The sequence below is a fragment of the Bufo gargarizans genome, chromosome 1 (genome assembly GCF_014858855.1).
Source record: "Bufo gargarizans isolate SCDJY-AF-19 chromosome 1, ASM1485885v1, whole genome shotgun sequence".
In the NCBI taxonomy this organism is placed as follows: domain Eukaryota; kingdom Metazoa; phylum Chordata; class Amphibia; order Anura; family Bufonidae; genus Bufo; species Bufo gargarizans.
The window spans coordinates 755,206,286-755,278,374 of NC_058080.1; the positions used below are offsets into that span (position 1 = coordinate 755,206,286).

At 49.3% G+C, this 72,089-nt stretch overlaps 1 protein-coding gene across 1 annotated transcript; it reads left to right on the forward strand.

The window, feature by feature from the left end:
* The first annotated feature begins 24,230 nt into the window (after positions 1-24,230).
* On the forward strand, positions 24,231-60,673 carry MAP3K1 (mitogen-activated protein kinase kinase kinase 1). Its single transcript, XM_044276692.1, has 20 exons — positions 24,231-24,510; positions 38,320-38,470; positions 38,973-39,170; positions 39,272-39,472; positions 40,667-40,783; positions 42,580-42,728; positions 43,484-43,605; positions 46,891-46,972; positions 47,060-47,249; positions 47,875-48,159; positions 48,249-48,370; positions 48,460-48,551; positions 49,096-49,285; positions 49,578-50,844; positions 55,462-55,614; positions 56,783-56,945; positions 57,023-57,154; positions 57,264-57,406; positions 57,487-57,618; positions 57,773-60,673. Exons 1-20 carry the CDS (start codon positions 24,239-24,241, stop codon positions 57,920-57,922), a joined length of 4,311 nt encoding a protein of 1,436 aa, XP_044132627.1. The 5' UTR covers positions 24,231-24,238; the 3' UTR covers positions 57,923-60,673.
* Positions 60,674-72,089: the final 11,416 nt, after the last annotated feature.

Genomic DNA, 72,089 nt, shown 5'->3' on the forward strand with positions numbered 1-72,089 from the left:
GGTATAATTGCTGGGGAAGGGGAAAAACAAGGGTCCCCCATCCTCAGTTACTATTCTGATCCTGAGTCGGGCTAGCAACCTTTCCATTGAAATCTATGGTGAGCGGTGGGAACCATTGCAATCTATGGGAGATGCAGAAACAGTTGGGTCCTCCATCATGTCCCTCAGACTTCTCCCAAGACAAATCACTAGTCTTCTATTCCCCGTGGGATTACAGGAGCAATGTGTAAATATTAGGTTCTCCCTTCACTAATGTAGACCACTGGGAATATTATCATAAGCCCCTTCACGACCTTACACCACCAGGCATAAAACCATTCAGCCCATCATTGCTCTAGACCACCAGGAATACAGCCGTTAAATCTGTTGCTACCGTATACCACCAGGGATGTTATCATTAACCCTTTCACTGCCCTAGACCACCAGGAATGTTATCCTTAACCCTATAACTACCCTTGTCCACCAGGGATGCACTATTAGTATAGACCACAAGGAATACAGTCATTAAATCCTTTACTACCCTATGCCACCATGGATGTTATCATAAACTGTTTCACTAAACTAGACCACCAGGGATGTCATAATTAACTCTTCACTACACAATACCACCAGAGATACTACCATAAAGCCTTCATTATTCCAGACCACCAGGAATACAGCCATTAAATCTGTTACTATCCTAGACCACCAGGGACGTTATCATTAACCTTTTCATCTGAGCCCATTCACAACCCTATACCACCAGAGATACAACCATTAAGATCTTCATTATTCTAACCCACCAGTTATACAGCCATTAAATCTGTTGCTACCGTATACCACCAGGGATGTTATCATTAACCCCTTTACTACCCTATACCACCAAGGATACAACCATTAAGCAGCTTATTAGTCTAAAACAATCATTAAATCCTTTACTACACTAGACCACCAGGGATGTTATTATTAACCCTTTTACTACACTAGACCACCAGGGATGTTATTATTAACCCTTTTACTACACTAGACCACCAGGGATGTTATTATTAACCCTTTTACTACACTAGACCACCAGGCCATTAACCTATTCACTATCCTAAACCACCAGGGATACATCCATTATCCGATTCACTATTCTAGATCACCAGGTATACAACCAAATAGTCCCTTTACTAACCTAGACCACCAGCGGTGTTACTATTAACCCCTCTAACTACTCTAAAAAAAACTGAGATATTGGCTTCAGCCCCTCATTTTGCTGTTATGGTTTTGGTAGATGCTGTGAAGGAAAACTCAGCAAACTTCTGATTTACCTAAATATAAAAGAGGAAGAAGCGATGAAATGAATGGACACGCTGCATGTGGCAACAAGGAAACGCCAGAAGCCGCTTATCTGAAGATCGCAGCGCCAGCAGTTTTCATTTTATTTTTAACCTTAGTTTTTTTCCTCTTGCCACATTCCAGGAACCATTAGCTTTCACATTTTTTTTCTTAGTTATAATGTATTGGAGCACTGACGTATTTCAATACATTAAAGCCTATGGATGATGTAACACGGACAGGCAACTGAACACAGGCCCCCAGGACTGTCCGAAGACCAGGGATTTCATTTAAATCATAGTTTTCTACATAAAGACTAATTCTTGCTGGTATAACTTATAATATGCAAGTAGATGAAGATTTTTAGAATAACAACTTTTCATATTACCGTATTTTTCGCCGTATAAGACGCACTTTTTCCCCCCCCAAAAGTGGGGGGAAAATAGCAGTGCGTCTTATACGGCGAATGTAGCTTATTTTGCCCAGTTTTCAATGATACACCCGCCGCGATGCCGTGCGGCGGGTGTATCAGCTGTGAGGGAGGAGGGGCTGGGGGCGGCATCTGCATTAATAATGACAGCGGGGCCCGTGCAGTGACTATTCTACTACACGGGCCCCGCTCACTGTATAATCATATCTCTCTAATAGTTAATTGTTCTATGCATGTAATCGCATAATGAGCGCTAATGAGCGCTGTGTATTACCGTACTTAAAACTAGCAGCGCTCGCCGTTCGGAGCAGAGAGGAGGCAGGAGGCAGGCCGGGAGGACGGGCACTTGCAGCGTGAGTCATACGTCACGCGCCTGCACCGCCCACTTATGAATGAAGCAGGCGGCGCAGGCGCGTGACGTATGACTCACGTTGCAAGCGCCCGTCCTCCCGGCCTGCCTCCTGCCTCCTCTCTGCTCCGAACGGCGAGCGCTGCTAGTTTTAAGTACGGTAATACACAGCGCTCATTAGCGCTCATTATGCGATTACATGCATAGAACAATTAACTATTAGAGAGATATGATTATACAGTAAGCGGGGCCCGTGTAGTAGAATAGTCACTGCACGGGCCCCGCTGTCATTAAAGCAGATGCGACCCCCACCCCCTGTATTGAGGGTCATTCACTACAGGGACACTTATGGAGGGGATCTGTGGATGACAGCATAAGATGCTATATATGTGTCATCCACAGATCCCCCCCATAACTGTCATTCACAGATCCTCATAACAGTGCCATCCAGAGAGGATCCCCCATAAGTGTCACCCACAGATCCCCCATAAGTGTCACCCACAGATCCCCCATAAGTGTCACCCACAGATCCCCCATAAGTGTCACCCACAGATCCCCCATAAGTGTCACCCACAGATCCCCCATAAGTGTCACCCACAGATCCCCCATAACAGTGCCACCCACAGATCCCCCATAACAGTGCGTCACCCACAGACCACAATTAGTTCAAAACCCACCAAAAGTGCACCTTTTTGGTTCAAAATATTTTTTTTCTTATTTTCCTCCTCAAAAACCTAGGTGCGTCTTATAGGCCGGTGCGTCTTATACGGCGAAAAATACGGTAGTTTGATTAGGTTGATTCTGTATTCATAGGTTTGTAGAAGTTAGGATTAAGGTCTTTTTCTCAACTCTGTTCATGTTATAACATTTTTGCTGTGAAGAAGAGGCCTGTGATCTCTGCTGAGTCAAATTCAGTTTTTGAGAACTGCAAAAGTAAACCGAGCATCTGTGATAATATCTTGTAAGCAGAGAAACTGCCCAATATTCTTACAAAAACCTCTGGAAGAGCATGACATTGTGAATGGGTTAATGGAATTTATTTACCAAAAAAAATACACATATACAGCCTTATTCTACATAATTAAAAAACTAATCTCTATTTCATGATGGAATAACCTTTGGATGTTAATATATTTCCTCAAAAAGCATTTTCTATAAAATAAAATCTGATTTTAAATAAAAAAAATCTGATTTTAAATGAAAAAAATCTGATTTTAAATAAAAAAAATCTGATTTAATCTGATTTAAAATTAAAAAAATCTGATTTTTTTTTTTTTTTTAAATCATAGATTTTTATCCACCCTGCCCAAGACTTCCTCTGACACCCTGATACTAGGGATACCTCAGGGGCAGATTATCCTTTCTCCTTAAGACACTATGAAGCACATGTACACAATGGTGCCTGTCTACAAGCTCCATGCCATACATCATGGGGACTGGACCGAAGCTGGGCCGGCGTGATCAGCACCAGGAGCCCATCGGTGATTGACAGCGACACAGCCAGGTTCAGAGAAACCCCTGAGCCTGGCCGTTTAACCCTTTAAATTCCACATTTAATAGTGACTGCGGCCTCTAAGGAACTTAGAGATGGAAGGGGCTCCCCCTCAGTCAGCCCATTGGTACCATGACATTTCAATGGTGTGGGGCCAACGGGGTTCCATGGCAGCAGGACGGAAGGAATTACAGAATTACGGCTCCTGGTGGATGACAGAACAAGAACAACTGATTGGTCTTGAAGGTTCACAGCCGCTTGTTAAAGGGTTAAGGTCACATTATTGGCAGCCGTCTCGCTGGTATCGTTATAAAACCGTGCATCCACACACACATCATAAAGCAAATAGAGATGTTATCTGCAGGAGCCTCGGGAAATATCAAAGGACGCCGGCGCTTCTTCTCAAGATTTCTAATCTGCCCGACTTCCTATCGGCCCTCCCCGGTCCTGGACTCCTGAAAAGTCACAATGGAGAAGTGAAATGTTAGGATTTATCGCACTCACGTCCGTGTGCCCCCCCTACAATCCAACCCTATACTGTATATGGATGTGGCTCCCCAGGGCCACTCATATTTACCCCCATTTGCAGGTTTGTAGGTTTATGCTGTAAAGGCAAATTCATACACAAGACCTCAGGGTGTCCCCATCTAGAGGCCTCCACCGCTCCCTTCAAGACGGTTCACAGCAGGGACCAAGGCCTCTTTCACACGACCGTATGGCTTTTTCAGTGTTTTGCGGTCCGTTTTTCACGGACCGCAAAAAACGGCACGGTCGTGTGCATGTAGCCTTAAATGGTAAGTGTGCGTGCACACCTCAAATTCAGTGCACACGACCGTTGTTTCATTCTGTGTACGTTGTTCCGTTTTTCTGCGGACCCATTGACTTTCAATGGGTCCGTTGAAAACTTGGCTAATGCACCGTTTGTCATCCGCGTCCGTGATCTGTGGTTCCAGTCTGTCAAAAAAATATAACCTGTCCTATTTTTTTCACAGGAAAACGGTTCGCGGAGCCATTCAAGTCAATGGGTCCGTGAAAAAACGTGGAGGCACACAAGATTGTCACCCGCGTCCGTGTCTGTTTTTTTCCTATCATTTGCATGGCAAACTTGACTTTTTTTTACTTTCCTTCATGTCTGGTGATCCTCCAAAAATCAAAGGAAGACAAACGGAAAACAAAAAAAAACCGGAAAGGGATCACGGAACAACGGAACCCCGTTTTGCGGAACGGAACACAACAACGGTCGTGTGCATGAGGCCTAACTCGTATCATTGATTAATCAGCAGGTGTTAATCCATCTGCAGGAAAATGCCCACACTATTCCAGGTCAGATTAATAAACTGTAAAATAGTCAAAAAATAAGGCAGTATAGCAGAAAAAAGTCGCGGTGTATTCGTGGCGTCCCACTCTACCGCGCTGCCTAAATCGCCTTTTACTTTTCCGGACGACTTTATGGCTGTGAGCGTCCTTTGCTAACGGGCCCCTTCATATGATCCTCAGTTGCCCAAGTTTGCAGTACGTAGAGCGTTCAAATGTTCACAGGACGCTCGAGGTGCGTGGTACAGCCAATGATCGGCGATAACAGGAAATAGGTGGGATTCCAGAGAGACGTCTTTCAATCTGTATTTCTTCAAAGAAAGCGGTGGATAAAGGCAAGTATACAGTCCTCATCTGTAAATACAGCAGGTCCTGACCAAACGCGTTTCGGGGTTTCTACTGTACCCCTTCCCAGGCGGTGACCTGCTAAGGCAACTACCATCCCCTTTTATACCTCTTGAAGGACTTTTGGAAAACCAGGATTCAGGTTCCAAGTAAAAACCGGAGTGGATTATCATAAAGTATTCAATATTCTATAAAATATCAACAAAATAACCAAAAACTTCAACTTACGTGTCTGAAAACAGTATAAATGAGCAAATGCTATCCAAAAAACATAAAAACGCACATGAGTTTTTTTTCTCATATGATGCGTTTTTATCACCAGAGCTGCTTAAATGCAACATAAGCCATTTGGAATGGATCCAAAAATAATTAGGGTACAAAAAATGCAATATATTACATGAGAATATGTTCAAAACCGGTAGACGTATTCAATATTCTATAGAGAATCGGCAAAATAACCAAAAACTTCAACTTACACATGTTTGTGCACTATATACCATGTGTTACCCTTTACTCCTTCTATATCCTGTTTTGTCACCTATGCTCCGTTTTTCCACCACGCTGGGGGTTGTAATCCCGCTTTCCCATTGTTTAGTTCCCTGTGGGGGCTTTTCCATTGCTCTAGAAAGAATAATAATGAATTTTTCTACCCCAGATAATAATGTGGGACCGCGGCCGAGCTCCAGCCGCCTGTATATACAGTCGTGGCCAAAAGTTTTGAGAATGACACAAATATTCGTTTTCACTAAGTTTGCTGCTAAACTGCTTTTAGATCTTTGTTTCAGTTGTTTCTGTGATGTAGTGAAATATAATTACACGCACTTCACACGTTTCAAAGGCTTTTATCGACAATTACTGACATTTATGCAAAGAGTCAGTATTTGCAGTGTTGGCCCTTCTTTTTCAGGACCTCTGCAATTCGACTGGGCATGCTCTCAATCAACTTCTGGGCCAATTCCTGACTGATAGCAACCCATTCTTTCATAATCACTTCTTGGAGTTTGTCAGAATTAGTGGGTTTTTGTTTGTCCACCCGCCTCTTGAGGATTGACCACAAGTTCTCAATGGGATTAAGATCTGGGGAGTTTCCAGGCCATGGACCCAAAATGTCAACGCTTTGGTCCCCGAGCCACTTAGTTATCACTTTTGCCTTATGGCACGGTGCTCCATCGTGCTGGAAAATGCATTGTTCTTCACCAAACTGTTGTTGGATTGTTGGAAGAAGCTGCTGTTGGAGGGTGTTTTGGTGCCATTCTTAATTTATGGCTGTGTTTTTGGGCAAAATTGTGAGTGAGCCCACTCCCTTGGATGAGAAGCAACCCCACACATGAATGGTCTCAGGATGCTTTACTGTTGGCATGACACAGGACTGATGGTAGCGCTCATCCTTTTCTTCTCCGGACAAGCCTTTTTCCTGATGCCCCAAACAATCGGAAAGAGGCTTCATCGGAGAATTTGACTTTGCCCCAGTCCTCAGCAGTCCATTCACCATATTTTCTGCAGAAGATCAATCTGTCCCTGATGTTTTTTTGGGAGAGAAGTGGCTTCTTTGCTGCCCTTTTTGACACCAGGCCATCTTCCAAAAGTCTTCGCCTCACTGTGCGTGCAGATGCGCTCACACCTGCCTGCTGCCATTCCTGAGCAAGCTCTGCAGTGGTGGCACTCCGATCCCGCAGATGAATCCTCTTTAGGAGACGATCCTGGCGCTTGCTGGACTTTCTTGGACGCCCTGAAGCCTTCTTAACAAGAATTGAACCTCTTTCCTTGAAGTTCTTGATGATCCTATAAATTGTTGATTGAGGTGCAATCTTAGTAGCCACAATATCCTTGCCTGTGAAGCCATTTTTATGCAACGCAATGATGGCTGCACGCGTTTCTTTGCAGGTCACCATGGTTAACAATGGAAGAACAATGATTTCAAGCATCACCCTCCTTTTAACAGGTCAAGTCTGCCATTTTAACCCAATCAGCCTGACATAATGATCTCCAGCCTTGTGCTCGTCAACATTCTCACCTGAGTTAACAAGACGATTACTGAAATGATCTCAGCAGGTCCTTTAATGACAGCAATGAAATGCAAAGAAGGACTATGCAATTCATCTGATCACTCTTCATAACATTCTGGAGTATATGCAAATTGCTATTATAAAAACTTAAGCAGCAACTTTTCCAATTTCCAATATTTATGTAATTCTTCAAAATTTTGGGCCACGACTGTATATATACACACACCGTGTGCTTATGACCTCATAGTGGAAGCGGCTGTGGGTCTAGTAATGCTCCATAAGGCTGCATGCACACGACCGTATGTATTTTGCGGTCCGCAAAAAACGGATCCACAAAAAATACGGATGATGTCCGCGTGCATTCCGTATTTTGCGGAACAGCTGGCCCCTAATAGAACAGTCCTATCCTTGTCTGTAATGCGGACAATAATAGGACTTGTTCTATTTTTTTGCGGAACGGAAATACGGACATACTGAAACGGAGTGCACACGGAGTAACTTCTGTTTTTTTTGCGGACCCATTGAAGTGAATGGGACCGTATATGGAATGAAAAAACGGAACGGCCTATTGCACACGACCGTAGGTGTCCCGTGCCCTGCAGACCGCATATCCGCAATGCACGAACACCGACCGTGGGGCAGCCGCAGCGAATCGCGGACCTATTCACTTCAATGGGTCCACAAATCTGAAGATGCGGAATGGTGCGGAATGGAGTGCCTTCCGTGGGGTTTCGTCCCGTACTTCCGTTCCGCAAAAACATGTCCTATCTTTTTGCGGAACGGGCAGATTGCGGACCCATTAAAGTGAATGGGTCCGCGATCCGCTGCCCTGCGGTCGGTGTTCGTGCATTGCAGCCCGCAATTTGCGAGCCGCGACACGGCCACCGGGCGCACACAATCGCCTTAGTCTGCTTCCTTCGGTGGTTTTTGTGCACTTTTTAGTGGTGTTTTTTGCCCGTGTGGTTTCTGCAGCCTTTTTTTGCCAGCTCCGGATGTTAGCTGAAGGGGAAATGCGGGACACACGAGAACTTTGGTGCCGCGGTGTTCTCACAGTAGTTTAGAAAAACACGCTGCTAAAAAAAAAAACACACTATAAAACGGGCGGCTTCGGTTTTTTGGGGTTCTGAGGTTTGCGGACCACAAAAAACGGCATGGTCGTGTGCATGAGGCCTAAGAAGAACATTAAAATAAAAAAAAATTATTGACTAATTGACCCCAGGATTGGGGGCAACATCCAGACCCCCTGATAGCGGGTTCCCCCCACACACTGGGGTTTTTTCTTAGGCAGTGTTTTGATTTCCATTGAAAGCGGATACGAATTTACTTTCTTCCGTGATCCTCCCCAAGTGCTGAAAAATGCCGGATAAAAAACGCAAAAGTAAAAAAATGAATTAAAAAAAATGAAAGTGCTTAAAAAAAAGAAAAACACTAAAAATGCAAAAATGCCAAAAAACACCATAAAAATTATAAGGTAAAAAAAGCCACACCCCATGACCCTTATATGGCTCTGGATGAATTTGGAGGCACCATAGAAGTCTATGGAAGCTGTGAAAGTAAAAATAAAATAGATTATTATACATGTCGCCATGCTGTCTAATGCCAAAGTGTGACCTTTATTGGCGGCTCGGATGCGGACCCAAACAACGGCCGTGTGCACGAGGCCTTACAATGATAAAAATGAGGCTGCTTTCAGGAGCTGCTTGACATCACCACGCTCCACCTGCACCCACAGGTCCTAGTGCCTCCAGCCCATTTTCTCCTTGGTGGTTTAAACAGGGGTGTGAGGCCAAACTGCGCCTCCTTATGCCTCCGATTTCATAACTGTAGTCGTACCCTGTCTGTCCGCTCCGCAGCAGATGTACATGACTGAATGGTCCTTTTATATCTCCTTTTCTATATCAGATACGTCCACGTCACCGCCATATGTATTTTTATCCCTGGAGCGGCTGCAATGGGGTCATGCAAGGCGCGGAGACGTCCTGTCAGATGATTTGTATTCACTATGGCAGCTGGATGTACACAGTCCGGGCCCCCCGGGCACAGGGACTCCTGGTGTAGGAGGTGGTGAATGATGGGGGGTGATTAACACGAGGTGACCTGTGTGCGGTTATCACCTCCACATTGCGTCTAATGCAGATTTCCTCACAATATTGGTTATATCCCGATATCACTTAATGCATCGCCGCTGGACGTTGACCTGAAATTGACCACTGGCTGCAGCAAAACTACAACTCCCAGCATGCACTTGAAATAGAGAGGATGAGTGTTTCTTACGGTCACAAATGGAACATAATGGATTAAGAGTTTGCGCTCTTGCGGTTTAGACTGATTCAAATCATGCTGTGACTTCCCGATTTCCTTCTGCGCTAAAGGGGGATAGAGCTGCTGTACTCGCTCTTTCGACTCTGTTTTATAACTTGCTTATAAAAATTGCAAGGCCTCGTGCCCACGGCTGTGTTTTTTCCACTACGGCAATCCTACCGACCTGTAGGGCCTCAATGTGCTACTATGCAGGGCACGTACATGTGATAATGGATTGCGCATGAGCTGTGAGGATTTGGATGCAGCAAATTCCATTTAAACGCCGCATCTTTAAATTTTTAGGGTGGGGTCCAACTTTCCAGGACCGCCACCAATGCCTATCTTTAATGAGACTGAGCTGCAGTACCAGGCACAGCCACACTCATATGCACAGCGCTGTACATTCTGGTTTGTGGAGTCAGATTGTCGCAGATCAATATTTATGTCTAGGAAAATGCATCAAGCAATGAATAGCAACTCACCTCCATAGAAACATCTGAGAACAATACTTAGCGCCGGTGGTGGTGGCTGTGTTTATGGAGAGGCCCCAGTTCTGGACTTTCCATGGCAGGTGCTGCTCCGCTCCACTATCGGGGGGGTTACTACTGGAACAATGTTTTCTGCTCGGTGTTTCCGCTTTTGATAAAAGGATCCGATTTTTTTTAGCAATTTCCCAAATGTTTCAGTTTCACTGTTTCCCCACATCTGTTTCCTAAGATCGTCCACGTGATACTGGTGATACTGGTATGTGCTCCGACCATGCAGGAAAGACTCAGGGAATGTGGTCAGGTCAACACCAGGGAAAGGCGGAAACCACCCAGAGAAAGATGGATAGATAATAGATAGATAGATAGATAGATAGATAGATAGATAGATAGATAGATATTAGATAGATAGATAGATAATAGATATTAGATAGATAGATAGATAGATAGATAGATAGATAGATATTAGATAGATAGATAATAGATATTAGATAGATAGATAGATAGATAGATAGATAGATAGATAGATAGATATTAGATAGATAGATAGATAGATAGACAGAGATAGATAGATAGATGGATGGATAGATAGATATTAGATAGATAGATAGATAATAGATATTAGATAGATAGATATGAGATAGATATGAGATAGATAGATAGATAGATAGATAGATAGATAGATAGATAGATAGATAGATAGATATTAGATAGATATTAGATAGATAGATATGAGATAGATAGATAGATAGATAGATAGATAGATAGATAGATAGATAATAGATATTAGATAGATATCTACAATGGACATAAACATAAACACAACACTTTCGGTTTTGCTCCCATTTTGCATGAGCTGAACTCAAAGATCTGAAACATTTTCTACAGACACAAAAGACCCGTTACTCTCAGATATTGCTCACACATCTGTCTGAATCTGTGTTAGGCTACTTTCACACTTGCGGCAGAGGATCCCGGCAGGCAGTACCGTCACTGGAACTGCCCGCCGGATCCATCAAAACACATGAAAACTGATGGCATTTGTCAGAGGGATCAGGATCCTGATCTGTATGACAAAATGCATTGAAATGCCGGATCCGTCTCTCCGGTGTCATCCGGAAAAACGGATCCAGCATTTATTTTTTTCACTTTTTTTTTTGTCTGAGCATGCGCAGACCGCAATGCCGGATCCATTTTGTTAAAACACTCGGGGCCGGATCCGGCATTAACACATGTCAATGGGAATGTTCGGGAATTTTGGACAGCATGCTGCGGTATTATCTCCGTCCTGAAAAGTCAGAAAGACTGAACTGAAGACATCCTGATGCATCCTGAACGGATTACTCTCCATTCCGCATGCATTAGGATAAAACTGATCAGTTATTTTCCGGTATTGAGCCCCTAGGACGGAACTCAATACCGGAAAGGAAAAACGCTAGTGTGAAAGTACCCTTTGTGAGCACTTCTCCTTTGCCGAGATAATCCATCCCACCTCACAGGTGTGACATATCTAGGTGCTGATTAGACAGCATGAATATTGCACAGGTGTGCCTTAGACTGCCCACAATAAAAGGCCACTCTGAAATGTGCAGTTTGATCACACAGCACAATGCCACAGATGTCGCGTTTGAGGGAGCGTGCAATTGGCATGCTGACTGCAGGAATGTCTACCAGAGCTGTTGCTCGTGCAATCAATGTTCATTTCTCTACCATAAGCCGCCTCCAAAGGCGTTTCAGAGAATTTGGCAGTACATCTAACCGGCCTCACCACCACAGACCACATGTTACCACTCCAGCCCAGGACCTCCACATCCAGCATGTTCACCTCCATGAACGTCTGAGACCAGCCACCCGGACAGCTGCAGCAACAATCGGTTTGCACAACCAAAGAATTTCTGCACAAACTGTCAGAAACCGTCTCAGGGAAGCTCATCTGCTCGTCGTCCTCATCGGGGTCTGGACCTGACTGCAGTTCATCGTCGTAACCGACTTTAGTGGGCAAATGCTCACATGGCGTCTGGCACATTGGATGGCCGTAATCACTGGTGAGTCCCGGTTTTCACTGTTCAGGGCAGATGGCAGCAGAGTGTGTGGCGTCGTGTGGGTGAGCGGTTTGCTGATGTCAGCGTTGTGGATCGAGTGGCCCAGGGTGGCGGTGGGGTTACTGGTATGGGCAGGCATATGTTATGGACAACGAACACAGGTGCATTTTATTGATGGCATTTTGAATGCACAGAGATACCGTGACGAGATCCTGAGGCCCATTGTTGTGCCATTCATCCACGACCATCACCTCATGTTGCAGCATGATAATGCACGGCCCCATATTGCAAGGATCTGTACACAATTCCTGGAAGCTGAAAACATCCCAGTTCTTGCATGGCCAGCATACTCACCGGACATGTCACCCATTGAGCATATTTGGGATGCTCTGGATCGGCGTATATATGACAGCGTGTTCCAGTTCCTGCCAATATTCTGCAACTTTGCACAGCTATCGAAGAGGAGTGGACCACCATTCCACAGGCCACAATCAACAACCTGATCAACTCTATGTGACGGAGATGTGTTGTACTGTGTGAGGCAAATGGTGGCCACACCACACCAGATACTGACTGGTTTTCTGACCCCCCTCCCAGTAAGGCAAAACTGTGCACATTTCAGAGTTGCCTTTTATTGTGGGCAGTCTAAGGCACACCTGTGCAATATTCATGCTGTCTAATCAGCACCTTGATATGCCGCACCTGTGAGGTGGGATGGATTATCTCGGCAGAGGAGAAGTGCTCAGTAACACAGATTTAGACAGATTTGTGAACAATATTTGAGAGTAATGGGTCTTTTGTGTATGTAGAAAATGTTTCAGATCTTTGGGTTCAGCTCATGCAAAATGGGAGCAAAACCGAAAGTGTTGTGTTTATATATTTGTTCAGTGTAGATAGACAGATAGAAAGATATGAAATAGATAGATAGATATGAGCTATATAGATGATAGATGATAGATAGATAGATAGATAGATAGATAGATAGATAGATATGTGGGTCTGCTTCTCCCTGTATCTCCTTTTCCTAATTTCCTTTAAATAACCAGTGAGCCTCCTTCCTTGTCAGAAAATTATGGGTTAATGGGGAGGGGGGGGGGGGTATCCTGGGTTCAGGATAATCTTTATTAGGCCCCATGCACACTGCCGTGTTTCACGGCCGTGTGCGGGCCGTGGAACCGCGGCCTGGATCCCTCCTGAGAGCAGGAGCGCACGGCGTCACTGGTTGCTATGACGCCGTGCGCTCCCTGCTGCCGCCGCAATACAGTAATACACTGGTATGATCTATACCAGTGTATTACTGTACTGTGCCGGCAGCAGGGAGCGCACGGCGTCATAGCAACCAGTGACGCCGTGCGCTCCTGCTCTCAGGAGGGATCCAGGCCGCGGTTCCACGGCCCGCACACGGCTGTGAAACACGGCCGTGTGCATGGGGCCTTATCCTAAGCAGAAAACGGCTAAAGAGCGTCTCTTACTCTGGAGGACCCGGCCTGTCCATGCAGCACACAGACATCCTACAGATTTCAGTGAGAACTGTGTAGTACTCCATTTCCCCTGCGGGGGTGCTGCAGGGAAAATGAGCACTTTCACCAGGTTCTAGCACAGATTACAGGTGATCGCTGGGGGTCCTTATCTTCAGAGGAGGCCCCCTGTAATAACATCCTGGCAATCTTCTCGGAGCTCCTCAGTGGCAGCTGCTGTGACCCTTGTCTGAGGTGAACTCTTCCTTGGAAGCTGCTGCGCTTTGCTATTTCCGTCTCCTCCAATCAGGGACATGTTACTTACAGGAGAGCTGAGTACACGATACGAGCGGCCGCGGGGCAGCACTTAGCGTGAGACTGAGCCCGGCTCCAGCGCTCATTTCCCGGCTCCTCCAGATCTGCTGCCCTGCAGACATGTGGCCTACTTTCATGTGCTTCCTGCAGAGCTGACATCCAGGCATGCCAGCATGCAGAACACGGGGTTTCTAGTCTGGTCATGTACCCAGCCACGGGCACATCTGTGACACGGGGAAAGGCATGGCACATACTGGAGCTGGAGAGGGAGGGGGACTGGTCTGCCAGGGGGTCTCATAGCCGAAACCTGGGGTCTCCATGTAATGGAAAGGGTCATGTAACCATTTGTTACTAATTACAGTAATCAAACGGTATCCACAGCCGCTGCCCCGATGTTGTGTCATGCGGGGTCTTGTTTGTCATAGGACCACCAGGGCTGTGGGGGAAAGGGACAGCACCAGAGTAATAAAATAATACCGCTGTACATTGCCCAAATAATACCACTGTATAGTGCCCAAATAATACTGCTGTACAGTGCCCAAATAATACCGCTGTACAGTGCCCAAATAAGATCGCTATACAGTGCCCAAATAATACCGCTGTACAGTGTCCAAATAATACTGCTGTACAGTGCCCAAATAATACCATCATACAGTGTCCAAATAATACCGCTGTACAGTGCCCAAATAATACTGCTGTACAGTGCCCAAATAATACCGCTGTACAGTGTCCAAATAATATCGCTATACAGTGCCCAAATAATACCGCTGTACAGTGTCCAAATAATACCGCTGTACAGTGTCCAAATAATACTGCTGTACAGTGCCCAAATAATACCGCTGTACAGTGTCCAAATAATATCGCTATACAGTGCCCAAATAATACCGCTGTACAGTGTCCAAATAATACTGCTGTACAGTGTCCAAATAATACTGCTGTACAGTGCCCAAATAATACCGCTGTACAGTGCCCAAATAAGATCGCTATACAGTGCCCAAATAATACCGCTGTACAGTGTCCAAATAATACTGCTGTACAGTGCCCAAATAATACCGCTGTACAGTACCCAAATAATATCGCTATACAGTGCCCAAATAATACCGCTGTACAGTGCCCAAATAAGATCGCTGTACAGTGCCCAAATAAGATCGCTATACAGTGCCCAAATAATACCGCTGTACAGTGTCCAAATAATACTGCTGTACAGTGCCCAAATAATACCATCATACAGTGTCCGAATAATATCATCATACAGTACTCAAATATTAATGCTGTACAGTGCCCAAATGATACCATCATACAGTGTCCAAATAATATCATCATACAGTACCCAAATATTACCGCTGTACAGTGCGCAAATAAGACCACCATTCAGTGCCCAAATAATACCATCATACAGATTGTGAGCCCCATTGGGGACAGTTGGATGCTAATGTCGGTAAAGCGCTGCGGAATTAGTAGCGCTATATAAGTGCATACAATAAATAAATAATACCTCTGTACAGTACCCAAATTATATCATCATACAGTGCCCAAACAATACTATCATATAGTGCCTAGATAATACTACCATACATTGCCCAAATAATACTGCAGTACAGTGCCCAAATAAAACCATTATACAGTGCTCAAATAATAACACCATACAGTACTTAAATATTATACAGTACCTAAATAAAAGTATCATTCAGTATGCAAATAATACAAATAGTATAATGCCAGGTGCCCCAGGTGCCCAGGACATGGTGCCAGTGGAGCCGCCCATCTGTCAGCAGTACCTATGACACTGGCTGACCTGTTACATGTGCACTTGGCAGCTGAAGGCGTCTGTCAGTCCTCATGCCTGGTCCTGTCAATCAAAGTGCAGACGGTGCGGTAGTTGCAGAGAGAGCGAAGCCCCTAGGAGTAACAGTAACGCCCCCGTTGCTCTTAGAGGCTCGTTTTCATATATTAAAACTGCAATGCGGGCACATATAAACATTGGACCAACACAGATGCCTTCAGCTGCCAAAAGCACATGTAACAGGTCAGCCAGAGTCCCCCTTTATACTACAACTCCCGCCCTCTAGTTACCGGCCATACAATGACTTCACTCCGGGTTCTCTGTGGACTCGGTGGTCTGATGTCTGCTCCTGCTGGGACTGAATTCTTGGACACACCTGGAGAATACTCCTCAGGCCCCTGCCCCCCCTCAGGTGACGTCCCCCTCTGCTGGTACATGAGGGCCCGCTCCCCGCAGAGTCTTCCTCATTTCTGCCATGAAGACTCTGTTCATGTTTCTTATCGGCCTCTGTATAAGCTGGGTGACAACCAACATGTCCACCACCACCACGGCTCCCACAGGGGCCCATCTTCCTAAAGAGGCGGTGCCTAGTGTAAAGGAGAAGTCTGGGGGTCCGACCCCTGGGACATGTGCACTGCCCCCCATTCATTGCAGAGCTCTGGACCGGGGAGTCTCCAGCAGTCACATCGATAAGAATGGAACGGAAGAACCGCCAGTAGAGATGAGCGAACTTCTGTTTTAAGTTCGGCGTCTAAAGTTCGGGGGCGGGTTAGCGGAGAATCCCGATCTGGAACCGGATATGGATTCCGACTTCCGTTGTGGTCCGTGGTAGCGGAATCAATAATGGCCGATTATTGATTCCGCTACCACGGACCACAACGGAAGTCGGAATCCATATCCGGTTCCAGATCGGGATTCTCCGCTAACCCGCCCCCGAACTTTAGACGCCGAACTTAAAACAGAAGTTCGCTCATCTCTAACCGCCAGTCCATTCATACAGGGGCGGGGGACACGGGGCCCCTTATTGTGATTACTGGGGGTCCAGTGGTCAGGCAGCTATGTATACAGAAAGTCAGGGGGGACATTAATCAAAACTGGGAAACTGGCTTAAGGCTACTTTCACACTAGCGTTCGGGCGGATCCGTTCTGAACGGATCCGCTCATAATAATGCAGACGGAGGCTCCGTTCAGAACGGATCCGTCTGCATTATTTTAGCATATAACAGCTAAGTGTGAAAATAGCCTCGTACGGATCCGTCCAGACTTTCAATGTAAAGTCAATGGGGGACGGATCCGCTTGAAGATTGAGCCACATTGTGGCATCTTCAAACGGATCCGTCCCCATTGACTTACATTGAAAGTCTGGACGGATCCGCACGGATCCGCACGCCTCCGAACGGCCAGGCGGACACCCGAACGCTGCAAGCAGCGTTCAGCTGTCCGCCTGTCCGTGCGGAGGCGAGCGGAGCGGAGGCTGAACGCCGCCAGACTGATGCAGTCTGAGCGGATCCGCCTCCATTCAGACTGCATCAGGGCTGGACGGCTGCGTTCGGGTCCGCTCGTGAGCTCCTTCAAACGGAGCTCACGAACGGAAACCCGAACGCTAGTGTGAAAGTAGCCTTAGTTGCCCATAGCAACCAATCAAATTCCACCTTTCATTTTTCAGAGCTCCTATGAAAAATAAAAGGATCAACCTGATTGGTTGCCCTCCATCTTTATATTTGGCTCTGGTATATATAGAAAAAACCTCCCATACAATGTCCTGGTGTATATAGAAATAAAATCTTGTACAATGTCCTGGTGTATATAGAAAAACCTCCTATACTATGTCCTGGAATATATAGAAAAAACCTCCCATACAATGTCCTGGTATATACAGAAAAAAACTCCCGTACAATGTCCTGGTGTATATAGAAAAACCTCCTATACTATGTCCTGGTATATACAGAAAAACCTCCCGTACAATGTCCTGGTATATATAGAAAAAAACTCCCATACAATGTGCTGGTATATATAGAAAAAAACTCCCATACAATGTCCTGGTATATATAGAAAAACCTCCCGTACAATGTCCTGGTATATACAGAAAAACCTCCCGTACAATGTCCTGGTATATATAGAAAAACCTCCCGTACAATGTCCTGGTATATACAGAAAAAAACTCCCGTACAATGTCCTGATATATATAGAAAAAACTCCCGTACAATGTCCTGGTATATATAGAAAAAACTCCCGTACAATGTCCTGGTATATACAGAAAAACCTCCCGTACAATGTCCTGGTACATATAGAAAAACCTCCCGTACAATGTCCTGGTATATATAGAAAAAACTCCCGTACAATGTCCTGGTATATATAGAAAAACCTCCCATACAATGTCCTGGTATATACAGAAAAAAACTCCCATACAATGTCCTGGTATATACAGAAAAAAACTCCCATACAATGTCCTGGTATATACAGAAAAACCTCCCGTACAATGTCCTGGTATATATAGAAAAACCTCCCGTACAATGTCCTGGTATATATAGAAAAACCTCCCATACAATGTCCTGGTATATACAGAAAAAAACTCCCATACAATGTCCTGGTATATATAGAAAAAAAACTCCCATACAATGTCCTGGTATATATAGAAAAAACTCCCGTACAATGTCCTGGTATATATAGAAAAACCTCCCATACAATGTCCTGGAGTATATAGAAAAACCTCCCGTACAATGTCCTGGTATATATAGAAAAACCATCCCGTACAATGTCCTGGAATATATAGAAAAAACTCCCGTACAATGTCCTGGTATATATAGAAAAAACTCCCGTACAATGTCCTGGTATATATAGAAAAAACTCCCGTACAATGTCCTGGTATATACAGAAAAAACTCCCGTACAATGTCCTGGTATATATAGAAAAACCTCCCATACAATGTCCTGGTATATACAGAAAAAAACTCCCATACAATGTCCTGGTATATATAGAAAAAAAACTCCCATACAATGTCCTGGTATATATAGAAAAAACTCCCGTACAATGTCCTGGTATATATAGAAAAACCTCCCATACAATGTCCTGGAGTATATAGAAAAACCTCCCGTACAATGTCCTGGTATATATAGAAAAACCTCCCGTACAATGTCCTGGAATATATAGAAAAAACTCCCGTACAATGTCCTGGTATATATAGAAAAAACTCCCGTACAATGTCCTGGTATATATAGAAAAAACTCCCGTACAATGTCCTGGTATATACAGAAAAAACTCCCGTACAATGTCCTGGTATATATAGAAAAACCTCCCATACAATGTCCTGGTATATACAGAAAAAAACTCCCATACAATGTCCTGGTATATATAGAAAAAAAACTCCCATACAATGTCCTGGTATATATAGAAAAAACTCCCGTACAATGTCCTGGTATATATAGAAAAACCTCCCATACAATGTCCTGGAGTATATAGAAAAACCTCCCGTACAATGTCCTGGTATATATAGAAAAACCTCCCGTACAATGTCCTGGAGTATATAGAGATATATTTGTGGATTTCAGCACATTGTACATGGGAAAATACTACTGAGGTTTTTAGCCTTAGAAAATCTCCCCTTTGCTCGCAGTGAGCTCTGTGGCTCAGTGGTCAGAGTCCTTGCAGAAGTTTGTTGGTTCCGGATCCTGCAGAGACAATTTGAAAACAGAGACTGAATGAAAGTGAAATACACAGGGGAGCCCCCCAGGCATACTGACAGTGTTTGGGGGAACCCCCCGGGGAACTCCCCCCCCCCCCCCCCCCCTGAGGGTCACAGCACTGACATACACTACTCGCAAAATGTTATTTAAGTAGAAGCAGCAATGGTGATTTCCTCATCTCACACAATTTATTGCCACAGAAGCCCACACCAGTGCTGGGTATACCGCCACAAGATGTCAGCGTCTCAATAACTGTGGCCTTGAGCATCAATTCCAGCTTGACAACGATGTCTCATGCTGTCGAATTATTGTCTGCTGAGGCATGGCCTTCTACTCTTCTTGAAGGGCAGCCCTCAGGTCATGGAGGTTCTGGGGTACAGAGTTACGAGCCTCTACACGGCGACTCGGCTGGTCCCATATGTTTCCAACGTCTGGAGAAAGTGCAGGCCACTCCATTTGAGGTCCCGTAGTCTCCAGCAGCCGTTCCCTAATGATGTGACCTCGATGAGTTGGTGATTTGTCCTCCATGAAGATGACATTCAGCCTGTGTTGTTCCTACAGAGGCACAATGACTGGATTAATGATGGTCTTCAAGTAGTATGGACTTGTCACTGGACCATTCACACAGTGTAGGGCAGTTCTGTACTGACTAGACACACCTGCCCACCCTGTAACACCACCACCACCAAAGGCTCGTCTGGTGACAACAGTGGCTGATGCACAGCGCTCTCCTTGACATCTCCAACATTGTTGGCGGCCATCATTTCTGCCCAGCATGAATCGCCTTTCATCAGTGAACAGCACTGAGGCCTCTGGTCCCTCATCCAGTGTAGATGATCCCTGGCCCGTGCCAGACGATGGCGCCTGTGCCTGGTGGTGGTATGGTCAGGTCCCCTTGCAGGTCGTTTAGCACGCAGACCAAGCTGATGTAAACGGTTTCCAATGGTCTGACGTGACACTTGGGTGCCTCTCACCTCTCTTAAATGTGCCCGGAGTTGTGTGGCGTTCATCATCCGGTGGTCATCAGTGAGGGATGTGGCAGGAGGACATCCACTTCTCTGCCTTTCTGTGACTCTTCCAGTCTCTCTGTATCTCTGACACAACCTGCTGATGACACTCTGTGACACTCAGTGGCCACTTCCGTCTGAGGACATCCTGCTTGAAGCCTCGCAATGCCGAGGAACTGTTGGTCAATTGTTAGGTGTCGTCTTGGTCTCATGATGTCCAATGTGAGCAGCATGATGAGGAGGACTGTTTAATACCAATTCTAACTGAACCAGGAAATGTATTGGGCGATTCATGGATCAAACACCTGTTCCTGTGAATTTTGCTGTTAAGCTCCTTGTTAGAGAACAGCAAGTTGTGCAAAAAGTAGTCCCAAACTTTTTGCTAGTCAGTGTATATGGAGTCAGCGCAGGGCAGAAAAAATACCGCCCCGGCGGCGCCCTGATCAGTAGTCAGGTTAGCGGGGCCACTTATCACACACAGCAGTGCTCTTCTGGTCCCTACACTGCCCCCCATAGATTCTGTGGCATGAGTCATGTGACAGGCAGCATAGAAAGGAGGTCGGCGTGACATGATGTCACTAGAACAGGGGAGCCGAGGTGCGGTATCTACACAGCTCCACTGACAACAGTGAACAAGGCTCGCATTCTATTCCTCACTCAGCATGCAACACAATAAGGCAATAAAATCTCCTGTGTCTGACAATGTGTGCAATTTTTCATGCAGTCACCGGCAGGAACACGTCTACTCCACATGTAGCAGAGCTGACCTGGCTGTACAGTAGTCTGACCCCTCCCACATGTAGCAGAGCTGACCTGGCTGTACAGTAGTCTGACCCCTCCCACATGTAGCAGAGCTGACCTGACTGTACAGTAGTCTGACCACTCCCATATGTAGCAGAGCTGACCTGGCTGTACAGTAGTCTGACCCCTCCCACATGTAGCAGAGCTGACCTGGCTGTACAGTAGTCTGACCCCTCCCACATGTAGCAGAGCTGACCTGGCTGTACAGTAGTCTGACCCCTCCCACATGTAGCAGAGCTGACCTGACTGTACAGTAGTCTGACCCCTCCCACATGTAGCAGAGCTGACCTGGCTGTACAGTAGTCTGACCACTCCCACATGTAGCAGAGCTGACCTGGCTGTACAGTAGTCTGACCCCTCCCACATGTAGCAGAGCTGACCTGACTGTACAGTAGTCTGACCCCTCCCACATGTAGCAGAGCTGACCTGACTGTACAGTAGTCTGACCACTCCCACATGTAGCAGAGCTGACCTGGCTGTACAGTAGTCTGACCCCTCCCACATGTAGCAGAGCTGACCTGGCTGTACAGTAGTCTGACCCCTCCCACATGTAGCAGAGCTGACCTGGCTGTACAGTAGTCTGACCCCTCCCACATGTAGCAGAGCTGACCTGACTGTACAGTAGTCTGACCCCTCCCACATGTAGCAGAGCTGACCTGGCTGTACAGTAGTCTGACCCCTCCCACATGTAGCAGAGCTGACCTGGCTGTACAGTAGTCTGACCCCTCCCACATGTAGCAGAGCTGACCTGGCTGTACAGTGGTCTGACTCCTCCCACATGTAGCAGAGCTGACCGGACTGTACAGTAGTCTGACCCCTCCCACATGTAGCAGAGCTGACCTGGCTGTACAGTAGTCTGACCCCTCCCACATGTAGCAGAGCTGACCTGGCTGTACAGTAGTCTGACCCCTCCCACATGTAGCAGAGCTGACCTGACTGTACAGTAGTCTGACCACTCCCACATGTAGCAGGGCTGACCTGACTGTACAGTAGTCTGACCCCTCCCACATGTAGCAGAGCTGACCTGGCTGTATAGTAGTCTGACCCCTCCCACATGTAGCAGTGCTGACCTGGCTGTACAGTAGTCTGACCACTCCCACATGTAGCAGAGCTGACCTGGCTGTACAGTAGTCTGACCCCTCCCACATGTAGTAGAGCTGACCTGACTGTACAGTAGTCTGACCCCTCCCACATGTAGCAGAGCTGACCTGACTGTACAGTAGTCTGACCACTCCCACATGTAGCAGAGCTGACCTGGCTGTACAGTAGTCTGACCCCTCCCACATGTAGCAGAGCTGACCTGGCTGTACAGTAGTCTGACCCCTCCCACATGTAGCAGAGCTGACCTGGCTGTACAGTAGTCTGACCCCTCCCACATGTAGCAGAGCTGACCTGACTGTACAGTAGTCTGACCCCTCCCACATGTAGCAGAGCTGACCTGGCTGTACAGTAGTCTGACCCCTCCCACATGTAGCAGAGCTGACCTGGCTGTACAGTAGTCTGACCCCTCCCACATGTAGCAGAGCTGACCTGGCTGTACAGTGGTCTGACTCCTCCCACATGTAGCAGAGCTGACCGGACTGTACAGTAGTCTGACCCCTCCCACATGTAGCAGAGCTGACCTGGCTGTACAGTAGTCTGACCCCTCCCACATGTAGCAGAGCTGACCTGGCTGTACAGTAGTCTGACCCCTCCCACATGTAGCAGAGCTGACCTGACTGTACAGTAGTCTGACCACTCCCACATGTAGCAGGGCTGACCTGACTGTACAGTAGTCTGACCCCTCCCACATGTAGCAGAGCTGACCTGGCTGTATAGTAGTCTGACCCCTCCCACATGTAGCAGTGCTGACCTGGCTGTACAGTAGTCTGAGCCCTCCCACATGTAGCAGTGCTGACCTGGCTGTACAGTAGTCTGACCCCTCCCACATGTAGCAGAGCTGACCTGACTGTACAGTAGTCTGAGCCCTCCCACATGTAGCAGTGCTGACCTGGCTGTACAGTAGTCTGACCCCTCCCACATGTAGCAGAGCTGACCTGACTGTACAGTAGTCTTACCCCTCCCACATGTAGCAGAGCTGACCTGACTGTACAGTAGTCTTACCCCTCCCACATGTAGCAGAGCTGACCTGGCTGTACAGTAGTCTGACCCCTCCCACATGTAGCAGAGCTGACCTGACTGTACAGTAGTCTTACCCCTCCCACATGTAGCAGAGCTGACCTGGCTGTACAGTAGTCTGACCCCTCCCACATGTAGCAGAGCTGACCTGGCTGTACAGTAGTCTGACCACTCCCATATGTAGCAGTGCTGACCTGGCTGTACAGTAGTCTGACCCCTCCCACATGTAGCAGAGCTGACCTGGCTGTACAGTAGTCTGACCACTCCCATATGTAGCAGTGCTGACCTGACTGTACAGTAGTCTGACCCCTCCCACATGTAGCAGAGCTGACCTGACTGTACAGTAGTCTGACCCCTCCCACATGTAGCAGAGCTGACCTGGCTGCAGTGACGTGACCCCTCCCACATGTAGCAGAGCTGACCTGGCTGCAGTGACGTGACCCCTCCCACATGTAGCAGAGCTGACCTGGCTGCAGTGATGTGACCCCTCCCACATGTAGCAGAGCTGACCTGGCTGCAGTGATGTGACCCCTCCCACATGTAGCAGAGCTGACCTGGCTGCAGTGATGTGACCCCTCCCACATGTAGCAGAGCTGACCTGGCTGCAGTGATGTGACCCCTCCCACATGTAGCAGAGCTGACTCGGCAGCAGTACTCAGGTATCCGACGATTTGAACTAAGCTCCGCCTCATGTAGGCAGCAGCTTAAACACGGCCACGCCCACCCACAGTGCACGCACTGAACGTAACTTTCCACCTGTACACTACGCTGTTTACGTAAGATAACTCCAACACCCCTGCGTCAAATGCGTAACTCCCCCTCGTGCCCGGCGCTGACCCACGCTACGCCGCCGCAGATGTACGTTACGACAAACACCAGGACGCCATTTACGTACCTGGACGATCCCAGGTTACGTAGAATTCGGAAATCCCAGGAACCACCCCCTTCACTTCTTGACTCCGCCCCCCTGCCGGGGCTGGCTGATACGAATGTAAACCTGGCCCCAGGAAGATGGCGGCTGCGGCGGGGAGTCGGAGCTCGTCGTCCGGATTAAGCGCAGCCGCGGGCGGCGTCTCGGCCCCCGGCAGTCCGGAGACGGGGCGGCAGCAGGTCGGAGAAGCGGAAACCGGGGCTGAGGAGTCCAGGGCGGCGGACTGGAGGCGCAAGCATCTGCGCAAAGTGCGGAGTGTGGATGTGGACAGGCTGAGAGCGGAGCCCGGAGCGGGGGAGCCCGAGCCAGTCCTCCCCGGAGGGAGCAGCGAGGCCGAGGACGTGCTGCCCGGGTACGTGGGGGGCCCGGGGTCCTCTCCGCCAGGTGCGGAGCAGCTACTACAACGCCCAGCCTCCTCCTGATAGGAGCTGTAGTGTCTTCCATAGGAATGCCCTGAGCCACGCACGGTAGGAACCGCATGCGGCTTCATTAGCGCATCTGGACCTGACTTTCCTGCAGTTTTTATTTTAATTTTTTTTTTAAAATTTTGGTCATGTGATATGAAGACGGTAATGGCTGTGTGTGAATTGTGACGTGCGACATGACTGCGGTTTTTGGTGGAAGTCGATGTGTAGCCCCTGTCAATTGTACAAGGAAGGGCTGTGTCACTTGGGTTCTTCAACATCTCTGCTTGCTGTCATTGAATGTGGATATTCCTGCTTGCACCCCAGATTGTTTTGTTACAGTTGTATCCATCCAGTGTTACACACTGATCCATTGTGACAAACCCTCAGGACTGGGCACCTTTTGTAGTGATTGTGTATACCTGGAGGAATGTTTCTATTCAGTGACAGCAAGCAGACGGCAGCATTGTCAGAAACGACTCCTACGACTCGAGATGTCGCCACGTTCTTCGGCTCAGGGTGCCGTGTGTTGATACGGGGGGGGGGGGGGGGTTTATGTACAGATGTAGCAGTGCTGAGTGCATGGGCGCCTGGTTTAAGAAAGGGGTTTGCGGCTGTGTTTCCAGAATCTCTGCTTGCTGTCGGAGAATGGGAACTTTCTTGTTTACGGTCAGTGGCTGCAAATGTTGCTGCACTTCTGCTGCTTTGCTACAGTGTGTCGGCCTAAAATCCAGGGTGAGCTGAGGATTGTCCACACTGCACGCACCCTCAGCCGCGCGATTGGGAGCCTTTGAATGACTAGCCCTAGTCTGACAGCAAGCAGAGATCTTGAAACGGTCTACTGCAGCGCTGCAGTCCGGGTTTTCTAGGGCGACGCTTCACATGTGGCAGGAGATTTTACCTGTGGGAACCCAGAGAGAAGGCGTTGTACTGAGCGGGGACAAACTCGGCTCTGCTACACGTGCGATACGTCCTGTGTCCGTCCCGCTGTGCGTTCGTTAATTATGCAAATGCTCGGCGGTCCCGGGGCCGAGGGCGACAGATGCCGCTGGCGGGCCGGGCACAGATGTCCGCTGGCATTTCACTGGCCGCTGCTCAGTAGATGCCGACTGTGAATTCACTTCTTTGTTTCGCCTCCCACGGGGGTCGGATTCTGTGCCTGCGCGGGAAGGGGTTAACGGAGATGAAACTCTGCAACTCTGCTGTGCAAACACTGGGGTCAGAGAACGTCTCTTCCTGTCAGCTGCCCGCTGCACACAATGCTGCTCTGCCTGCGCCGCGCCGCTCCCGGAGACGTTACCTGCGTCCGCCTCGCGCCAGGCCGGGCTCGTGTGAATGGCGTAGTGCAGGTGAGGCGTTAAATACCGCCATATAGCGCCAGCGCTGGGACCTGTAATCTGGTTGTATTGTGGCCTCCGGAGCTGCGGTGTCCTGTGTGGGCGCTGCACCCGACCTACAGGAGACGTCAGTTTTTTTTTTGTTCCTGTTCTCACTATTTTAATGCCTTGTCGATGGCGACCGTAGGAAACTGCACGTCTGTCATCTGCAGCGGGGCACTACAAGCCCCAGCACACCGCCCACAAAGGAGCCAGCGGCCAGGGCATGCTGGGAATTGTAGTGTCGGCTGAGGCTATAGTTAACACTCAGCGCCCCTCCCCCGTGGGGCGCTAGGTACTGGGATGTGTCCAGGGTCTTCTGTTATCACAGGGTGACATCTGGATTTAGTTTGGATTGGGGGGGGGGGGGGGGGGTATATACCGTTGGCTGCTACACAATTTAACAATTTAAAACCGCCATATAACTGGTTGAGTTTTTCGTGCTGGAGCGGGGTGTGAACGTCGCCTTCAGGTTATGTATGTTCTGGCGGCGTTTGTTTTCCGCAAGTCATGGTTTCAGTCCTGACTTGTGTCGCACTGGATGTCGCTAATCCGTGTGCGAAGCCGCAGCAGGAATCGAAGGGTCGCCCTGGATGGCGGGGTACGGCCCCGGGGGGACGCAATCTACGCGGATACTATGTGACGGATGCTGCAGGAGCTTCTCCATTAATGTAATGTGAACAGGGTGCTGCAGACACTGGGAGACCATTCCTGGGGTGGTGATAAAAGGGGTCACCCAGCCGTAGGACACGTTGGGGGGGGGGGGGGGGGGGATGTGCGCTGACTGTGGCTTTAAGTGTATCGCGGAGCCTCCGATGGGGGTAGTGATCCGTTCACCATATGTCACAGGGGAGACTGAAACTGAAATGCAGGAAGCGCTCGGCCCGGAGCACGACATCATTTTGTACGTTTCCCTCTGGTCGGAGTTCTCCTTAATCCTCTGACATAAACCTCGACGGAAATAACCCGCGAGCCATTAATAGGATGAACCGCAAATAGCGCCGCTTATACGGGAGAATGGCGGGGCCTCGTGCTGTCCCCGGCTATCTATGGCTGTGTACAGGGCCGGACGCGCGCCCCCCGCTGTTCTCGGAGCGAGGGTCACACACGGCCGGCTCTGCACCTAGTACGTCGGAGAAGTTTTCCAGGATCTGCCGTGGTTTCCATTGCTATACGTGGCACAACCTGCTGACGTCCTCCCTTGTCAGTGGAGCGGATCTGCTGCAGGATACGGCAACTAGTGGATCGGTCGCAGATTTCCCGTTTCTGGTTTTCCCCCTTTTTTTTTTTTTTTTTTTTTTTTTGCCTCTTTCCATATATTTGCATCATTCACAATGTCCCCCGATACATAGATGGCGGCACTTCTATAGCAGATCGTGGCTCCGATTTCCCCCTCCATATAGCGCAGATCAGCCACGGAGAAGTCTGCAGCACAGTTCGCACCAAAAAAAATAATGTGGCCACAGCGCACACAATCCTGCGCTAAGCGACTCCTGACGCGTGCTCCGGCCTAAGCTAGCCCCAACCGTAATGATGGGATTCTGCCTGCGGTCACCACTAGAGGGAGCTAATGCAGGCCAATGTCTGAAAAGGAGCCTTTTTTTATTTTATAACTGTGTAGGGAACGCCCCCTCTGGTTGATACCCGGTGTAGGATTGTAGTGCAGGACACACTCCTACGCTGGAGAGTCCGATGCTGGGGTCGGAGGAGTGTGTGTAGCCTAAGATGCCTAGCGGGTGATTTTTGGGCACGTCTGTAGATGGAATGCCTGCATACCGCGTGTTGTAAATTAGCAGAATTTGCGCGGTCACCCGTGGACGGAGTGACATTGTAAATACGTTTTCTTCTTTGATCACATTCAAAGCAAATCCCGACGTTCTGCCTGTTTTGGTTTTGTCTGCACCCCAGACACACGGGTGGAAGAATGAAGAGGTTACTATGCATTAAACATGGCAGCCGTGTCGTCCGCTCCAGCGCAAGCGCAGAAGATTGCCGTTTAGGGTTGTAGGAAAGCCTCAGAGCAGGATTGATTGCTGCACGGATAGGGGCATTGGCTGCCTGCGAAGGTCCTATCCTGTAGGGGGCGCTGTCTGCGGTGTGCTGGGGGGGGGGCGTTCCCTCGTCACAGGCCGCAGCGCTGTTAATAGATCAGCCTGTGTGTAGCCGGGAGTAGCAGGCACATGCCTGGAATATTTGGTTTGTGTCCCAGTTTCAGCACCGGGACCCGAAACTGACCTTGGGGTTATGTAAAGTTGATTAGTCTGCCCGCGCCGAGCACCTCATCGCCGCAGGGAGCTCGGCACCTGGAGTTCTGAGAGACTTTCTGGGAGTTGCACCCACAGGGGCCAAAAACAGCCGCAGCACCCCATCGTTTCCTGACACTGCCCCCGATCCCTCTGATAACCTGGGAACCGAGGGGTGTGGGAAATCTGCATGCTGCAACGGGAGGTTATTATAGAACTATAAACTGTGCTAGTTTGTTACAATGTATCAGTCTGGACTTACAGAGCATTGTCTAGACTGGATACAACTGTGCTAGTTTGTTACACTGTATCAGTCTGCAATCCGGGCTGTTTAGCTCACAGAGCATTGTCTAGACTGGATACAACTGTGCTAGTTTGTTACAATGTATCAGTCTGGAGTCCGGCTGTTTAGCTCACAGAGCATTGTCTACACTGGATACAACTGTGCTAGTTTGTTACACTGTATCAGTCTGGAGTCTGGGCTGTTTAGCTCACAGAGCATTGTCTAGACTGGATACAACTGTACTAGTTTGTTACAATGTATCAGTCTGGAGTCCGGGCTGTTTAGCTCACAGAGCATTGTCTAGACTGGATACAACTGTACTAGTTTGTTACAATGTATCAGTCTGGAGTCCGGGCTGTTTAGCTCACAGAGCATTGTCTACACTGGATACAACTGTGCTAGTTTGTTACACTGTATCAGTCTGGACTTACAGAGCATTGTCTAGACTGGATACAACTGTGCTAAGTTTGTATAATTTCTTCAGTCTTCAAGATCTCTGCTGGTTGTCATCACATAGAACCCATCACTGTTTACTTCCAGGGTCATGTGATGGACGTAGCTCTGATAACTGGCCTGTGGCGGGCCGTGTTTCCGTGACCAGGACAGTGAGCAATGAAGGTTTGTATTGGATGACAGTAAGTGGAGGTCAAGAGTAGTAAGCAGTTGTTACAGAAAGAAATTTTAGTTTTTTTACCCCATGGAAGCAAGCAGAGATGTTGAAATCTATAATAACTTATGTATGAATAAACCACTTTCCGACCTGTTCACCCCCTCAAATGCCACTGAATGGAGCGGCTTCCCGTGCAGATCTGCGGGGTCTCTTCTTTGCTGAGTGAAGGGGTCCTTCGTTTGGGGCTCATCTATAGACCATGAATGGGGGGGAGGGGGCCATGGGGGATCTCAAGTGACCCCTTAATGTGTAACGGTTGCAGTAGACCGTCCAGTTGCCCCTTATAAAATGTCTGTCTGATGGGGCATGCTGAGAGTTGTAGTCTTGGCTCAGCGGGGGTCTGTGCAGGGGCAGCGTGCCGAGGTCCTCTGGGTCTGTGCCACGGCTGATGGCGGAGGACATATCGGAAGGTGCTGTCCGGACTCGCCGGCCCCTTTAGGACGTGTTTATAGCGCCCTCTGATGATCTGACCATGTGTCTGCATCTCCAGTGCCTTATACTACAAGCTGAGCATGTGGCGCTCAGTGCCCCGGGGGGGGGGTCCGGTAGTTTTGGCATGTACCCCTGTCGGTGTGTTCCTGTGCCGCCCGTGTCCCATAACCAGGAATACGGCAGTAGGATCTCAGTTTTACAGCCAGGATTACATTGAAGCAAATGCCCAGCTCTGTTAGTTGTCGCCTATTTAAAGGGGGTCTCCACCTTGGACGGTCCATACATTGATGATCAGCTTATCACAAAGGGTCTTCCTGCTGTGACCCCCACCGCTCGGCTGTAATCTGGCAGTGAGTGTTCAGCTTTCCTGCAGCGCCCCTGCAGGGTGAATGAAGTATTACACAATTTCCACATCCACATCAATCGAGTTTATACAACCCCCCTTAGTGTCCATCTATGTAAACATGTATGGCCAGTAGCTCATAGGCGGGGTGGGGGGTCCCATGCTGCAGACCCCCGACATCCATACACGGGTCACACAAGGTCGGGGAACTCCTTTCCTGGTGCTTCTGTACCGCCAGCCTATGCCCTCTGTCCACTTAACCCATGCAAGTCCTCATTATAGATATTTCTGCGCTGTGTGAATTCACCCTGATGGGGCTCATTGTCTAATTTCTCAGTCTCTGACCCGTAGACTTCTTAAAGGGAACCGCTGATTTCACGGGAAACGGATCAGCCCTGCGCGAAGAGCTCTCGACGATGTGGCGACTGGTCGCTGAAAGGTGCGTGGTCAGTGCGGCCACGTTTGGCGGTGTCGGCAGGACCATACAGTCCCGGTAGTGGTGGGCGTATACCCGGATCATGTCTATTCGCCCGTCCTGGGACACTTTAGGACTCTGTCGCCCGTATGTGGCGCCGCTCCTCTAGATCCCACGATAAGATAGGCAGGTGTTTTCTCTTTACGTTCTGCTGGATTCTCAATGACTCGTGAACAGCTTTCCTTTCCATGAGGGTTGGCGACGGTTAAGCCGTGACCTCGGCGGGACGTGTGATCCCCTGCTGAGAGCATGTGACTTCCCGAACCTTGTCAACAAACGTAGGGGGTTTCCTTCTCCAGCATGGAGGGGGCGTGACTGGTTTGTCCTCTGGACCCAAAATGCAGGGAAGTGTCCTGCATCCTGGGTCACGACTTTAACCCTCCGGATGACCGTCCTGTTTTTGGCAGTGTACCCGGCTGCCGTGGCTTCAGAGTACAGGCTGCCACCCAGTGCATGGTGTCTGATATGGGACCCTCTAAATATTAACCAGGTTCCTGGTGTGAAGTCATGCGAGTCCCACGCTAATAATCTGTGAAAAACTTTTGGTCGCCCTTTGTGCGCCCGCCGGTCTCGATGTGGAATTTCACCCCCGCCTGCAAACGTATTTTTTTGGGAAATCATGCAGCCGGGGCAGCGGAGCAACGTGTGACATATCGCAAGTCATGAGGGAATGTCTGCGGCTCTGATAGTCGGGGAAGCCGGCCGCCCCCTCGAGACGGTCCTGCAGCCAGTATGGTGAATGCAAGCTCCTGTGTGACGCCACGTGGCCGTAATCACGCACCCCTCTGTGTGTGGAGCCCTGGCGTGCCATGGCGGTATTACACGGCCCAAAGGGACCCCATGTACCACCACCCATATTACGTTTCAGGGACCCAGGGAAAGATGATGGGGGTTGTGAACCAGTACGGTGAAGAAATGGCTGAATCCACACTACTTACCCTCCGCTTGTCTCATGTGAGTTCCTGTCCGCATGACTCGGGGGAGGGGGCGCGTTTCTGGCCCTCGCCGCCGTGGCTTCCGCTATGTGACAGTCCTGACCGTGATGTGCGGTGACGGCCGTCAAGACTCCTAGAGGATGATGAGACTTCACTGGTCTGACATTTCTGGCCCCTGGGTATGAAACCCGTGAGTTTAGTATGTGAGGCCCCAGCATGTGCCATAGGAGCGGATATACAGCGAGGCTCCTGACCTCGGATCTATAGGGTCCTGCTCAGTAACCCCCTATAGTAACTGTCGGTTTTGGGGGTCCTTTCTCTTCTGGATGCCGCTCCCCCTGTGAAGTGAGGGTTTTGTGTTTTCCTTTCCAGTTACTTTGTATCAGTTTGTTCAGAGTTCACTGTATCTAACCCGACAACCAGTATGCATGTCCCCGACAACCAGTATGCATGTCCTTATAGCAGTTGTCGCCCATCCTCCCCCTGGACGGCAGGTCTGCCCGATCTGGTCATGAAGAGTGGCGGAGCCTGGCTATCCGCGTGTATGGGGCCGAGTCCTCTCTGAGGCGTTGAAGGGAGCGGGTATCCGGCAGGTTTGATTTTAACATGGGAGGTGGGGGGGGGGGGGCGCAGCAGGGGGCCGTTTCAGTTTATGCCCCCCCCCCCCCTAAATTAACATGCATGCTCGTCTGAGTTTATGGGGCTTTCTCAAGGAGGTTTGATACCTAAAGTCATAGAAATTTATAATAATGATGTAAAAGTGGTGGTGACAGGAGGCGCAGTAGTGGGAGTAGTGACAGGAGGCGCAGTAGTAGGAGTAGTGACAGGAGGCGCAGTAGTAGGAGTAGTGACAGGAGGCGCAGTAGTAGGAGTAGTGACAGGAGGCGCAGTAGTAGGAGTAGTGACAGGAGGCGCAGTAGTAGGAGTAGTGACAGGAGGCGCAGTAGTAGGAGTAGTGACAGGAGGCGCAGTAGTAGTAGGAGTAGTGACAGGAGGCGCAGTAGTAGTAGGAGTAGTGACAGGAGGCGCAGTAGTAGTAGGAGTAGTGACAGGAGGCGCAGTAGTAGTAGGAGTAGTGACAGGAGGCGCAGTAGTAGTAGGAGTAGTGACAGGAGGCGCAGTAGTAGTAGGAGTAGTGACAGGAGGCGCAGTAGTAGTAGGAGCAGTGACAGGAGGCGCAGTAGTAGTAGGAGCAGTGACAGGAGGAGCAGTAGTAGTAGGAGCAGTGACAGGAGGAGCAGTAGTAGTAGGAGCAGTGACCGGAGGAGCAGTAGTAGTAGGAGTAGTAACAGGAGGCGCAGTAGTAGTAGGAGTAGTGACAGGAGGCGCAGTAGTAGTAGGAGTAGTGACAGGAGGCGCAGTAGTAGTAGGAGTAGTGACAGGAGGCGCAGTAGTAGTAGGAGTAGTGACAGGAGGAGCAGTAGGAGCAGTAGGAGTAGTGACAGGAGGAGCAGTAGGAGTAGTGACAGGAGGAGCAGTAGGAGTAGTGACAGGAGGAGCAGTAGGGGGAGCAGTGACGGGAGGAGCAGTAGGGGGAGCAGTGACGGGAGGAGCAGTAGGAGTAGTGACAGGAGGAGCAGTAGGAGCAGTGACAGGAGGAGCAGTAGGAGCAGTGACAGGAGGAGCAGTAGTAGTAGGAGCAGTGACAGGAGGAGCAGTAGTAGTAGGAGCAGTGACAGGAGGAGCAGTAGTAGTAGGAGCAGTGACAGGAGGAGCAGTAGTAGTAGGAGCAGTGACAGGAGGAGCAGTGACAGGAGGAGCAGTAGTAGTAGGAGCAGTGACAGGAGGAGGAGTACGCAGGGCTGTAGAGGAAGCACTCAGGACATCCTGCTCTTGACCTCTCCAGTCATGTGACTACTTGTGTTACGGTCACATGATCTTAATTCATTGTGTTTTCAAAGAGGATTTGGGGAGGTCGCAGGAGGAGGCGGCCGGGTATATAGATTTGGGGAGGTCGCAGGAGGAGGCGGCCGGGTATATAGATTTGGGGAGGCCGCAGGAGGAGGCGGCCGGGTATATAGATTTGGGGAGGCCGCAGGAGGAGGCGGCCGGGTATATAGATTTGGGGAGGCCGCAGGAGGAGGCGGCCGGGTATATAGATTTGGGGAGGTCGCAGGAGGAGGCGGCCGGGTATATAGATTTGGGGAGGTCGCAGGAGGAGGCGGCCGGGTATATAGATTTGGGGAGGTCGCAGGAGGAGGCGGCCGGGTATATAGATTTGGGGAGGCCGCAGGAGGAGGCGGCCGGGTATATAGATTTGGGGAGGCCGCAGGAGGAGGCGGCCGGGTATATAGATTTGGGGAGGCGGCCGGGTATATAGATTTGGGGAGGCGGCCGGGTATATAGATTTGGGGAGGCTGCCGGAGTGCATGCGCCGGTTCGTGGTGGGTACAAGCCTAGATCACCTGTGTAATGTGCGCCCCAGAGCATCATGGGACCTGGGTGCTACATGGGAGCGTCTCCCGCCATGGGTATGATATTCCTTGTCACCCGCTCGGGGCGATTACCTTCATGTCTTCTCGGCCTCGTCTCCTTGCATTTTATTCCCGTGTCCCTCCTGTGAACTCCCTTTTCCCTCCTCACCTGGTGGCTGAGCGGGGGCGCGTGGGCTCAGATTGGGGGTGCTGTATGTTGTAATTAGTTTTTTATTATTTATTAGTGAGAATGGGCTTTTTGTGTCCATGTGGGGAGGGGGGTATTGTAAGTGTCTTCTGCTGCGGAGGTCACAAATGAGACCCTCTGAAAAGGCTGGGAGGTAAGAGGAAGCTGGAGATTAGAGTAAAGGCACGTCGAGGGTGGGGAGCGGGGGGCGCAGGACTTGACGGATCGGGGGGGGGGGTGATTAAGCGGTGCATGAGTTAAGCGCCACAGAAAGGATCAAACGCTGGAGCCCTGACCACCTGCAATTAGGAGCCTTTCTCAGGGCTCAGGACGACTTCAAACAGGGTTTTTTTTTAGTTAGCCAATTTAAGCCTGAGGGCTGCTTTAACCCTTGCACGTCCAGCAGAGCCCATCGACAGGACAATTCCTGTATGATTGTGCCATAAGTGCGTGTTCTTTGGTGGGGGGGCCGTTTTTGTTTTTTTTTTGTTTTTTTTTTACAGTGGCGCTCTATGGTGACGGATGCCCCTGTATGGCATCCGTCAGAGGCAAAAAGAATGATGACCTTAGAGCTATTCGTCCTGTTACAACCCCCCCCCCCCCCATACACATGCATGCTCGGTGTGACTGAGGGTGCATGTGCTCTTAATAGGGAGGCCTGCCATTAGGCTCTTCTCTGCGAGAAATCCAACATGTCCGGCCCTTCATGTCCGGACGAGTCAGGAGGCACCCCATACACATTCGACCAGTGGTTTCCAACCTGTGGCCCTCCAGCTGTTGCAAAACTACAAATCCCAGCATGTCAAAAGGCTGCCTGTGGTTTTGCAACAGCTGGAGGAGCCACAGGTTGAAGACCACTGCATTAGATAGTCGGTGGTCCTGCTAAGATGGTTCACCTGACATATACAGGGGTCAGCAACCTCTGGCACTCCAGCTGTTGTAAAACTACAACTCCCAGCGTGCATAATTGCTCTGCTCTTTTCAAAACCCCCATAGAAATAAATGGAGCATGCTGGGAATTGTAGTTTCACAACAGCCGGAGTGCTGAAGGTTGCTGACCCCTGATCTAGTATGTCTGGGGGACCTTTAGGCCCTGTTCACATCACTCCTGGAGTCTGTCCGATAAGACGGCCTGACGGGGAGTGCAGCAGCCTCGTGGGGACTTGAGACTGTGCAGTTCGAGCAGCTGAAGTGTGCCGCCCGCACATACGTTGTGCCGCACCGTCTGTGGACCCCCGGGGTCCTGCCTGCTCCTACTCGACAGAACCAGAAAGCAGCTTTATGTCCTCCGCCTGTAGAAATTCCTGCACCGTTCCCACCTGCACGAGAGGAACAAAAGGCCATTGTGCGGAGAGAAAGTAAATGGTGCTGCGGTCACATGAGAGGCGAGCCATTATACGCCGAATGAGACGGGCGAGAGACGGGCAGAAAACCTATGTACTGGAGATAACATAAGATCTGGTGTCGGCGCCTCCGCCTGCCGTGGCACTGATGTGTGTAGGACACCATTAGTCCACGGCTCTCAGCACCCCGTGAGTCTGGAGACCGTGCAGCGCTTCATTCGTACATTGGGGGGGGCGACTGCGCAGATGTTCAGTGTGAGGCGTGCCCCTTGCGTCGCTCCCTGGAGAATATTGCAGAGGTTTCAGCCTTTGCCATGCCGGGTGCGGATTTAGTGGAGGAATCTCCAGCGACTATTTCGCCTTCAGTGCAGATTTTTAACGTGGCGCCATACTGTGCACATTGGAGGGCGTGCGTGGGACGGAGGCCGAGCGTCCTCGATATCGTGTCCGCCGCCCGGTAATCTGTAGGGTGGGGGTCTCGCAGCAGTTTGATCTGCAGCCCATCAGGTATTATACCTGCATTGGTGGTGGTCCGCAGGCTTCACTTCTACGTACAGTGCCTGCCCCTGGTTCACGTCGTGCAGCCCCCCCATCAGCGGTCCGATGTGCGCAGCTCTGGAGCACTTCCTCTGCTTGTCTTCTGCTGACAGGAACTGCGCAGCGGTCGTCGCTGTGTGTTTTCTCCCCGCAGGAAGTCTGAACAAGACAGAAAACAAAGTCTCCTTAAAAAAGAAAAAGGAAGCCGCGCTGGCTGTCTATATTTCACTTTTTTGCAACGTTAACCCTTGCGATGCACGAGGCTTTCGGTCACTGAGGGTCTGACTAATACGGGGCCACACCACCTCACAACCCCCCCTCCTCAGGGAAGACTTTAGAGGAGTTACTACAGGGTTAAACAGTGTGTTCAGTCTCTGGTGACGGCTTATGGGGCATTGCAGCAGAATATGATCTCCCGCTGGCGCGTTTCAGCTATAACTGGTATATTCCGGACCCTATAGCGAATGATGGCGCTGCTTCTCCCGTCGTCAGTCTAAAAAGGTTACAGGCCTAACACGCACCGCTCTGTAGATGGGAACATGCGTTGCGATGTGTGAATGCCGATACACGACAGATTATATATATATATATATATATATATATATATATATTTTTTTTTTCCCCGGTCACATGGACGTATCCAGTGAGTCCTGCTTATTATGGGACAGTCCTCAGACCCGATATAAGAGTAACCCTAGGACTATAGAGAGGGACGGGACTGATGTGAATGAGGCCCTGTGCTACAATGTAACATTCCGGCAGTGGATACATTACACACATTGTATCACATATGAGGAAGTCCCCTCCCCCAGCGCTCACGTCCCCAGTCCCGTCCAGCCTCACAAAGCTGCGCTTTCCCCGTCCGGATCCATTGAAAGGGATTTTCTCTCTCCAGGAAGGATTGCGTTCGGGGGCTGCCTGCCATATGCCGGATCTTATCAGCGCTTCCCTTGTGCTTAATCTGCTCTGTGCCGCTGTCATTGTGGCCGCTGCTCTTTTTACGCCCCCCCCCACCTCCTCCGAGGACGTATCGGGCACATACTTGGTTCGGTCAATAGGTTTACTGTTTGTCGGCTCAGATAGCACGCCCTACAATACACAGCGGCGTGGGCGTCCTGTGCGGGGGTGGGGGTTTGCGTTTCTGCTGAGATCCCAATGAGATTTCATCTGGAAAGGAGAAAAAAATAAAAAATTTTACATGTTCCTCTGACTTTCAGATACAGCGCCACACCTGTCCGTGGGTGGTGTGGGGTATTGCAGCTCAACCCTGGTCAGGTCACTAGAGCGGAGCTGCAGTACCAGACACAACCCATAGACGTGAGAGGCGCTGCTCCTGAAAGAAAGAAGCCATGTTTTTCTGGGTTGCTGGTGGTCTGACTGCTGAGAGCCCCCCTCCTCCCTAGCGGTCATGAGATCGTGGACCCCGGTGTGAATGCAGCGCATGCGTGTCCTCCACTCCGTTCCTTGACTGCATAGAATAGGCCGGGCGTCCCCTTCTATGAACAGTGTGGTGTGCATGGGTGACCGTTCACTGTCTGCTGAGACCCCCAACGATGAAGAGATCGGCGCTACGTGTCCCCTGTATGGGTGCAGCCTTAGCGTGACCACCACTCCGTTCATGAGTCATGAAATGGGGGGGGTCCCCTGTGTCAATGGAGAGGTAGTGTGGGTGTAAGACCATTGCTCCATTCACAGTCCGAGACCCCTAACAATCAAGAGATCTGGGGGGGGGGGGGTCCCAAAGTCCGCTGTGTGTATGTAGCATTCACTGACAGTCATGAAATCTGGGGTCCCCTGTGTGAAATGGAGCGGTAGTATGCATGGGTGATCACCGCTCCATACACTGCTAGGACCCCCCCCCTTCCCACATAGTCAAGCGATTGGGGGTCTCCTGTGTGAATGGAGTTGTAGTGTGCATGAATTGCCAGCTCTTCATTCACTGTTTGTCTGCGGAGACCTCCATTATCATGAGATTGGGGGTCCCCTATGTGAATGCATAGTTAATGCGGATGTGTGACCAGTTTTGGACTGCTAAGACCCCCCCCAGCTATCACAAGGTTGGGGGGCTTTGAGCTTCCGACCTCATGATAGCTGGGCAGTAAGGCTGTTGGCGCAGTATGAGCGGTGTCCTCCCTCGTGGCTCTCGGCCCAGCAGGATCTGGTTATATCCCGGTCCTCCTCATGCATGCGGGACGGGTTTGGATAATGGGTTTCAGGAAGGTTTTGCCAAGTCTCTGCTTCCCCCGCACAGGATCATCCGCATCTGTGTACTTGTCAGGGGTTATTGATTCAGTCGGCGCTCGATCTCGGCGACTTCCCGGCCTCTCCAGTGCCCCGCAGCATTTCTGCTCTAAAAAGCAAACAAGCAACTGTTCCCGAGTGCTGCATACGTGCCTGCGGTCCAGCCAGTCGGAATAATCTGCCAGTAATTGTAATGTGGCGGAACGGAGGTAGAACGGGACGCGCTGGACGGACGCCGCTCTAAAGGTCTCTTCTCCTCTTTCTATGTCTTCCTGCAGCCGTGACATGGAGAATAAAGAAACGCTTAGGGGGCTGCCGAAAATGGAGGACCGCCCGGAGGAGCGCATGATCAGGGAGAAGCTCAAGGCAACGTGTATGCCAGCCTGGAAGCACGAGTGGCTGGAGAGGAGGAGCAGGCGAGGCCCCGTGGTAAGTCCGCACTTTCTGGCCCCCTTATGTTGTCAGTGACTGGCCCATCACGGGGGCACAGGGCCGGTGGTCTGCAGCGGTGCTTAGGTCTGTGCTAAAAAGTGATCACCCCCATCATTCAGACACTTGGGTTGCTAATTCACGTCAAGAGATTAACCCCTTTATATGTGCGGCACAGGCTGAGGTGAGAGTTGCAGACAACTCTGATCCCAGCTGTTTAACCCCTCAGGTGCCACGTATAGACATAAGCCATACACTGCCCCCTCATGGCACAGTCATGTGCCCCAACACCAGCATATTGTACTGGCAGTCCTGGGATTCTTTGTGCGTCTCATGGCTGATTGCCCCCCTCGATCGTGTCTTTTAGGGCGACATGTGGGGACCTAAATGAAGGAGCAGACCACCATGATCATGTCTCCCGATCCTGGCTGTAGAGAAGCAGCACATTATGTGGTCCGTAGTAGTTTTCGACTGTTAATAATTTTTTCTCTTCGTGATGCAGATCGTGAAACCAATTCCAGTGAAAGCAGACGGCTCGGACGCGATCAGATCGGACTCCTCTGTGGAGGGAACGGTGAACGGGGCCGTACACACGGTAAAGGGACGGCGCAGTCCGTCTCCCAGCAGCAGCTCTTCCAGTTCTTCCAAGTCCAAGCCAGAGTCTCCAGGATTGCGGAGGAGAGGAGTGTCTCCGGTCCCGGTAAGTCTCTCCAGACATTGCGTCTGCCATCTACATCCGCAGCTACGTCCAGCGCCATTTTACACGGCCGCATTCATTCATCTTCTTATTTCCCTCCCCAGTTTCAGAGCGGCCGCGTCACGCCGCCCAGGAGGGCTCCTTCGCCTGATGGGTTCTCGCCCTACAGTCCCGAGGAAACCAGTCGCCGCGTCAACAAAGTAATGCGAGCTCGGCTGTATCTTCTCCAGCAGATAGGACCCAACTCGTTTCTAATCGGAGGCGACAGCCCGGATAACAAGTACCGCGTCTTCATCGGGCCTCAGGTTTGTAAAATCATTGGTGCCAGATACGGGGATTCGTGTACTGGTCCCCATCAGCTTTAGGGCCCATGCAGACGAATGTATATTTACATATTTTTTTTTTTTGTCCATGTCCATTCTGTTTTGCGTTCGTATGTGGAACCATATCATTTCAGTGGGGCTGCAAAAAAGCGTAAATGACTCCATGTGCATTCCGTTTCCGTATGATCACATGTCCATTCCGCCAAAAAATAGAACATGTCCTATTTTTATCCGTTTTGCGGACAAGGGTAAGGCATTGTTACAATGGATCCGGCAAAAAAAAAAACGGATGCAATACGGATATCACATGGACATCATCCGTATAATTTGCGGACCGCAAAATACATAGTCATGTGCATGAGCCCTTATACTAGGCAGACAGTGTATTTCTACAAGACCGAGTAATGGTGGACTGATAGACGGGGTAGGCGGACTGCTTATAGACTAATACCGCCACATGGCTGAGATACCTAGCGTCCCTCCCCCATCCTGTGTAGGTGCATTAGCAAGCACTCAAAACCGGCGCTCTTATGGCAGTCTGACAGCGGCTTAGTCTCGCCCTTGTCTTGGAAATCTGTTGCAGAGACGTAGAACGTGAACGCCATTCCTTGCTGCGTTCTGCCAGACACTAATGTAAGCCGTTTCACAATACAGGCCGACGAGACGCCCGAGAGGGGCGGTGCCCTGCAGGGGGCATCTCGTTTTTCTCCCTTGGGAAAGTCGTCGGTTTCAGGCTTCCTTTTCTGAAACAATAATGCGCTACATGGCGTCGTGGGAAGGCGAATGTGTGTAAACAGAGAGATGGCCCCGCAGGGCCGCTGCAGGTAGACGCTCCTGATTACTCACCTCGAACAAGGACCTGGGGCTGTCTGCTGCCAAATCCTCCTCCCGTTAATTCTTGTATGACAAGTCAGGTCGTGTTCAGCAGAGCGCTGGCGTTTTACGGGCCCCCAGCTCTAGCAGATTCATATAGTGTTAAACAGCGGAGTCTTCCTCGTAATGGGTGGCGTGTGATCCATTACAACATGGACGACCTGGGACCATTGCATGTGCTGCGTTCAGGGGTTACTGGCAGAGCAGTGCACAGAATAGCAGAGCTGTGGTAGTAGGTCTTGCAGTGCTGCTCCCGCTTGTGCTTTCGGATGCCAGTCTAATTGGCGCTTTGCTCTCTTGCAGACCTGCAGCTGCGGCAGAGGCACCTTCTGCATCCACCTCCTCTTCGTCATGCTACGCGTCTTTCAGCTGGAGCCTTCGGATACGATGCTGTGGAGGAAAACCTTGAAGAATTTTGAAGTATGCAGATTGTCCGCTTCCTTGTATTATAGCGGCGATTATTGGGTCCCCTCTTCCAGAGCCCTGTAGGAAGGGAACCTCCATGTGTAATTCCTCGCAGGATGTGGACTGTAAGAGGATACGTAAACCAAAGCGTATAGAGGCGGTGACATGGGGCGCAGTGTGCGGTGTATCTGCAGAGCCCGTGTGCCGCCATATGGTGCGCTGTATTTCTGAGATACTCTTCCATAGATATGGGGTTGGATGGAACATGGCACAGTTATTATAGAAACGTAAGCATATTACCTGTGGTATTCCTGTTCTGATCGGTGGGGGGACACCCTCTGTATTCCCCAATGACCCGCTGAAATAACAGGACAAGGCGTTTCTCTGCCCACACCACAAAGGGCCACAAGCCGTGGTAGCCTATCCTTGTGATCACGTCCTGAAGGGCAGGGATGCCCAACTAGCACCCCTCCAGCTGTTGCAAAACTACAACTCCCAGGACAGCCTACAGCTATCGGTCTACTGCAGGGCATGATGGGAGTTGTAGTTTTGCAACAGCTGGAGGGCCGCAGGTTGAGCCCCCCCCCCCCCTTTTAAAGGCAATGCTTACCTTTTTTTAAATCGTCCCAGTTGAAAAAGGAATCGTTTTGTGCCTACAGCTCCTATGCAGACCCGTGTGTCTCCATGGTAACCGCAAACACATAGGAGGGAATGTATCATGAGGGGAATATCTGAAGTCAGTTTTGCGTGAGTCTGTGTTGGAGAACTTTATGCCTCATTCATCAAATGTCACAGGTTGTCTGATAAATGTCTCTTCCTTTTAAAGGGGTCCTCTCACTTCAGCAAGTAGCATTTATCATGTAGAGGAGGTGAATGCAAGGCACTTACTAATGTATTGTGACTGTCCATATTGCCTCCTTTGCTGGCTGGATTCGTTTTCCCATCCCATTTATGCACTGCTCGTTTCCATGGTTACCCCCCCCCCTGCACTCCAGCAGCGGTGGTCGTGCTTGCAGACCACAGGAAAAGAAGCATCGGTCTACGTCCACTCCTGCGGTCCTGTCCTGGCCACCAAAGAGGCCGAAGCATTTTCCTATAGTGTGCAAGCACGACCACCGCTGCCGGATAAGAGGGTGGTCAAGAATCACAAATACATTAGTCAGTGCCTTTGTATTCACTTTCTCCACATGATAAATGCCATTTGCAGAAGTGAGAGGACCCCTTTAAATACTTTTGTCTAGAAAAGTTACTCCAGTTTTCCTACCCCAGCCTCCAGATTGCGATTTATTTATTTTTTTCCCCCCAACTCCGTCATGTACCTCATATAATGGGCAACATGGGGTTAATGATGGTGTCACTTACTATTAATGTGAGGCACAGGGAGGTCCGAATTAATAACGCCATATGCTTCACGCTAACAGAAACCCCTATAGCTACCTCCTCGCATAATGGGGAGCATGGAGTTAATGGGAAGTACATCTATCACGCGGCCGTTTTTCGCTGTTGTGTGAATCTCGTACTTGGCTGGCGATCCGACTACACGGGGCTTGTTTGTTGTCTGTTACCATGGAGACACATAGACTGCGCAGGAGCTGTAGGACACGTAATGAAAATAGTTGTCCTCGAAGGCAGACAAAGCCGTCCCTTCAGCCTAGTCTTGCTTCTCCAGCTCTGCTACATCCTCTGCTCTCTTCCACCCCGGCTGCATTCTTTTATTTTTATTTCTTTTCCGGCACATCTTCTCCTTGCTGCGGTCTCTGTCCATCTGCGCGCAGTTTTGTTTTTCTTCACGTATATTTCTTTTTCGTTAGGTTGAAAGTTTGTTCCAGAAATATCACAGTAGACGTAGCTCAAGGATCAAAGCTCCATCTCGTAACACCATCCAGAAGTTTGTGTCACGCATGTCAAACTCTCATACATCATCCTCATCCCCCACCTCCACATCTAGCTCAGATACCAGGTTTGTACCGCCGCTGCGCCATCCTCTGCCTATGATCGATTAGTTATGTCTGACCACACAGTTATAAAGATTGCCATCTTCGTAAATTCTGCCTAAAAGGGGGGCGTCCACTTTTTTTTTTCTCCTCAAATCAATTTTCTCCTTTTTTTTTGACTTTTCTAAAGCAACTGCAGTGAAGATCCGTCATCTCCAGAAGTCACAAGTCTTAGGTGTCGGCCATTTTTGTTTGCAGGTTTACGTGGAGGAGGAGAGTCCCTTGTAGTAAATCCAATTAGCACAAGATTGGGGCAGCCACGTCTCTTCAGTCCATCAGTGTCTCGGCATTTCAATCCATTTTGAAGAATGAAATAACTCTTCAGAGTATACAGTCCCTGTGCAGACCGATGCATCTCCATGGTAACGGACTACAAGCAAACCCTGAGTAGTCACGTTTTGCACTCTGTCAGCCCCTGGCAGCAAAGATCTGGTGAGCAAGAAGCATGAGACAGAGGAAGGGCGGTCTCAGACTACACAGGGGCTTGCTTGTAGTCTGTTACCATGGAGACACATAGGACTGCCTAAAGACAGACACAAAATAAGATTGTACAGAGAGTCCCCTCTACAAATAGAAGGAAAAGTGTTAAAGCGTTTTCCCAGGAATGTGAGAAGTGGAACCCCTCATTTTAATGGGAAGGGGAGGTCACCCTGATTTTTGTGCTCTGCCGCCGGTTCGACCCTTCTCGTTGCTCAAAGTCCATTGTCTATTTTCTTGGCAGCATAAAAGATGAAGATGAACAGATGTGTCCGATCTGCTTGCTGGGCATGCTGGACGAGGAGAGCCTGACTGTATGTGAAGAAGGCTGCAGAAACAAGCTGCACCACCACTGCATGTCCATCTGTACGTCACCCGCTCCTGTGCATGACACTACAAGACACATACACCAGTCCGCACCAAGGGCACCCCCCGGTGGCAGGAAAGGGAGTGGCACTGTGTGTTTATCGGTTGCAGCACCTGCTTCACCATGAGAACATTTTGCTTAATGGCCACTAGACCCTAAAGGAGTTGTCTCATATCGCCGTTACTAAGATGAGACGCGGACTGTGTCAGTAGGCTTCCATTGTGGTGCATTAGAGCTACGGAAACGGCGAGCACTGGAGCACTCTGCTCTTTCTTGGATGGCTGGTGGTCAGGACTGTGTCTCGCCTCGACCTAGTAACTGCTAGATGAGACAACCCCATGGAAAGTAATCATCGGTTAACATTTTTAGGTCCAGAAATCTGCGCAGAGTAATTTCTTGTATCTTTATTGCGGGCTCACTTTTTCAGATGCCGAGCTCCAAATCTTCTAAAATTCTGCTACCTGCAGACACCAATAGAGGGAGCTCAGGAGATTACTGCATACAGATATATACAGCCACCACTAGAGCAGTGTTTCCCAACCAGTGTGCCTCCAGCCTTTGGCTGTGCGGGCATGCTGGGAGTTGTAGTTTTGCAACAGCTGGAGGCACACTGGTTGGGAAACACTGCACTAGAGGAAGCTCAGGAGATTACTGCATACAGATATATACAGCCACCACTAGAGGGAGCTCAGGAGATTACTACATACAGATATATACAGCCACCACTAGAGGGAGCTCAGGAGATTACTACATACAGATATATACAGCCACCACTAGAGGGAGCTCAGGAGATTACTGCATAGAGCTTTATACAGCCACCACTAAAGGGAGCTCAGGAGCTTATTACATACAGATATATACAGCCACCACTAGAGGGAGCTCAAGAGATTACTACATACAGATATATACAGCCACCACTAGAGGGAGCTCAGGAGATTACTACATACAGATATATACAGCCACCACTAGAGGGAGCTCAGGAGATTACTGCATACAGATATATACAGCCACCACTAGAGGGAGCTCAGGAGATTACTGCATACAGATATATACAGCCACCACTAGAGGGAGCTCAGGAGATTACTGCATACAGATATATACAGCCAGCCCTAGAGGGAGCTCAGGAGATTACTGCATACAGATATATATAGCCACCACTAGAGGGAGCTCAGGAGATTACTGCATACAGATATATACAGCCACCACTAGAGGGAGCTCAGGAGATTACTACATACAGATATATACAGCCACCACTAGAGGGAGCTCAAGAGATTACTACATACAGATATATACAGCCACCACTAGAGGGAGCTCAGGAGATTACTGCATACAGATATATACAGCCAGCCCTAGAGGGAGCTCAGGAGATTACTGCATACAGATATATATAGCCACCACTAGAGGGAGCTCAGGAGATTACTGCATACAGATATATACAGCCACCACTAGAGGGAGCTCAGGAGATTACTGCATACAGATATATACAGCCACCACTAGAGGGAGCTCAAGAGATTACTGCATACAGATATATACAGCCACCACTAGAGGGAGCTCAAGAGATTACTACATACAGATATATACAGCCACCACTAGAGGGAGCTCAAGAGATTACTACATACAGATATATACAGCCACCACTAGAGGGAGCTCAGGAGATTACTGCATACAGATATATACAGCCACCACTAGAGGGAGCTCAGGAGATTACTGCATACAGATATATACAGCCACCACTAGAGGGAGCTCAAGAGATTACTGCATACAGATATATACAGCCACCACTAGAGGGAGCTCAAGAGATTACTACATACAGATATATACAGCCACCACTAGAGGGAGCTCAGGAGATTACTGCATACAGATATATACAGCCACCACTAGAGGGAGCTCAGGAGATTACTGCATACAGATATATACAGCCACCACTAGAGGGAGCTCAGGAGATTACTGCATACAGATATATACAGCCACCACTAGAGGGAGCTCAGGAGATTACTGCATACAGATATATACAGCCACCACTAGAGGGAGCTCAGGAGATTACTGCATACAGATATATACAGCCACCACTAGAGGGAGCTCAGGAGATTACTGCATACAGATATATACAGCCACCACTAGAGGGAGCTCAGGAGATTACTGCATACAGATATATACAGCCACCACTAGAGGGAGCTCAGGAAATTACTGCATACAGATATATACAGCCACCACTAGAGGGCGCTCAGGAGATTACTGCATATGTGTACATCTAGTCCAATAATACATTATACAGTGAGCTCCCCCTAGAGACAGCTGCAGGTAGGTTAGCATGTAAATCTGGCAGTGCAGAGGATTTGGAGCTCTGTATCAGAAACGTTCTGACTGCTATAAAGCTATAATAGTATCGGACCTGTTATTTCACAGTGGACCATTCCCTTTAAGGAGGACCTCTCCCCTCTCCTGACGTATAATAGCTTCATGCATCCCCCATGTAATAACGATTCTGGAGCCTCTATTCTATGTCTCTATGTTGTGCCATTCCTTTATTATTTCTACTAGAGGTAGCCAGTTGGGGTTGTACCTGCACAGCCTGAAAATGGCACCACTGATTAGATAGTGAGTCTGTGCAGGTACCTCCCCTCTGTACCCTTACTGCAGACTAACAATCCATTCAGAATTTCTAGCAGGAATAATAAAGGACTGGCACAACATAGAGCCATAAGTATAGATGCTCCAGAATTATTACCTGGGGATGCATGAACCGATTAAAACGGGCATGTCCGTAGCGGGGAGAGGTCCTCTTTAAGGTCAAGTTGTCTCCATTAATGAAACGGATATATATATGGAGTGTTCCCACGATTATTAAGATCGTCAGCTCTAATCATTGCCTGTCGGTCCTTGTTCACATCAGCAGTATTGTATAGATCATTGATCCATGAATGCAGTGGGGGCGTTACTGAGGAATGCTTCATGTATATCCTCCCATGCTAGTAACATGGCAGAAGTGGGCATGAAGAGTCACCCGGGTGTGTGGGGTGCAAAACATAGGAATTCAATCAGCCGATCAGAAAATGTATAAAACTGTGCAGACAGCGCCATCTGGTGGACACGTATATCTGCACAATCTGATGAAATTGTAGTCCGAGAGTCTGTTCGGGAGAAATGTGTTGGAGGCAATCGGTGCAGTTGCATAATGTCAGATGGGCTGCATCTAAAAATCTTTGAAGGTCTTGTCCAGCATTGTAAATGCTTGGGTCGCTGCTGTGCGCTTCCTTCTTATGCCGTTCTCGTCTCTGCTTTAGGGGCTGAGGAATGCCGGAGGAACCGGGAACCGCTCATCTGCCCCCTCTGCCGCTCAAAATGGAGATCTCAAGACTTCCACAGGTCTGTCGTCACTTCGTGGCCTGACCGGGCCGTATCCAGACTGGGATATCGGCATCGTGGGTGATGGTTGTGCTTTTCTGTTTGCAGTCATGACTTGCCGGGCCCTGTGGATTCTCCTCCCACCCTCCACGCCGCCCAGGAGCAGACGCCCCTCGAGCCGCAGACGCCCACAGCTGGATCCCAAAGAAGGTCCCAGGATCCCAACCTTAACCTGACTAATTATGGGGTCCAGCAGATCCCTTCCTCTTACAAAAGCATGGCCGAGCCATGGATTCAGGTATCCTGATCCTCCCTCCAGAGCTCTGCCTTAAAGGGGTCGTGCCAAGTGTATATTATCTCCTGTCCACAGGATAGCTGATTGATGGGGGGGTTCAGACTTCTAGGGCCCCCACCGATCCTGGGAGTGGACCCCGTTTCCCTGTTCTGATGGAGCAGCAGGTCGGGCATGCACCACGTTGCTCCACGAGCGGCAGAGATGGCGAAGCTCTGGACTCTGCCATCTATAGAGAATGAATGGATTGGCAGAGTGCATGCTTGACCTACTGCTCCATCAGACCGGGGGGCGGGAACCATTCCATTCGGTTTGGACCCCCTCCCCCGTAATCAACTAGTTATACGCTCACTTTTCTGTGGATTAACTGGGCACAGCCGCTTTAGAGAGAAAATACCCCCCCAAAATAAATAAGCAATGTTGCAGTCAGCTTCCATGCAGAGCGGTGCGTCTCCATGGTAACGGGCTCAAACAGTCTTGTGTTTCTTGCTTCCATCTACCCCTTACCTACTACGCCTGTGTTGGTAAGATGTGATAGAGAGTATGACTACAGGATTTGCTTGTAGTCTGTTACCATGGTAACACAGACACGTAATTGTTAGTTTGTTTATTCATTAATTTTTTTCTTTAGGTTTTTGGGATGGAGCTGGTCGGGTGTTTGTTCTCCCGAAACTGGAATATCCGAGAAATGGCGCTGAGGCGCCTGTCACATGACGTCAGTGGGGCCCTGCTGTTGGCTAATGGTGAAAGCACTGGAACGTCCGGCACTGGCGGCTCCTCTGGCGGCACGGCGCCCCACGCTGCCAGCGGTTCATCTCAGTCCAGTATCTCAGGGGACGTGGTGGTGGAGGCGTGCTGCAGCGTGCTGTCCATGGTGTGCGGAGACCCCGTCTACAAAGTCTACGTCGCTGCTTTAGTAAGTTTCTCCCCCCCCCCCCGACTCTTCTTGTCTGTGTTTTTTACTTTTACATTGTGCACCTCCCTAACCGGGACTTTACCGTCTAGAAAACCCTGCGGGCCATGTTGGTGTACACCCCCTGCCACACGACGGCCGAGCGCAAAAAGCTGCAGCGACTTCTCAACCCTGTGGTGGAGACCATTCTGGTCAAGTGCGCGGACGCCAACAGGTGACGTAGACCAAGCGGCTCTAGCATGGCTGTCGGGGAGCGATGGCGGGCGTCACAAATTTACACCCCTTCTTGTTGTCTCCCATCAGCCGTACAAGTCAGCTGTCCGTGTCCACGCTGCTGGAACTATGCAAAGGACAGGCGGGGGAGCTGGCGGTGGGACGAGAGATCCTCAAATCTGGTCAGTGACGCCTCTCTGCTCAGAAATGTGACTCCCATGCATTTTTAACACGTGGCGGATAGACGAAACCCTGTTTGTTTTTCATGTGTTAATGTCCCGAGCTGCAGGGCCTGTTCCCTGCTTGCTGACGGTTTCCATGTCATGACAAATTTTTGCTGTTCAAGTCACAAAGAAGTAGCTGATGATCAGGGGTGCACCTAGCCTTTCTGCTGCCCGAGGCGGAAATTGAAACTGTGCCCCCCCTCCCCCGCCCTACTGTTAAAGGCATACTGTGATACAGTTGACCATAGAGAGATGAGCACTTCCACAATGGAGGCGCTCGTTTCCCAAGGCGCTGTCACCGCCCGCACTTGTCTCCAGTTTTGACCGCCTGAGGCAGTTGCCTCAACCTGGCCTCATTGCGAGTGCACCCCTGGTGATGATCCCCAAAAACAATGGGGGTCATTTTCCTTTTTAAGTGCAGTAATTAAATATTCAGGTCTGAAGGTGCGTTTTATGCAGCGTACATGTATGATCTGAGCTGTAATTCGCTGTCTCTTATTAGGTTCCATCGGCATCGGGGGTGTGGAGTACGTCCTAAACTGTATCCTGGCCACCCAGCCGGAGTTGAACAACTGGCAAGCACTACTGGGCCGCCTATGTCTCATCGACCGGCTGCTGCTGGAATTTCCTGCTGAATTTTACCCCCACATAATCAGTGGGGACGTTGTACAAGCCGACACCACAGTCGAGAGGTATGGGGGGGGGGTCATATGCAAAATGAACTGGTTTATTCCAGAGGTAGCAGCAGCAATCGGACCCAGACGCCGCTCTGCCACATTAGATGGCAGGGGCCCCCGGTTGGGATTTTACGTTGGGGGTCTGGTAGCTCCCAGCATCCCGGTCTTGCTCTGGATGCATCACGTCATGCTGTTGCATAGACTATACACTTGCACAGGTAGTGGGTAGATGTGCAGATTTTTGGGTGGGCAACCCTAGTTCTGACCCCCCCCCCTTTGTATTCCTGACGAGTTCTTTCTCTTCCAGGTACAGGAACCTGCTGTCCTTGCTGAATTTCGCATTGCAGTCCATTGACAATTCGCACTCAATGGTCGGAAAGCTGTCGCGCCGGGTGTTCCTGAGCGCCGCTCGGATGGTGGCGCGAGTCCCCCATGTGTACGTCAAGCTGCTGGACATGTTAAGCGCCACGAGCTCCACCCATTACAGCCGCATGCGGAGGCGGTTAATGGCCATCGCTGAAGAAATGGACATTGTGGAGGTCATTCAGCAGGGCCTGGCGGACTCGCAAACTTTCGAGAATCGCAGGGAAGCTTTCGTGCAGCCGCCTGCCCCGGCAAACTCCCCTGTAACCTCCCAAAGTAATTCCCCGGAACATACTATGCAGCTATCAGGGAAGGACCTAGGCGTCTCCAAAGCAGCTTCCGGCCCAGTGGACTTGAACGAGGCGCTAGAAGCGATGTCCTTGGGACTTCCGGTGTCCACGGCACCAACCGAACAACCAAAGCCTGCCATCCAGACAAAACGCAGACCGCTCAGTCAGTGCTTGAACTCTCCTTCCTCCTCTCAGCCCCATTCCTTGTTCCAGACCTTGCCTTCCCCTTCTTCCATCCCGTCTGGGACAGCTGGCCCTGTCTCTGACGTCGCCAAGCCCAAACCTCAAGCTTTTGCCCCCTGTAAACTTTCCTCCGCTTCCCCTCAGACTCTGAGGAAATTTTCTCTTCAGATACAGAAGAACCACTCAGGGGGGAAAGAACACGAAAAACTCTCCCCCGTCTTCACCCAAGCGAGACCTTTACCATCTCACCAGATACACAGGCCAAAACCCTCCCGGCCCACGCCCGAGGACATGGGCAAAGCGGGAGAATCTCCGAAAGGCAATATGACTCTGGAACTAAATGTTTCCCACTGTGACAATAGTGGTGGTAGTAGTACCAATGCTGTTATACCTAGTGACGACACTGTGTTCACCCCCGTGGAGGAGAAGAGCCGCCTGGATGCTAACACCGAGCTCAACTCCAGCATGGAAGACTTATTGGAAGCGTCCATGCCGGCCTGTGACGGCACAGTCACCTTCAAGTCTGAGGTCGCGGTGCTGTCACCTGAGCGGGCCGAGGTCGATAACACCTACAAGGAGGATGTCAGCCATAATCAGAAGTGCAAAGAGAAAATGGAGGCCGAGGAGGAGGAGGCGCTGGCCATTGTGCTGGCCATGTCCGCTTCTCAGGATGCTCTGCCAGTCGTGCCCCAGCTGCAGGTGGAGAACGGGGAGGACATCATCATCATCCAGCAGGATGTAAGTTCACTCCATTCTGGCGGCAGTGGGTCCACAAGTTAAGTCACCCCCTCCCTTTTATGGCCCAAAGCCTGTGAGCTTCAGACCTCCACATGACGCCAATGTGGTGACCTTTTTAACTAGTGGAGGTCGGACCTCACAGACCATCACCAGTGGTATCTTCAGGGTCTGATGTGTGTGCTGACATTACATTGGGAGGGGGACGTTTGGACTCTGAGGTTAAATTTGTTGGTGTGTGCTTCAAATGTAAAGCTCCGACCTGTGCTGCCGTGTACCATAGAGCAGGGGTGCACAACCGGGGGTCCGCAAAGCCAAGAGTTCCTGCCCCCGTCCTGAGGGACAGAAACATAGCTGATTGTGTTTCTGCCTGGGGCGCCGCATAGTGCCGGATTACAGGAGCTGGTCGGGTCCCCGACTGTCAGGTGACAGATCAGGGATTCTGCCTTCTCAAATGGGTGAGTGCTATGTAGTTTGAGCACGTGATCGCCGGGTGTCTCGGGGGCAGGGAGCGCAGAGCTGCAGTCAGTAGAACCTCATCAGCTCTGCTTTTCAAAGCCCCCACAGGAGGCTGGTTTCCCCTGTAATTGGGGCTCCTTTGGATGTTTCAGTTACTGTGCAAAAAAAAAACACAATAACAAAATAAAAAATATAATAAAATGCAAAAGAATATAAAAAATAATAAGGCTACTTTCACACTAGCGTTTTAGTTTTCTGGTATTGAGATCCGTCATAGGGGCTCAATACCGGAAAAAAAACGCCTATGTTTTTTCCCTATTCACTGTCAACGGGGACAAAACTGAACAGAACGGAGCGCTCCAAAATGTATTCCGTTCTGTTTAGTTGCATTCCCAGACCGGAGAGAAAACTGCAACATGTTGTATTTTGCTTTGCGTCCTGGGATGCGGAGCAAGACGGATCCGGCATGACCCACAATGCAAGTCGATGGGGACGAAACCCTTTTTCTCTGACACAATAGAAAACTGATCCGTCCCCCTATTGACTTTCAATTGAGTTCATGACTGATCCGTCTTTAAGGATAATACAACCGGATCCGTTCATACCAGATGCAGGCGGTTGTATTATCGGTAACGGAAGCGTTTTTGCTGAACCCTGCCGGATCCAGCAGGAACGCTAGTGTGAAAGTAGCCTAAAAAAAAGGAGTGCAAAAAAAAAAAGTCAGTCTCCCAGAGGTCTCTTAAAGACCTCTTTGGGGACATTATTATGTGGCAAAAATATATTAAAAAAATAATAAAAGAAATTATGTGGCAAAAATGTATTAAAAATAAAATTAAAAAAGTAATAAAGCAATTATAACAAAAAATAAAATAATAACATAAAAGTAAAATGGAAAAAGTTCAAAATAAAAAAAAATCCTGTCCGTGTCCTCCAAAGGTCTTTGTATCTAGCAGAAATATGTAAAAAATCATGTTAAAGTACACGGTGGGTAGCATGGTCCTTCCTTGTGATAAGCTGACAGGCAGTTCCTCAGGGGAGGGGTTATCCTGGTTAGAAGACCAGCAACCAAGTGCATTTATTAAAAGTACTTTCCCTGAGACCTCGTTCCCTAGCAGAATTTGACCAGCTGGTGTCTCGCCCCTTTGCTGTGTACACAGTGTATTGTCCGTCTACAAGGTATTGTTAAGTTCATGTAATGGCGAGACGGCCTCCGCAGATTTTAAAACCCGTAGCGTGTCAATTTTATTTCATTTTTACCGACCGGATTTTCTCCATTCACTTCAATTCGGAGAGTAAAATCCACACATAAATCCTGAACGTATGCATTTACCTTCATGCAGCTTATTCTGGGAAGAGGTGTCAACAGCCCCTCGTTGGTCCCGGGCTCCGTAGCTACAATTAAGAAAGGCATTTTGCTGCGGGCAGACGGGTTATCCCCGTCATCGGAAATCAGCAATGATCCCCCCCCCCCATTGTGAAGTCAGTGGAGGAATTGCACAGTATTATGCGGATGGAGGCGATCATAGCACAAACTGACAACCGTTTAGAGGAATACGATGCCATATGGCAACCCTGGAAGACTTTTGTAGAGTCCACCGCATTTGGGGACTTGATCCTCTCAGTAATCCCTTAGAGGCCGGGCAATCTGAGATGGCAGGTTTATATGGCCGGCATCACCCTCCTTCTCCCATGTCTTTCAGTTTTCCCTTTATTTACAGTTTTATTATCTTTGTTTCTTATATGTTTTTAACTTCATTGTGGGTATGAGTTTTACCTTACGTTTCGAGACCTTTTAACGACGGCCGTCGGGTATTGAATGGAAGAGACAGACGTCCCCTGGAGGTCTATAAACGGGGGCGTCAGATATAGCGACCATAGCGGTTTCAGGATCAGAGACAAAGTAGCAGACGTCCTGGAATATGTCCTACATATTATATAATGTCATTTGCTTTAACAGTGCCGAAAGTAGATGGAATGTTTATATATTGTACGATTCAATAAAAAGTTCCAACATAAAAACAAAGTTAAAAAAGGTAAAAAATGAATAATAAAATACATAAAAGAAAAAAAAACACACAAACCAAAAACTATACATATTATATAACAAAACTACTGACACAAAATAGGGAGCTAATAATAATTTATTTTGGTGTCAGTTTGCATATTAGTAGCTCGAAAAAAATGGCGTTTTGAAAAGGTTTTCTACAGTCCCCCCCCCCCCCCCCCCCCCCAAATAAAACTTAAAAAAATGTATTCTCAAGCCCTATGTGTCGCGTAAAAAAAGTTTGCAAAAATTATTCTGGTATTCAAAAAAGTTGCAACTGTTTGAACCACCACATGCGCTAAATCACAAAAAGTGTCTGGTTGTGGTCAGTGAGCGCGCTCCCCGCTAGTAAGGGAAAGGGCTTACTGGTTATTACGTGGCGCCTGTAACTGGGGGGCCGGAGGCGCCGTCCGCTGCCGTGAAGGAAGGCGCTGATTTATGATTAAGAGGCAGGAAGGAAGGGAAATGTCGCCACTTAAGAGGGTTTTTCCGGTAAGAATTATATTTTTTTTAGCAAGTTCCCACAGCATGGCCCCTGAAACCGAAGCGTTATATTCCCGCCCCCGCTGTCTCCATCTTCCGGTCCCTGCGCTGTTTACATCTGGCTGGCTGTGGACACGATCACATGCTCTGCTCCAGCCAATGACTGGCTTCAGAGGTGAAACGCTGCGTGTGGCCACATCACTGCTGAAGACAGTCATTGGCTGGAGAGGAACATGTGACCGTGTCTGCAGCCAGCCAGATGGAAACAGTGCGGAGCGGCGGGCAGCAGGTGTACGAATCTTCGGTTTTAGGGGCCAAGCTGCAGGAGCTTTTACTGGCAAATCCCTTTAAGCCTTATTACACTGGACGATATTCGGGGCAACTACTGGGAACAAGTCTCCATAGATACGCTCATTCCTGGTATCTGGCGGTGTAATCAGCCGATAAATGAGCAATCGCTCGTTTGTCGTCTGATTTGCATATTTTATCAGGATGAAATATGTACGATAATCGTCAGCACGTCTCCCTGTGTAATCAGGAATGTGCTGCCGATAATGAGGGACCAGTGGGAAGAATGACTGCTAGTGATCATTCCTCCCCAGTCACTTTGCATCAGGCCGATGTAAACGAGCGCAGATCGGCGTTTTTTATTCTTTTTTGTGGCCCCTTTTGATGGAGCAATGTGACCCTCAGACCAAAAAAGGTTGTGCACCCCTGATGTAGAGCAAGATAAGTCACCCATAGGTGCCGCACTGACTCCGACTAGAGGAAAGTGCAGTGGGTGTTTTTTGGGCACTGTTTACGGCATAGTGTGGTCATTTTGAGATGCGGCAATTCCTATTATGTTTATTTTTATTATGAGGGTAGGGAGTGATTAGAATTTTTTTTGTCTATTCTTTAAACTTATTTTTTTTAACTTTTTTCTTTAAGCCCCCTAGAGGGCTTTAATATGCAGTTTTCTGATTACTCATACCTTACATTGCAATGAATGATGAATTCGCTGTGTTCCCATGGAGTCCTGACACCTGCTGGCCATTATAAGAACTACAGCTGTAATAGCATGTGTTTCTTCAGAGAGACCCAGGCTATAGAAAACAATGAATGGCTCCCCTGATCACTGCATGTAGGAAGTGTTCAGGCCCTGGGAGCGCAATCTCTTGGGGAAGCCCCTCAGATGCGGTGAACTCACCTGAGGGGTTAAATGTCTGTGATCGGTGTTATCGCCAATCACAGACATCCACCATCCATGTACAGCAGCTGTCAGGAAGAGGTTAATACAGCGCTCCCTACCTGCAGAATGAAACCTGTGACAACCAATATGGCTACTTCTGCAGCGCTCACAGGGGTTGTCATTCAGGTTTCCTACCTCCCTTAGACGTGGGTATAACTAGGCCAAAAGCTAGCTGACGGCATATGGGAGCTGTGATGGCGGCCATGTTGTCCCTCACATTGCAGCCCCAAAAATAAGCTGGTGTGGCTAATCCATCTGGTGCCCGAAGGGCCACATTGTCTTACAGCGCCGTCCATTACACAGCCTTTGTTTTTAGCATCCAGTACTACTACTCCCAGCAGATCTGACAGAATTGTCAATTTGAATGTGATCAGAGTCTTACGCTGTGACGTTCTCCTGACAGACTCCAGAGACGTTGCCCGGGCATACCAAAGCAAAGAACCACTATCGGGAAGAGGCGGAGTGGCTGAAGGGCCAGCAGATCGGACTGGGGGCGTTCTCCTCCTGCTACCAGGCTCAGGATGTGGGGACGGGCACCCTAATGGCTGTAAAACAGGTGAGAGATGGTGCCCGTACATAGCGGGTTGTGTTATGGGGTTTGGTACAGCGCTGTCCCCAGCAGGGTTATACCTATACGTAAAGGGGCATGTTCCTGGGGTATCGTACATTGCTGTGCTTGGCAGATGTGTGCCTGTACATAGAGGGTTGTACTCTGGGGCTGGGTATAGCGGTGTGCCCGGCTGATCTGTGCCTGTACATAGAGGGTTGTGTTCTGGGTTCTGGTACAGCGTTGTGCCCGTACATAGAGGGTTGTGTTCTGGGTTCTGGTACAGCGTTGTGCCCGTACATAGAGGCTTGTGTTCTGGGGTCTGGTACAGCGTTGTGCCCGCACATAGAGGGTTGTGTTCCGGGGTCCGGTACAGCGCTGTGCCTGCACATAGAGGGTTGTGTTCTGGGGTCCGGTACAGCGCTGTGCCTGTACATAGAGGGTTGTGTTCTGGGCTCCGGTACAGCGCTGTGCCCGTACATAGAGGGTTGTGTTCTGGGGTCCGGTACAGCGCTGTGCCCGTATATAGAGGGTTGTGTTCTGGGGTCCGGTACAGCGCTGTGCCCGTACATAGAGGGTTGTGTTCTGGGGTCTGGTACAGCGCTGTGCCTGTACATAGAGGGTTGTGTTCTGGGGTCCGGTACAGCGCTGTGCCTGTACATAGAGGGTTGTGTTCTGGGGTCCGGTACAGCGCTGTGTCTGTACATAGAGGGTTGTGTTCTGGGGTCCGGTACAGCGCTGTGCCTGTACATAGAGGGTTGTGTTCTGGGGTCCGGTACAGCGCTGTGCCCGTACATAGAGGGTTGTGTTCTGGGGTCCGGTACAGCGCTGTGCCTGTACATAGAGGGTGGTGTTCTGGGGTTTGGTACAGCGTTGTGCCTGTACATAGAGGGTTGTGTTCTGGGGTCCGGTACAGCGTTGTGCCTGCACATAGAGGGTTGTGTTCTGGGGTCCGGTACAGCGCTGTGTCTGTACATAGAGGGTTGTGTTCTGGGGTCCGGTACAGCGCTGTGCCTGTACATAGAGGGTTGTGTTCTGGGGTCCGGCACAGCGCTGTGCCCGGTCAGGGGTATGGACATGTTTACATGGTCTGTTAGGAGCACACTAGCCTACTAGTATGGTATATTGAAAACATGGCGGCTTCACCTTGTAATCTGTTTCGTCTGCCGCCCGCCAGGTAACCTACGTCAGGAATACGTCCACCGAGCAGGGAGAAGTGGTGGAGGCGCTGCGTGAGGAGATCCGCATGATGAACCACCTCTCTCACCCCAATATCATACGGATGATGGGGGCCACCTGTGAGAAGAACAACTACAACCTCTTTGTGGAGTGGATGGCAGGTAACGGCGGTCAGCGCCCCTTCCTCCGGGATGTATTGATCTGCGGGCGTTCCCTTCATCCTCTGTTCATTTTTCAGGTGGTTCTGTCGCTCATCTGCTGAGTAAATATGGCGCCTTCAAGGAATCCGTGGTCATCAACTACACGGAGCAGCTTCTGCGGGGCCTGGCGTATCTGCACGAGAATCAGATCATCCACAGAGACATTAAAGGTGAAGTGCAGGGATGATGGGGGCTGTAGTCACCGATCGCAGCCATGCGCAGTAATAATACATTGCATGGCCTTCTGTATTAATCTACCCTCTGCTTTGCCTTCTACAGGTGCCAACCTACTGATCGACAGCACTGGACAGCGGCTGCGCATCGCTGATTTTGGAGCAGCCGCCAGACTGGCCTCGAAGGGCACTGGCGCTGGCGAATTTCAGGGGCAGCTGCTGGGGACGATTGCATTCATGGCACCAGAGGTATGGTAGAGACGTCGGTGCGCTGCGGTCTGGACGCGAGATCGGCGCCACGCGTTTCACAATGTCGCTGTTTTTCCCAGGTGCTGAGGGGTCAGCAGTACGGGCGGAGCTGTGACGTCTGGAGCGTCGGCTGCAGCATCATAGAAATGTCCTGCGCCAAACCTCCTTGGAACGCGGAGAAGCACTCCAACCACCTCGCCCTCATCTTCAAGGTAGGACATTCTGCTTTGGAACAGGTGTAGATGCAGTATAAAGCATGGTGGAGGGGTGGAGCATTTTCAGGCCACAGCTGAGCTGGAGTGATAGAAGACCAGATGCCGCTTCTGCTCGTTGACCTCCCCTGGTGACCTTTTTGTGTGTTTACAGATCGCGAGTGCGACAACCGCCCCCACCATCCCGGCTCATCTCTCGCCCGGTTTACGGGATGTGACCCTCCGCTGCCTGGAACTTCAGCCTCAGGACCGACCCCCATCCCGAGAGCTACTGAAACACCCGGTCTTCAGGACCAAGTGGTAGAAAAGCCGAGAGACGGATGTCTTAAAACATGCTACTGATAGCGGGGGAGGGGCTCCCGATATACTGCCCCGCCCCCTGCCACAGACAATACCCGTGTGTTGTGTAGCCGCTCCGTGCCTCCGGAGCTGCGGCCCCGCGTTTAGGGGTTTCGCCTGTCGCTTCAGAGTCGAGGTTTTCTTCTCTTCTTTCCCCTCTATTTATTTTCTGAAAATTGCAAAAAAACTTAAAAAAATTATAAAATCAATGGCGCGTTAGATGGGCGTGACCGCGGTGCAGGGGCGACCCCCGCGAGATGCGGCCATAGCGAGAATGCAATGTGTAAATACACTGTACAACACCCGACAACCTGCTCACTCCCTCCTTTCATGTTTGATACGTTTTTATATCATAAGGTAATTGTCATTTCATGTGTTTGTTGGGACAGAAATTTTATTTTTTATTTTTATTTTTCATTTTTCTGTTGCAAATTTATTTCCCTGTCGGAAGAGTAACCTGGAAACAATAAAGCTGAATTGGGTCGTGCGGAACCTCAGGTTCTTATCATGGCGCTCCACTTGTGGCCTGATAAGCAAATTGGTATCCCCCATGCTTTACCCTGCAGCTCACCCAATTGACATTGGCTCCGCCCCATTTGATGAAGCCAGCACGGCGATCATTTGATCGCCACTGCTCCGGCTTCTCTAACCGCTGTGATCAGCTCGAACCCCCAGGGATCGAAACTGTGCCACGGCGGCCATCGCTCATACTGGCCCCGCCCCTGACCTGACCTCCATGTACCCTAAACAGGGTATTGGTGATCTCGACGATCGTCGTGATTATTTGGTCTTCACAGAGACCAGCACGGCCTGGAATAGGTCTCCTGACGCAGGCTGCTTCTCTGCCCCTTCCCCATGCTTTACCCTGCAGCTCATCTCATTCAGATTGGCTGCTGAGTTTTAAGGACTTCCTTGCTGCCTGACCAGTGTTCGATTTACATGGCGCCACATGTACAGGACCGGTTACAGAAGGATCTGTCTGGGAGACGATGGGGGTGGTGGTTCTGTGTGACGCTCGGCTTAGTTTCCAGGTTGCTCCGCTGACAGGGAACCTTTAGTGCGCATCTTATTCCTTGCATCTTAGTTAGGACGGGGTTAACTTCATATCCTTGTGTCCGCTGATTCTAGTAATATGGACGACGGATCCATCTCGAACCAAATCCAAATGTTTGTGACTTGACTATGATCTTTTTTTATTTTATTTAATTTTTATTTTTTTCTGTTTTTAATTGGCCAACTTGCTGCTGGTTTCCTTCTGTGATACACGAGGATCGTAATCCAGTGACTGGTATTAGCCAGGGTTGGAAAGACGACTTCTTATGAATACAGCGCCGCCCCTGTCCGCAGGTTGTGTGCGGTATTGCAGTTTTGTTCACGTGAATGGAGCTGAGCTGCAATACCAGACATGACCTGTGAAGGGGGGGGGGGCGCTACTTTATGGGAACCGTTTTTTCTTCACACACTGCAAAAGGTGCCAGACGTTACCTGCGGCAGCTTGTCTCCCTCTCCCCCTGCCACCTGTGTTTCTGGGTGGGGGGGGGCGTCTGTCACATCTAAAGCGGCAGGGATGAGCAACCTTCGGCACCCCAGCTGTTGTGAAACTACAACTCCCAGCATGCTCCTTCCACTTGTGTGGGAGTTTAGAGAACAGCTGATGGGAGATGTAGTTTCACAACACCTGGAGGTGCCGGTTGGCGGTTGCGGACCCCTGAGATAGAGGGATGTACACAGCTCCACTCCTGCGTACTGCCGTTGGAAACCAGCGGGGGGCGTTGGCGCTCATCGTTCCGATCTATCCAATGACTTTTTTTTTTTTTTTTTTTTTATTTAATTTTTTTAACTCCTTGGAAGCCAGGTGAGGTTGTTGCACAATGAAAAAGAATCCAGTTATTCCGTAACTCAGGATCCGCTCGCGATAAGCTACTGTACGTCACAGCTGCCTCCGCCGAGGGCGCGCTGAGACGGCGTCAATGTGAATTTCACGACATCGGACATTCCTTTTCGTGCGACAGACAAGCAAATTCCAAAGAGTTAAAGTGACTGTTCCTCACTGTGAAGTCTCGTAGCTCTGCCGCTCGTACTTGACTCTCTCTGTATATATATTTGTATGTATTGCACTCTTTCCAATGTACTGGAAGACTGACGGATGTGTCGCCGCTGCCCCTCCCCCTCCCCGCACAATGGCTCAATCAGTATTACCCTGTAGATCTCTGCTCCTCGCGCTCTCCCCCCCCCCCCCCCCCCCCCCCACTGGTGTAATCAAAGCTGGACTGAGAATGGCGCCTGAGCGCGTCTTCACGTTACCTGGTACTCCTGTACATAACGCCGCCTGCTTCCTGTGATTTCAGTCTCTACTACCTCAGGTTCCTATAGATTTTTCTTCTACCAAAGTTTTTTTTTTTTTTTTACTATTTTTTTTTTTTTTTCACGAGATGATATTTGCTGTATGATTCCTAAGACTTCCAGGGCTCAAGGGCTAAAAAAATATAAAAAAAACTTTTTCTCTTAGCACCTTAACTGTGCAAGCAAAAAATAAATAAAAAAATTTTTAAAAAAAAGTTGCCGAAATCTCGGGGTGAAGAATAAATTTGGCTTCGATGTATCCAATGTTTATTTTAAAATATATCGAAATATTTTAATTATTAAAGGTGTTTTTTTTTTTCAACCCGTGATGTGATTTTATAGCATTATTTGTATGGATTTCTGGTGTTTGTTTTTTTTTTTTTTTTTTTTTTTTTTTTGGTCTTTTAGAGTAAATAAAAGTTTTGAAGAAATTGCTGCTTGATTTTCTACACGGATGATTATTGCATGTGCGGGATTAACCCTTCCACTGCCAGGGGGTGTTCACGACTGAGCCCTGACACGTGGTGGAGATGCCGCCCCGCTCTTTAGTTTTATCAGTGCCTTCGTGCAACTTTGTAACATTTTGTAAAAATTGCACTTTGTGGCTGCACGTCTGATGCTGGCGGATATTGTCACATCTGACTGGTAAATGTCCTGATGAGGCGCGGGAGATGGATTCCGGTCCCGACGCACAGTCCGGTCCTGTTTGTTACCAGCGCTTACAAGCTCGGCTCGGATGCAGACCAAAACAGTCGTGTGCATGAGGCCTAAGTCAATGGTGCCTGATCCGTGTTTTTTAGTTTTATTTTTTTACATGAAAAAAGCGGATCCAGCGCCCATTGACTTAGTGGTTTTAGTGCTGGATCTGGTTTCTTCGTTTTTGATACAATACAACCGGATCCGATCTGAATGGATGCGTTTTGCTGGGGTTTTGAGATCCCATGCCAGATCTCAAAACTGGACAGCAATAACTTAGATGTGAAAGTAGCCGCAGACATAAACCTGGGTCTCCACTAAGACTAGTTTTCAAAAATATATATATAAGTACTGTGCAAAAGTTTAAGGCAGGTGTGGAAATGTTTATCAATTTGAAATGCTAAGTTTTTTCCTTCAGTATCAGCTCTTGTAGGTGCATTGCCCACAGTTTGCAGGGAGCTTGTCCTAAGCATCTTGGAGGCCACATCATCACTTCCAGGACTCCCTGTTCTTCTTTGGGCCTCATGCACACGACAGTATTTTTTCACGGTCCGCAAAAAGAGGTTCCGTTGTTCCGTGTCCGTTTTGGTTTCCGTGTGTCTTCCTTTATTTTTGGAGGATCTCCAGACATGAAGGAAAAAAAAATAAAAAATCGAAGTCAAGTTTGCTATGCAAATGATAGGAAAAAACGGACGCGTATGCGGATGACAATCTTGTGTGCCTCCGTGTTTTTTTACGGACCCATTGACTTGAATGGGTCCGCGAACCGTTGTCCGTGAAAAAAATAGGACAGGTCATATTTTTTTCACGGACTGGAAACACGGATCACGGACGCGGATGACAAACGGTGCATTAGCAGAGTTTTCCACGGACCATTGAAAATCACGGAAAACGGAGCAACGGACACGGGACACTACGGTCGTGTGCATGAGGCCTTACATTGAAGACTGTTCTTAAAGGGCATCTGTCAGCAGTTTTGTACCTATGACTCTGGCTGACCCGTTACATGTGCGCTCGGCAGCTGAAGGCTTCTGTGTTGGTCCCATGTTCCTATGTGCCCGCGTTGCTGAGAAAAATGATGTTTTAGTATATGCAAATGAGCCTCTAGGAGCAACGGGGGCGTTACCGTTACACCTAGAGGCTCTGCTCTCTCTGCAACGGCCACGCCCTCTGCCCTTTCATTGAAGGACCCGGCAGTGTAAATGTGATCACACCTGGTCCTGCTAATCAAAGTGCAGAGGGCGCAGCAGTTGCAGAGAGAGCAGAGCCACTAGGTGCAATGGGAACGCCCCCGTTGCTCCTACAGGCTCATTTGCGTAACTTAAAACATCATTATGGAGCATACACAATGGCGCGCTGTTCTGTCAGAGGAAGATTACTGGTGTTCACTGTAGTACGGCTGTGCGCTGCCAATCCCCATGGACCATAATGGGATCAGACAGTGATCTGCTTTATGGCATAAATATTGGCGTTTATGTGCAAAATACTAGCATCGCTAATGTGTGAAATTACTGTTTTGGACAGAAAAGATAATACAACAAGGAAAAAAATTCCTGACACGGTGTAACCGAGTAACGGACCTTGCACACGACCATATGCCCTCCGAGGAATGCGGTCCGTGAGCGGGCCATGTGTCCTGGAGCGGCATTGATCGTGCGGAAGACGGGAGTACACAGCATCATACACTGCCTGTCCAAAAAAAAAAAAAGTTGCCACCGGATTTAACTAAGCAGATAGTTCAGAGCCTCCTATTGGATAATTACTGCCGGGCGATTATCTTTCAGCTGCCAACAAGTTATTTAACCCCGACTGGTGCGATGAGCTGCTTCTCATTTCTTAAACAACCATGTTGAAAGACACATCTCGTGGTCGTGGAAAAGATGTTTGTCTGTTTGAGAAGGGTCAAATCATTGGCATGCATCAAGCAGAGAAAACATCTAAGGAGATTGCAGAAACTACTAAAATTGGGTTAAGAACTGTCCAATGCATTAAAAACTGGAAGGATCGTGAGGACCCATCGTATTCGAGGAAGAAATGTGGCGGGAAAAAATCCTGAATGATTGTGATCAGCGATCACTTAAAGGGGTTGTCCAAGTTATATTTATTGATGACCTATCCTCAGGATAGGTCATCAATATCAGATCGGCAAGGGTCCGAAACCCGGCACCCCCTCCGATCAACTGTTTGAAGAGAAGGTGTGCGTGGTGTCGGCGCTGCCTCCTCTTCACTGTTTACCTTCTAGCCGTTGCATCTGCAGCGGTGAGCAGGTGTAATTACTCCCAAGCCGTCCCATTCATTTCAATAGGAAAGCTTGAGTGTAATTACACCTGCTCACCACTGCAGATGCAACGGCTAGAAGGTAAACAGCTGATTGTCGGGGGGGGGGGGGGGGGGGCCGGGGGCCGGGTGTCGGACCCTCGCCGATCTGATATTGATGACCTATCCTGAGGATAGGTCATCAATAAATATAACTTGGACAACCCCTTTAAATGTTTGGTGAAATCAAATCGAAGAAAAACAACAGTAGAACTCAGGGCTATGTTTAATAGTGAAAGTAAGAGCATTTCCACACGCACGATGCGAAGAGAACTCAATGGATTGGGACTGAACAGCTGTGTAGCCGTAAGAAAACCACTAATCAGTGAGGCAAACCAGAAAAAAGGCTTCAATTTGCTAGGGAGCATAAAGATTGGACTCTGGAGCAATGGAAGAAGGTGATGTGGTCTGATGAGTCCAGATTTACCCTGTTCCAGAGTGATGGGCGCATCAGGGTAAGAAGAGAGGCAGATGAAGTGATGCCCCCATCATGCCCAGTGCCTCCTGTACCAGCCTGTGGGGGCAGTGCTATGATCTGGGGTTGCTGCAGGTGGTCAGGTCTAGGTTCAGCAACAGTATATGCTCCAAGAATGAGGTCAGCTGATTACCTGAACATACTGAATGACCAGGTTATTCCATCAGTGGATTTGTTCTTTCCTGATGGCATATTCCAAGATGACAATGCCAGGATTCATCGGGCTCAAATTGTGAAAGAGTGGTTCAGGGAGCATGAGACATCATTGTCACACATGGATTGGCCACCACAGAGTCCAGACCTTAACCCCATTGAGGATCTTTGGGATGTGCTGGAGAAGGCTTTGTGCAGCGGTCAGACTCTACCATCATCAATGCAAGATCTTGGTGAAAAATTTATGCAACGCTGGATGGAAATAAATCTTGTGACATTGCAGAAGCTTATCGAAACAATGCCACAGCGAATGCGTGCCGTAATCAAAGCTAAAGGCGGTCCAACGAAATATTAGTGTGTGACCTTTTTTTGGGGGCCAGGCAGTGTAGATTAAAATGATGCTGTGCACATCGAGCCACCCGTGGGACTATTGTCCCGCACTCATATGATCTTACCTGTGCATTGCTGGCCGGGTGAGTCAAGATGGCAGCCCGCATGTTTTCGTTGGCGAACTGACCATAACTGCCTGTGAGTCCTGCCACAATCAGAAGATGCCTACGTGAAGCCAAACTATCTGCAAGAAACCCCCGTAAATAACCATTGCTTAGAAGATGTGTGATGAAAAGGTTACAGTTTGTCAAAGTACACATTGACCGGCCTAAAGAGAAGTGGAGGAACATTCTGTGGACGGATGATAGAAGATTGTTCTTATTGGGTCTGAAGGCCACAGACAGTTTGAGAGACGACCCATAAACACTGAATTCCAGCCACAGTTCACTGTGAAGTCTGTAAGACATGGACGAGCGAGCAGAATGGTTTGGTTTCTCATACTCTGGAGTCGGGTCCATTTATCGCATACCGGGCACCACGGACCAGTCTGAATATATCAAATACCGGAGGAGGTCGTGAAGCTTTATGCTGAAGAAGAAATGCCCTTGAAATGCAGGTAAAATCCTGGTTTCAGACCAACAAGATTGATGTTATGAAGTGACCGCCCGATCCCCAGACCTTGATCCGATGGAGAATTTGTGGAGTGACATCTAAAGAATGCAGAAGAAGTGTTGAATGTAGTCCGGTCAGCGCGGGCTGGAATATCTGTTCTCGGGTGTCGGATGTCTCCATGCCACACACATGGAAAGCAGTTGTCAGAAATAAAGGTTAGACAATTGACATTTTGATTTGGGATTGGACGCGCCGCGCTCCCAGTGCCTCTGTGTGTATGGGAATAACTGATGTTACAAGGAAGGAGCTTTTTCTCTGTTGTTTTCCCTTTCGCCTATGACTGCACCCCTGGCGAGACCGCCTCCTCCTCAGGAACCGCTGTAAAAGAGTGCCCACCCCCTCTACCCCCAGTGGGACAGGTGGGAATCAGAACTGAGCTGCGGGAGCCCCGACTAGTTTATAGTTTTGGGAGGGTTATCCCCGGCGGCGAAAGCCTCCTTTAGGAGCCGCTGCAAGAGACTGCGCCTCTTTCTCTCTCCTACCCCACTCCATCTCCTTCTCGGGCCAGGAGGGTTTCTGCCTTCCAGGGGCGTCTGCGGCCGTCATCGCATGTCCGGCTGTCTGCACGTGCCTGGGGAGAAGCACTTCCGTGTTTAACGCTGTAAAGACCGGAAGTGGGGGGAGCCGGCATGCGCGCCCCGTAGAGACGAGCTGAGCCAGCTCTCTGCCATACTGGTGTGGAAGAAACCGGTAGTTCCTCCATTTTGGCTGATACCGCTGATTGAGCATGGAGCAGACTCAGCGCGGTGAAACCACCAATCTAGTCCGGTCTGCACGTGCCTGGGGAGACGCTGTAAAGACCGGAAGTGGGGGGAGCCGGCATGCGCGCCCGTAGAGTTCGGGCGCGCATGTAGTTCCTCCATTTTGGCTGATACTGCTGATTGAGCATGGAGCAGACTCAGCGAGGTGATACGCCGGTACCACGGTGGGATTAGAGGGGTTGTACCCCGATATTTCTGCTGCATGTTACTCATGGCGGTCATCTTCAATATTTAGGTATCTAAGGAATCTTCTAGAAAGGTCTCCAGAGCTAAAGAGAAGGGTTGTGCTGTGTGTAAAAAGAAGCTACCCTCTGCTTGGGCTAAACCCCATTGTCAAGCGTGTGGGAGCAAGTTAATGGAGAAGGAAGCTCCGTCTCTGATGGGCAGCATCAAGCAGATGATCCGTGAGGAGGTTAAAGAATCGGTTAGAGGTCTGCTTAAAAACCGCCCTGGTACCTCTGCAGCCGCATGTAATCCTCCCTACAGGGACAGTGATGTACTTTCAGTCATTTGATGACGAATCCGCAGGGAAGCCGCTCTTTCATGCCGAGAACATAAACTCCCTAGTCAAAGCAGTAAGAGCTACCATGGGCTTAGATGACCAGAAGCCACCACAGTCAGTTCAGGACTCTATGTTTGAGGGTCTGGGCCCCAAGAGAAGAAAGGTCTTTAGGTAGTCATTGCTAAAGAGTGGAAAAAGCCTGATAGGAAGTTTTTTATTCCTTCCTCTGTAAAAAGCAAATATCCTTTTGATGAGGAAGTTTCTGTCTCTTGGGACAGGGACGCAAAACTTGATGCCCCGGTAGCTAAGATGTCTAAAAAAGCTACGCTTCGTTTTGAGGATATGGATTCTCTTAAAGACCCGATGGACAGAGGAGCAGAAATTTATTTAAAAAATAATTGGGAAGCCTCGGCGACGGTCTTTAAACCGCCAATCGCCGCCACTTCTGTTGCTAGATCACTAAAAGTGTGGATGGGGGAGCTGGAGGCTCACATAAAGGGGGGGGGTACCCCTAGGGAGCAGCTAATATTCTCTATCCCTACTGTATATAATGCTCTGGATTTCCTGGCCGATGCTTACGTGGACTCATTAAGGTTATCTGCCAGAGCTTCCTCCTTATCTAACTCTGCTCGTAGAGCTATTTGGTTAAAAAGCTGGAATGGAGATGCTAGTTCGAAGGCTAAGCTTTGCGCCATTCCGTGTCAAGGTGAAGACTTATTTGGGCCGATCCTTGACGGACTTGAAGGGCTTTCCCTCCACCAGTCAGCAGCCCCCTAGGAAATCCTTCTGTCCCAGGTTTAATAGAGAAGGTTTCAAGGGGAAAGAAAGGGCTAGACAGTTTGCGGGAGCAGCTAAGAAGTCTAAAGGGTATCTGTTTCCGGGTAAGATGCCTCAAAAAAGCAACCCCAATGACGCCAGGCCCCTAGTGCGGGGTCGTCTGTCTCTCTTTTCTGGTCAGTGGCAGAAGATCTCCAACAGCCCGTGGATAAATTCTGTTATAGGAGAGGGCTTAAGGGTTAGGTTTCAAAGGTTGCCTGTAAAAAAAATTGTGTCATAGGAACATATCAGGAGTGTTGATGGACGGAGGACCCCCAGCGATCGCTAGAACGAGGGGTCGGAAGCACTCAGCCAAGCGCAGATTCTCCTCGCTGCTGAGCGCGATAGTGAAAACCGTCTCATAGACTTTCTATTGAAACCGTCTACAGTCTTGCACCCAAGCGAGGAGAAGCTGCGCGCTTCTGACCCCTCGTTCTAGCGATCGGTGGGGATATCAGAGCTGTGACCTCCACCCATCAACACTTCTGATATATCCCTATGACATATAAAAAAAAAAAAGTGTAGTTACTCTTTAAAGGGTTAAATGAATTTGGGCCAGTGATCTCGCACTGCCAACACACAGAGGGTGACACTTCACATCACATACAGTGGAGTTCAGCCTGGACCGAACAGGTTCTGGGCACAACCGGCCAGGGCCGATGCAAGGATTTTTGCCGCCCTAGGCAAGATAAAAATTGCCCCCCCCCCCCTTATCAGATGATCTGCCCATATCATGACATCACATATGTTCCACCCCTTTCTCAGTATTTAAAGGGATTCTGTCACCTCCCCTCAGCCAAAAAACGATTTAAAAGCAGCCATGCAGCACAGCTTACCTGGATTAGGCTGTGCTCTTTTATCTTGAAATCCGTCCAGCAGTTACTTAAAAAAACGACTTTGATCAATAAGGAAATGCGTCCTGAAGGTGCCCAGAGGGGCGTTTTTTTCTTCCTAGTGAGCCCAGTACCGCCCCTCTTTCAGTGCCCAGCCCGCCTTCCTTGTACAGTCTAACCGCCGCCCCCAGCCTGCCACAGCCTCCCCTCCCTCTCCTCCCCCTCCCTCACGCCGAACGAACTTTCGCACAGGCGCAGTACCCACTGAGGGCTGCGCCTGTGCGATCATCAGGAGACTGAGGGCGGCAGCTTCATCTTCGTCACTGGGCATGCGCCGAGCCCAGTGACGTCCGATGCTCGCTCTTCCCTGCTGACTGAGGGAAGAGCGAGCATCGGACGTCACTGGGCTCGGCGCATGCCCAGTGACGAGGATGAAGCTGCCGCCCTCAGTCTCCTGATGATCGCACAGGCGCAGCCCTCAGTGGGTACTGCGCCTGTGCGAGACTTTGTTCAGCGTGAGGGAGGGGGAGGAGAGGGAGGGGAGGCTGTGGCAGGCTGGGGGCGGTGGTTTGAAAATACAAGGAAGGCGGGCTGGGCACTGAAAGAGGGGCGGTACTGGGCTCTCTCAGAAGAAAAAAACGCCCCTCTGGGCACCTTCAGGACACATTTCCTTATTGATCAAAGTCGTTTTTTGAAGTAACTGCTGGACGGATTTCAAGATAAAACAGCACAGCCTAATCCAGGTAAGCTGTGCTGCATGGCTGCTTTTAAATAGTTTTTTGGCTGAGGGGAGGTGACAGAATCCCTTTAAATTAAAAGAGAGTTATATGTTGCAATAAAGCCCCCTATTAAGAATGGTGGAGAATAACTACCATAACCTAAGCCATAGCTAAAGAAACAAGCCTGGGGCGAAAAACAATAAGACCACCATAATGCACCCCCCCCCCCCCCCCCAGTAGTAATAAATTTCCTTATAATGTGACAGTGAAAAATATAGCCCCTTGTAATGCCCCCAGGTGAGCTAATGTCCCCATAGTGCCCCCTATAATGTGCCAGTATAAAATACCCCTATATAGTGCCCCCAGTAAATTCCCCCCATAGTGCTCCTCTCCCCCCTCCCTCCTAGTGCCCCCCATAATGTACCAGTATAAAATGCCCCAGTAGATGCCCTCGGTGTCCCCCATAATTTGTAAGTATAAAATACCCTTTCTCAGTGCCCCCGTAGATGACCCCATAGTACTTCTCTCCCCCCTTCCCCATTGTACCCACCATAATGTGTCCCAGTATAAAATGCCCCTAAACAGAGCCCCCCATATAAAATAGCTGTTCTTTGCGGCCTCAGTAGATGCCCCTATAGTGCCCACCATCATGTGCCGGTAATAAGAGCCCCCCTATATCATGTGCCAGTAGCCAGAGCCCCCCCCCCTATATCATGTGCCAGTAGCCATAGCCCCCCTATATCATGTGCCAGTAGCCATAGCCCCCCTATATCATGTGCCAGTAGCCATAGGCCCCCCTATCATGTCCCAGTAGCCATAGGCCCCCCTATCATGTCCCAGTAGCCATAGGCCCCCCCGATCATGTGCCAGCCCAGTAGCCACCAGTATTGACAACAACAACAAAAAAAAACGCTAATACTTACCTCCATGTCAGCGATGTGATGAAGCCTCTTCCGGCCTGTGTCCCGCGCTGTACGGCTCAGGGGGCGCGATAACGTCATCGCGCCGCCTGCGCCGGCCTCTGATAGGCTGCCGGCCTAGTGCTGCAGCCTATCAGAGGAAGGCGAAGGGACACGCCTCTCCCTCCCCTGCCCGGCTGCACAGACATCTGTATCTCTGTCCTGAGGACGGTGATACTGATGACTGGAGATAAGCGCTTCCACAATGGAAGCGCTCATCTCCGGGTGACACGTGTCTCCTGCCTATAGTTAGTTGCGGGCCGGCGCGGGGGGCCCTTAAGGACTCTACGGAAGTGCTGGCCCTGCTTACTAGAGCGGCGGTGCAGCATTAGGGGCGCCGCCGGACACTTAACCAGCGTTTAGTTTTTTTTAAACCGCACGGTTGTGGTGCCCCCTGCTAATTTGCGCCCTAGGCGGCTGCCTAGGTCGCCTTACAGGTGGCGCCGGCCCTGCAACCGGCATAAACTGTACATAAAGCACCATTCACACTGCACCTTTGGTGGAAAAGAAAAATGTCAATCAGAACAAATGTGAACCCAACAAACCTATTCCTCTCTGACCACATAATTCATAAAAATAAAAAAAATACAAATGATGTGAATAATAGAATAAATAAATGCACCGCAGCACTTCCAGTAGGTGAAAATAGTAGGATCCTATTATTCACCCATGCAACGTTTCGGTCCGCTTGCTGGGACCATTTGCAGTGAACGGTGCATATTTATGAGGTGACATCATATTAGCATACATAAGTGACAATCAACTTTACATGGAAAAATATGCTCTAAAAAGCTCGTGTGTGCATATAAAAGCATAGCGCTCGGCAGAAGACGCCATTGGCACGTAGATTAATACACAGATTTTGTCCAAATGTGGTAATGTAGAAAAAACACCAGTGTTTAACATAAGTGATAATTCATAGTGAATAGTCGTCACCTGCGTGTTCAATGGAGTAAGGCGCGCTCGATGGTAGGTGGATGCAATGTCGTAAAACTGAAACTCAGGGATACAGCGTTCCGGAACTTGAATTGCGCATGTCCGTGATGTCACTCAGGGAAATCACATGACCCTGAGTAACACATCACGCGACCGGTCACATGATCAGTCATCTGAGCGTAGCATCAAGCGAAGGTAAACAGGTCATAATAATGTGTAATAAGCCAACCCCAGGAGTAGTAGCGGAGGACGTGCTGCACTATCCTCCGGTGTATGTAAGGGAAAATAGCAAGGGCCGGCGTTAGCTATTCCCCACACATCACTAACCTGTCGCAGGCGATAATGTCCCAGGTGGCCGTATTTAACGTAATTGAAGCATTCATAAAGCGCAAATAGTGGAAGACCCTCCAGATGTATCGGAATATCACGGAATTTGCCTCTAGTATCCAGAGCCTCCATCCCTCTGCTGAGCGAGGCCCCTCCATCCGCTGGTCCTAAAGAGTGAAAATTAAAAATATATTATATTAAAAACAAGAACAATTTTTTCAACACTTCCGCTGACAAGGACAGAAATTTACATGAGATCATATAAATAGCCAGGGTTTATAGTCCACGTTTAACCCCCCCCCGACCAGTTTAACTGTTTGTAATTAAAAAATCCACTCGGATTCGCGCTTTTTTTTTAGCATTTTTATGCGATTACCACCAGTGCGTGGTAATGGGACATGGTCGAGAATCATAAATCTAAGATCACTTTCACCATGACCCTTGTCTACAAAATGATGGGAAACTGGCAGATCTTTCCGTTTTTTTTCTAATTGAGTAGCGATGTATGTTGGTTAATGCGAGTTTTTAGATCGCATGTGGTCTCGCCCACATAGAGTAACTTGCATGGGCACCATAAAACGTAAATGACGTAACCTTGGATGTGTAAATTCTCGGCCCTTCACCATGTATTTACAATCTACGCAGTGAAGGCGCGGGTAACTGCCACATTTCTTGGGGGCCGAGTACCTTTGTGTGAACCAATATCATTTTTTAACTTATTCTTTAGGTTATGGGCCTTTCTGTAGGACATTATGGGTCTATTGGAAAATTCTGAAATGTTTTTGTGCCCGGTATTTAGAATCGACCAATGTTTGTTAATAATTTTACTAACATAGGGGCTAGCTTCACAGAAAGTGGATACAAAGGGTATTTTATTAGGGTGGTCTCTCCTGGTACCTTGAAACAATCGGCCTCTATCTCTGATCAATACGGGTACGTTGTTGTTGTTGTAATGTAGATATTGGATAGCGTCTCTGTCTGAAGGATTGTGCCATTTTTTCCAGAGTCCTATCAAGTGTAGATGTATCACTGACTATCCTCTTAGCTCTGATGAATTGGCTGTAAGGGAGTGATCGAACCATCATCCGCGGATGAGCGCTGTCATATCTGAGGATGGTGTTACGATCAGTGGGTTTTGTGTAGACTTCAGTAGTAAAGATGGTGCCAGTACGGTTTATATTCACATCCAAGAAATGGAGTGAATCAGTGGAGAATTCTAAAGTGAATTTTATATCGGGAATCAGGCTGTTTAGGAAGATATGGAACTATTTCAACTCAGGTACCGTGCCTGTCC

Excerpts from the sequence above, each read along its gene's own strand:
- MAP3K1 (XM_044276692.1), top strand. The coding sequence starts at position 24,239 with ATGGCGGCTGCGGCGGGGAGTCGGAGCTCGTCGTCCGGATTAAGCGCA. Across the intron at positions 24,511-38,319 it reads GCCGAGGACGTGCTGCCCGG|CCGTGACATGGAGAATAAAG; the intron begins GTACGTGGGGGG and ends GTCTTCCTGCAG. Across the intron at positions 48,371-48,459 it reads AAGTGCGCGGACGCCAACAG|CCGTACAAGTCAGCTGTCCG; the intron begins GTGACGTAGACC and ends GTCTCCCATCAG.